This window comes from Theropithecus gelada, chromosome 14, assembly GCF_003255815.1.
Source record: "Theropithecus gelada isolate Dixy chromosome 14, Tgel_1.0, whole genome shotgun sequence".
Lineage (NCBI taxonomy): Eukaryota > Metazoa > Chordata > Mammalia > Primates > Cercopithecidae > Theropithecus > Theropithecus gelada.
Window position 1 is genome coordinate 13,448,052 of NC_037682.1, and position 70,812 is coordinate 13,518,863.

Below are 70,812 nucleotides of genomic sequence, written 5' to 3' on the forward strand. Positions count from 1 at the left end.
CAACCTGTTGGCCAGGATGGTCTCGATCTCCTGACCTCGTGATCCGCCCATCTTGGCCTCCCAAAGTGCTGGGATTACAGGCTTGAGCCACCGCGCCCAGCCCCAGCCATCATCTTGAGTGCAACTTTGTGAAGCCCTAACCAGAGGACCTGGCCGAGATGCACCTGGATCTGACCACAGACACTGTGAGGTAATATATATGTGTGTGGCTTTAAGTCATTAAGTGTGTGGTCATTTATTGTGCAGAAATAGATAGCTAATATAGTAACTTTTCAATTTATTTTTTTCCACTTAAAAAAAATGGAGGCAATAACATACAGTAAAGTGCATAGGTGTGTCCAATTTGGTTAATTTTTATCTATGTATACATTCATGCAGCCATAACTCAGATCAAGATATGGAGATCTGTACTGCCCCAGGAGATGACCTCACACTCCCCTCCCCTGCTGCTCCCAAGGGTCAACAACTGTGCTGACTTCTACTACCATTAGTTTATCTAAACGTTCTTGAAATTCCTATCAGGGGAATAATGCAGGATGTGCCCTTTTGTATCTGTCTTCTTTCACATCAACATTTATCCATGGGTTAGATGTATTGGTAGTTTGTTCTTTTTATTTATTTCTTTTTAACGAATATAGAACAGTTTATTTACCTCTATGGTTGATGGACATTTGAGCTGTTTCAAGTTTTTGCCTATGATGAATAAAGCTGTCATCAAAATCTCCTGTACATGTCTTATAATGAAAAATGTCTCATTTCTCTTGGGTCTATATCCAGGAATAAAATTGTTGGGTTATACTGAATGTGTACGTTTGGCTTTAGTAGATATTGCCAAACATTTTTTTCCAAAGTGGTTGTGTCAATTTTTACTCCCACCAGCAATGTATAAGAAGATTAGCTTCCCAAGCTACTCAACACTTCTATAGTCAGTCTTTTAAATTTTAGCCATTCTGGTGTATTGTGATATCTCATTGTATTTTTAATTTGTATTTCTCTAAGGACTAATGATGTTGAGCACATTTATTGGCCATTTCTTATTTTATTTAATTTATTTATTTTTGAGACGTTGTCTTGCTCTGTCACCCAGGCTGGAGTGCAGTGGCTCGATCTCAGCTCATTGCAAGCTCTGCCTCCCGGGTTCACGCCATTCTCCTGTCTCAGCCTCCCGAGTAGCTGGGACTACAGGCGCCCACCACCACGCCTGGCTAATTTTTTGTATTTTTAGTAGAGACGGCGTTTCACTGCGTTAGCCAGGATGGTCTCAATCTCCTGACTTTGTGATCCGCCCATCTTGGCCTCCCAAAGTGCTGGGATTACAGGTGTGAGCCACTGCGCCCGGCCATTTATTGGCCATTTCTATATCCTGTTTTGTGAAATGTCTGCTCAAGTTCTTTGCCCGTTTTAAATTGAGCTCTCCATCTTTTATGTACTTATTTAATTTTATTTATTTATTTTTTTTGAGACAGAGGCTCAATCTGTTGCCCAGGCTGGAGCACAGTTGCACAATCTCAACTCCCTACAGCCTCTGTCCCCCTAGGTTCAAGTGATTCTCTTGCCTCAGCCTCCCAAGTAGCTGGGATTACAGGTGCACGCCACCACACTCAGTTAATTTTTGTATTTTTAATAGAGACGAGGTTTCACCATGTTGGCTAGGCTGGTCTTGAACTCCTGACCTCAGGTGATCCAGCCACCTTGGCCTCCCAAAGTGCTGGGATTACAGGCATGAGCCACTGTGTCTGGCCTACTTATTATTTTTAGGAGTTATTTATATGTTCTGCACATGAGACCTATGTCAGATATGATGTATTTCAAAATTTTCTCCCAGTATATGTTTTGCATTTTCACACTTATAATGTGATTTTTGATAAACAGACTCTTAATTTTTAATAAACTCCAATTTCTTTTATGGTTTTTATATCTTTTATGATTAGTGTTTTTTGCATTTCTGGTTTAGTAAATCTTTGCTTATCCCCAAATCATATTTTCCTATGTTTTCTCTTAGAAGCTTGCTTTGTTATAAAATTTAGGTCTGTGACTCAGCCTGAATTAATTTTTATGTGAGGTAGGAATTAAGGTCCATTTTTTTCTATGCCAATTTCTAATTGCTTCAGCACTACTGATTAAAAAGAATGTCATTTATCCACTTAATTATGAGTGCCTTTGTCATAGATAAAAGGACTGTATGTGAGGGTCTGTTTCTGAGCTCTCTATTTTATTTCATTGGTCTTTTGTCTATTTTTGTGCTAAAACTATGCTGCCTAATTATTCTTAAGTGGTAAATCTTGAAATCAGATTGTTTAAATCCTTCAACTTTGTCTTTAAGGTTTCTTGTATTTTTTAAGATCCTCTGAATTTCCATATGAATTTTAGAATTAAATTGTCAGTTTCCCCAAAAGAAACTGCTAAAATTTTGAAGAATCATATTGAATTTATAGATAAATTTTGGAGATCAATGCCATTTTAACAAACTTGAGCGTCTCAGTTCATGAACATGGGATATAGTTTCATTGACTTAGATCTTTGCTAATTTCTGTTAGTAACGTTTTGTAGTTCTCCGCGTTCTTTTTCACAGAAATTATATCTCTACCTCCCATTTACTCCCAGTAGTGGTAGAAAACTTAATTTTGCCAATTCAGGATAACTCAGTCACTTCCAATGACTTCCAGTCCATAAGCCCTCAGTCCTCATCTGTCCTTGCTGGCCTCTGCTGAGGTGTATTTTGTCCTTGCTGGTCTCTCAGTGGTGGCCACTGTCCCCGCTCTTATCTGCTGCTCATATTTGTTATAAAGCTATAGTTTCACATAATCCACATTGCACATCTGGCCACTGGCCAGCTCAGGAAACACATGGAGCTTTCTCATGCTTGGACTCATATACTACGTGGGAATGCAGGACTGTTGTGTCACCAGGCACAGTCCCCGGCCATCTTTATGTGCGGCTCCATGCTGTCTGGACATGGGACATCTCTAGGGACCTTGTAGTCTTTAATTCCTCTTAATGGACCTGTGGTTTTTGGCCTACGCACTTCCTGAGGGATTTGGTCAGCAGAGGGGAGAGAGGGCAGCAACCCCAGCTTGGGGCTAACCTCTCTCTTTTTCTCCCTGTCTCTCCCACGACTCCTCCCCTCGGTTCTGAAATGTCTCTAGTCTCCTGTATATGGCAAGAAAACTGGTCCTAAATCTTCAAGTACATTTCCTCCAACTCTGTACTTAATGATCTTCAAATCGAAGCTCTAAATCCTTGATTCTCCTTTCTTGATTGTAAAAGCCAAAGCTTGTTGTACCCCTTATCCCCACTCTGCACTGGCATGATCCTGAGTGAATGCCCCCTTGAATGGCACCGCCCTTGCCCTACCCTCGCTCCAGTGTTGTGGTCATAGCACTGAGCCACCTCGTGGATCACCCTTCCTTTGGGAAGACTTCACAGAAGGGGCAACATTTAAATAGGGTCTTAAATGAGAAGTGGGAGTTTGTTGGGTGAAGAAGAAGTGAGTGTGTTGAGGAATGCAGCCCTGCCTTAGTTTTTGGGATGAAGAAACAGAAGGAAGGAGGAAAAGGGATTGGTGGGAAGCACTTAGGTTTGTACTAAGGGGAGACCAAGTGGTGAGAACACGGACTGTGACGTCACATGGAACTAGGTTTGGATCCCAGTTTTGCTCCTAACTAGCTCCGTGGCCTTGGGCATATAAATTAACATCTTTAAGCTTCAGTGTCCTTAGTTGTGGAGTAGGGATATGGATGCATGTTTGTCTGAACTAAGATGGGGACAGAGTAAGTGTAAGGATTATACTACACAGAGCGAGGCACCCAGAGGTGCCCTTTTGTGACAGTGGGACAGTTACCCAGTTCCTCTGATAAACGTGGATGACCCTTGGAAGCCCCTGAGGTTAAAAAGAAAAAGTCATTGCAACAAGACCAGCTCAAAATTTAAGCCACATGGTTTATTTCCTTCTGTGGTGTGGATGAGACAAGCCATCTCATCTACCAGGGCTGGTGAACACCAGGCTGACGTGTCTCCTTGTCCCTTGGAGACGAAGCCCAGGTCCCGTGGTAACTTTCTCTGGTAGCCTTGTCCTTGGGCTGTGGGGGTGGGGAAGGGAGTGTTGAGAGGCACAGGGAAGTCCCGAACTGCCACTGCTGTGCCCCTGTCGATGCTGACTGTCGTGGCGCCTCAGGAGTGGGCTGGTGCCAGCTCTCCCCTGCAACCTCCCCTACCTTGGGAGATGGTGGTGGGGGTGGGGCCAATGCTGACGTCATATTACAGACAAGGAAGATGAGGGTTTCCGGGAAGCAGGGGGACAATGCCTGGCCTAGACCCAAGACCTCAGGGAGCCTGGGGAGCTGGAAGGGCCTGGTGAACCTTATCTGGTTCAACATTCTAGTTTCCAAATGGGAAACCTGAGGTCCACGGATGTGGCAACAGATGACAAAGGACAGAGCTGATTTTGGGGCCGGGAGAGCTGCGGTCAGGCCACTGCCCTGCTGTGAGGCCTTGGTCTGGTATCTGCACCTCTGTGGAATGCCAGAGTCACACTCTTCCATTCTGGAGGTTTCTCGGCTCTCTGAATTTAATGACCTCCCCGAGGCCTGAGGGTCAAGGCAGGCCTTGAACCTGAGTCTCCAATGAGGCCAGGATTTCCCCAGTGAGCAGAGAAATGCTTAGATGCACAAGGCGGGTGTCCCTGGAAGGGTGATGGGGCTCGGGGAGCTGAAGGACGCACACCCCTGATGTCAGCTTGGTGTCTTTTAGAAAGAAACCACTGGGGAAAGTGTGGGAAAGACGTCCCTAGGCATGCTTCACTCAGACGCCGGAGTGTGTGTGGACGTGGTGACGGAGGGCAGCTGGGATGGGGCTGGCCCCTGATGAACAACGTGGGGGTGGGGAGAGGCTGGGCCCAGAGGGAAAAGGCTGGACTCCACCCACAGGTGCCACATCTGCTACTCAGACGACTCCTTGGGCATATATGCCACATTGTCATAGGCAGGGGGTGGAGAGGCTGCCGGGCTGGGGTTGTTGAAGTCCGCGCTGAAGGCGTTTGGCAGGAAGATCACAGGCTGCAAAGAAAACAGCACTGAGCGTCCCGGAGGACGCTGGAGCTTCAGGGTAGTGTCGCAATAGTGCCCCCTTGTGGGTAATCTGAGAACAGCGCCCTGGTACTGAATTCCGCAAATATTTCCAACATTTACTGGAGCCAACTATGATCCAGGCATTGGGAGTACAGCAGTGAACAAAACAGACAAAAGTCCCATTTCTCCAGGCGCTAACGTTCTGCTGTTCTTTTTTTTCTTTCTTTTGAGACAGAGTTTCGCTCTGGTTGCCCAGGCTGGAGTGCGATGGCGCGATAGTGGCTCACTGCAACCTCCGCCTCCTGGGTTAAAGCTATTCTCCTGCCTCGGCCTCCCGAGTAGTTGGGATTACAGGCACCCACCACCACGCCCAGGTAATTTTTTGTATTTTTAGTAGAGACGGGGTTTCACCATGTTGGCCAGGCTGGTCTTGAACCCCTGACCTCAGATGATCCACTCACCTCAGCCTCCCAAAGTGCTGGGATTACAGATGTGAGCCACCGCGCCCGGCTCTGCTGTTCTTTCTCTCCCTACTGCCCTGGCCTGGTTCAGGACTTCGCTCTCTCTTGCCTGCACCAAGGCACCAGCCTCCTTGCAGCTTCCTGGCCTCCAGCCCCTGCTTGTCCACCCTCTCCACCTCCCGGCACTGGACAAAGCCTCTTGATTGATTCCCCTGAACCAGCTCACTCCCCTGCTCAGACCTTCGATCCCCTCACCCTCAGTGCACCCCATTGTGCACCTGCAAAGAGCACCCCACCCTGTGGCCTGCATTCGCCTGCCCGAGGCAGCCTTTGCTCCAACTGGTTTCCCTGCCTTGAACACTCACTCCAGCCCCTTTCTGTCATCACTGTCCTCCGTTCTTTTTGGAAATCAAAGCTTAATTTCCATCTCTATCATGCTGCCCTCCCTGATGCCCCTGTCTCCCATGTGGCCTGGGAACCCCAAAAAGTCCCACTCCTCTGGGTGCAGCACGGCCCCCATGCCACCAGCCCAGGATTTCCATTCTGCAAGGCTCCCTGCAGGGCTGCACAGAGCAGTGGCCCTGTGGGTGCTGGTGCCACCCAGTTCCACTGGGAGAACAGTCTTGTCTTCACTGACCTGTGAAGACATCTTTAGTTTTGTTTTGGTTTTAGAGACAGCCTCACTCTCTCACCCAGGCTGAAGGGCAGTGGTGTGATCATAGCTCACTGCAGCCTCAACCTCCTGGGCTCAAGCGATCCTTCTGTCTCAGCCTCCCAACTAGCTAGGAGTACAGGTGCATACCACCACATCTGGCTAATTAAAAATACTTTTTTTTTTTTTTGTAGCAATAGGATCTTTTTATGTTGCCCAGGCTTGTCTCAAACTCCAGGGCTCAAGGGATCCTCACATCTCATTTTTCAAAGTGCTGGGGTTACGGGCATGCGTCACCATGCCCAGCCCAAATACTTCTTTGGGCCGCCTGACATGGATAGGACACCCCTGCTAGCGCTGTCTCTTCATATTGCTTCCCAGAGTGCAGAGGGAGGGGGCTGGAGGCAGAGTGCGCTCCCAGCCAACTGCGTTCCACGGAGGCTCAGGTTTAGTGGACATGGGGGTGGGGGTACTCACCGCGTTGACTTGGGCGCAGGTGGCTTGGCACCCGAAGTGAGTGGCAATGACTGTGATGAAGAACTCCAGGATGGTGAAGATAGCAAGCACGGCCAGATAACCCCTGTCCACATCCTGGGGACCAAAACCCACAGAAAGGTGAGTCCAGAGTTCTAGAGTAAGGGGGTCCCCCAAGTGAGAACCACTTGCCCAAGGTCACACAGTTAGTTGGGGGCAGAGCTGTGCCTAGAGCCAGTACCCCTGCTGCCAGTCCTGCACCCTCCCCTTCACCCTGCAGGCTGCCTCCTTGCTCCTTCTGATGCCCATCTTGGGGAAAGCTGAGAGGATCCATGGATTCGTGGGGTCTATAGGGACTGGCAGGCCCTGCCAATGTCCTGGCACTGCAAATTCTCACCCCCCTGCCCTCCTGGACATGGCTGCATCATTTTCCAAGTTTTCCTATCCCGGGGACCATCTGACAACGCACCCAGTTAGTAACACCAAAATCCATGAGCAGAATGGCTGTCCCAGCAAAGGCCGCCATAGCGCTGAGGATGTTGGCACCCAGGCTGCTCCTCACCTGCAGACAGCAGAGAGACAGGAGCAGAGGGAAGAGGCAAAGAGAAGGAGAAAAGGCAGGGGCCTTGGCTCAGCTGCCCAGCCCCCAGCACGCCGCCTCCCACAGCCAAGGAGGCACTGGCCGCACCTCCCTGCACGCAGCTGTGTTCTCATTGACGGCTCTCCTTTATCTATTCTCCTCCCCTGGGACCTCGGAAGGAGGTCTTGTCTCTCTTTCCTTCTCTCGTCTTCTTGGAAGCTGCTAGGGAGAAGGGCACCACCTCCTTTACAACCTCTCTGGGTGGAGTTTGCAGCCTTCGGCCTATCCTGTACTGTGGCTCCCTCTCCCCCAGGCCCAGCGCCTTGCAGGAGCAGCTGCAGCTGAGGCCTGTTCAGGGGCATGGGTTGGGTGAGGCCCTTTGCTGTGGACACTGAGGCCTGGTTGGGAGAGAGGCTGAGTTCATTTCCATGAGGTCCCAGGAAGTGGCTGGCGGAGTGAGGCACGCACTGCAGACACTGGTGGGGCACCAGGCAGGGGAGACAGGAGAGGCAGGAGCTGAAGGTCTGAAGTCTGGGTGGGCTGAGAGGCCTGGGACTCCAGGGTCTGAAGAGCGTGCAGGAAAAGTGACCCCCGGGGTGGTCCAGGCAGTCACCCAGGCATCCCCATGCAGCCAGAACCCGACGGTCTCGTGACCCAGAGCTGGAGCCTTCTGGTTAAACTGCTCCAGGATTAAAGGGGGAAACACTCGTGGGTGAACTGGGGACTCCAGGACCTCTTCAGGTTTAAAGACTCCTGATTCTTCTTATCAAATGGTAATCAGGAGATCATTGAGATCAGAACAGCCTCACATGGAATCCATTCATTGATTAAGCCAAAAGCTTTTATTGAGCACCTACTGCATGCCAGGCACTATGCAAAGTGCTGTGAGTCCAGGAGAGAGTAAGTCAGGTCTTGTCCTCCTGAAGCTCATGGCCTGGGGGACCCTGAGTTTGGTCCGGAGAGTCCTCCCTTCTAGTCCCGCCCCTCCACAACCCATTCTCTGCCCTGCACCTGGGATACCTCAAGTAAGGAAACAGGGCAAGGAATCACCTCCTGAAGCCTCCGTGGTCTCTCATTGTCCTTCAAATAAATCCTGACTTCGCATTTAGGCTCTGAGTCACCTCCCCAGCCTCTCCCTCTCGGCCCACCTGTTGCCTGTGATGGTCCGGCACTCCGGTCCCCCGTCCAGAGCCCATGGCATTTCCCAGCTGGTTGTCCTCCTCTGAACTGTTCCGTGACCCCTGCTCAGGGACCCCAGACTGTCCCAGCTGAGCTTAGAATTATCCTGCCTGCTTCCTTTCAGCACTTTCCATGCTTGGCAACCGCCTTCTTTGTGAGCGTGCTTTATGGGCGTCTTACCAGGCACCAAAAGGTAAGTGCCACGGCCTTCGCTGCGGTGTTCATGATCTTCACTGCTGTGTTCTCTGAGCCTGACATAAAGCTCACGCCCTCCTGTTCAATGCCTCCGTCAGCTCCCAGCGCCTGCAGGAGGCACCAAGCCTTCCACCATCCAGCGCCATCATGGGATTAAATCTCTCCGTCTAATTTCTTTCCACTTTCCTTCCCCTACCTTTGCTTTCATTGGACGGAGCCATGCGTGTTTTCAGCGGCGACCCTGCCCACGCCCCTCCGTGCATTCTCCAGCTTTCCCTGTGGCATTTCTAAGTCCTCTCTGCTCACCAAGGCCCAGCAGGACTCTTACAGGAGATCTTCTAGCATCTTTCCTTTCTCGGAATGACCACGAGCATGTGATCCGTGGACCTCCCTTTCCACTCCGGCTTGTGTATTGAGAGTATCCCTGTCTTCTTCTCCTGTACATGACTGGTCTGCGTCTGGTCTGCCTGGGTGGTGCTCCTCCCTTGGCCTTTAGCGGGTTCCCCGGAAGTGCTGGGGAATGAGCTGAAGGAGTGAGTGGATGGGAGGGGCAGGGTAGAGTGAGATTTAGCTGTGGCCTCATCCCCGCCCCTGGGTCCCCCCGTTCAGACTCACCAGGCAGCTGGCGTGGTTCTTCTCCGCTGCCACTGAGAGGGATCCGGAGATGATGAACTGTGTGGGGAGACGGGACCCAGTGAGGCCTCATCCAGGACCCCGGGCAGGGCACACCCTGCTTGGGATCTGTCGGGAGGTGCCAGGGAGAGAGAGCAGCCTCCTGATGCCACTTTCTCTGCCAGGCAGGCACCTTGGGGTCTCTCGGTAGGGGTGGCCCCTGTCCAGGGAACTGGGGCTGTGGCTTACAAGGTGAGTGTTTTCATTGACGCCATATCATCAGGGCCTTGTGGAGAAGGCATTGTTCCTTCAAACACTCACTCATCAAACATTTACTGAGTGAGGCTGAATGTGGTGGCTCACGCCTGTAATCCCAGCAGTTTGGGAGGCCGAGGCGGGAGGATCACTTGAAGTCAGCAGTTTGAGAACAGCCTGGCCAACATGATGAAACTCCAGTCTCTACTAAAAATACAAAAATGAGCTGGGTGTGGTGGTGCGCACCTGTAATCCCAGCTACTCAGGAGGCTGAGGAGCAAGAATCACTTGAACCTGAGAGGCAGAGGTTGCAGTGAGCCGAGATCGTGCCACTGCACTCCCGCCTGGGAGGCAGAGTGAGACTCTGTCTCAAAACAAAAAACAAAAAAACCAAACATTTTCTGAGTGGCAGTTATGTGCCAGGAACATAACAGAGTTGAATAAGGCAGACCAGATCTCTGCCCTTACGGAGCTTACATTCTAACTGGGGAAGACTGACACTTAGCAAACAGTGAAGAAAGTACAGACAGTGGTGTTAAGAGCTGTGATGAAGTCATAGCAGTCACTGGGGCTACTTGAGGTTGGATCAGGGTTGTCTCTGTGAACTGGGATGACAACAGCCGGGCACGAAGCTGCCTATAAGGATAGCCCAGGAACCTGCATCATGGCACCTATGTACTTGGCAGTCGCCTGACACACTGAGGTGGGGCTGGCCCTGCATCTGCTGAGCTGAGAGGGTGGAGCTCAGCACTGCCGCCTCACTCTGGGCCTGCAACTTAGCAGGTCTGCAATTTGCAGGTGGCACTCGGCTGCCATGCTGGGGAGACCACAGGGTCAGCGGGGCGTGGAGGAGGCCCTGCGGGGACATGGAGACAGAGGATCAGAAGGGAGTCACTACAGGTATCCAGTAGGTGTAGACCCGCATGCTGGCCATGGCGGTGGGAAGAAGGGGACATACTCAGGCTATGCTCTGGGGGGCGGGCCAGCGGGACCTGCCGCCGGGGTGGGTGTGCAGCAGGGAAAGAAAAGACTCCAGGATGGCTCTTAGGATTTGCTTTGGCAGTTGGATGGCTGGAGGTGCCATTTGCTGAGATGAGGAGATGATAGGAGTAATAGTAATAAAGTTTTTGCTTTTGTTCCTTCCCCCATTTTTGAAGCTTTACTGGGCATATTTGTGATAAAGTTCGGTGGAATGGGGCTCAGAGGGGAAAGTGACCCGTTTGTTTCTTCCTGTTGTGATGTCTCCCCATGGACTCTCGCGATTGCAAAATTTTCCTCCACCTTCAGGTCACTATGGACCTTTCAAAGGGCCAGAGCTTGTCCCCAAGCATGGCCAGGTGACCATCCTGATCTGGTTGTGATGTGTCAGCCACTTTGTCCTCCCTGAACCCCATTCTGGTGGATTCTGTGCTCTTGCTGGAGGCAGCCTGGGCAGGGGAAGAAAGTCGCTGTGCCTTGGTTCTGGAACCAACACTCACGCAATGGAGACCCCCTTTATGCAAATCTCTGGCTTTCTCTCCAAAAAGGGGATCACTCAACAGTCTCCATTTGGTACAGAAGTTTAGGGTTAGTAATCCACTCACCATGCACATTATCTCTTGATGTCCTCTGCAAATCTATGGGGTAGGCAGGGCCAGATCTATGAGCCCAAGTTTTAGATGAGGAAGTTGAATCTTGAGATTCAGCGACATGCCCGAGGGACTCCACCTTAACGTGCGGTGGAGCTGAGACTCAGACCCCCACTGGCCTGACCCTGAGGCCTGTCCTTCCTTGGGGTGGCTGGAGGCTCTGGTGATGTGTTGATGGGGGTGCAAACACCAGGGTTCACTGCAAACACTCAAGTGCCCTTTAATGTTGGCAGTGACAAGGACTCACCTGCCTGCTGTCCGGCAGGGGTGAGTGGCCAGTTTGGCCAGACGGAGGTCAAAGGAATGGCTCAGGGGTTTCAGTGCTGGTTGGACTCCCAGGGGATGGCGGGGCTCATGGAGGGCTGGGACCCAGCTCAGGGAGCTAGAGGGTTTCTGCAGGAGGGGTTTGGATGTGGGGTGAGGCTTAGGATCTGGGTAGAACGGGTGGTTTGGACCCAGCCCTGATGACCTCCATCCTTTTTTTCTTTTCTTTTTGAGATGGAGTCTTGCTCTGTTGCCCAGGCTGGAGTGCAGTGGCAAGATCTCAGTTCACTGCAACCTCCCCCTCCCGGGTTAAAGTGATTCTCCTGCCTCAGCCTCCCAAGTAGCTGGGATTGCAGGCGTGCACCACCATGCCCGGCTAATTTTTGTATTTTTAGTAGAGACGGGGTTTCACCATGTTAGTCAGGCTGATCTCCAACTCCTGACCTCAAGTGACCTGGCGGGCCTCCCAAAGTGCTGGGATTACAGGCATGAGCCACCGGGCCCCGGCCTTTCCAGTCCTTTTTGGCAGCTTCTCTGGCTGTTTGCTGGCAGCTTTTCATCCGCAGGAGTGGGGTCAGGCTCAGGTTTATGGTGAGGGTTTGGGGGAAGGAGTTAGATTTAGACTAGTTCTTCTAGGAAGTGCTTCCAGGCCCCCACCTAGGAGAGGCTGTACCCAGGAGGATGGTGGGGGTGGGCCCATGGGGGAGACGTGAGCCTGGGCAGCATCCCCCCTACCCTCCCTCTCCATGGCCCCAGCACTCACGCAGGCTCCTCCCCAGAAGGGGACACCGCCCTCGATGAAGAACATGCCCACGTGCCCGCGGCGAACCATAAGCAGCACGCTGCCAAAGCCCAGGTAGATGAGGCCCACGAGGATCTGCACCGTCTGCGGGAAGCCCCAGGCTCAGTGCTGCGGGCCCTGTTCCACACCGCCCCCTGCCGGCCCCGCCCTCCTCTAGCTTGTTGGCGACTGGGAAAGAAACTCAGATCCTGTTCTTTAGAGGCCACATTATTACAGCAACCAATAAAGACACTTTTAAGGAGAAAGCTAGTTCCCCGCAGCCTACCGGACCCACAAAGCCCAGCTCTCAACTGGCCTGCCTCCTGCTTTCTGCTCTGATCCGTGGATCTCAAGCATCGCCGTGTCGCTATACCTGGCTTTCTTAGGACCCCATTCGATGAGCCAACATTCCCTGCACCGCATGCCTCACCTTGCCCATCCTCATTCCCGAGCACCCCCTCAGCCTGCAGCGAGCACCTTCTCCTAACAGCATCTTTCTATTTCGGTGTCCATCACTGATCGCCCCAGCCCTGCCTCTCAGCCTGCTGAAATCTCTACTGGGATTTTTTTTTTTTTCCCCCTCTAAGAGTTGGTTTACCAGCATCCTACTAGTCTATGCTCAGAGGTGGGATGGCCTTCCCAAGTGTGAGCTTCTAGTAAGGTCTGCCACATAGCAGAAAGATTGCAATGCTTTGGGTGACTATTGAATTCTGGAACTGAGTGGAAAGAGATGTTGAAGACCATTGGAATCCAGCCCTGGAAGCCCAGGAGCCCCTCCCGGCTCCAGGACTTCCACGGGGACTCCAGTGACCAGTACTCACCACTACCCAAACCAGCATAGTCCTTTTATGGGCAGTTCTGACTGGGAAGAACTAGAATTGTCATCTCAGCATCACGTGGAATACATATTTCTTTCTAACATGAGTGCCAAGAATTTGGATATCCATGGGCACGAGCCCCTGATTCTTCCGTTTCTTTTTCTCTTCAGCGACCTGTCTTTCATCTTTTCAGTGTCCTCACAGGGCACAGCATGGCATGGTGTCCAAGGCGCCAGCGTGGCTCCCCTTCCTAGTAGACCTTTCCCCTGCTGGTAGCCCACCACAGTCACTGCCATTACGCCTTGGAAACACCTGCTGCTGCTTATTGAATACCTGTCTATGCTAAGCCCTGTGCTGGGGGTTTTACAGATGTAGTCTCACTTAATCCTAACGAGAAGAGGTAGGTTATTACTATTATTATTGTTATTTTTGAGGAGTTTCGCTCTTGTTGCCGAGGCTGGAGTGCAGTGGTGTGATCTCGGCTCACCGTAACCTCTGCCTCCCAGGTTCAAGTGATTCTCCAGCCTCCTGAGTAGTGGGGATGACAGGTGCCTGCCACTGCTCCTGGCTAATTTTTGTATTTTTAGTAGAAACAGGGTTTCGCCATGTTGGCCAGGCTGGTCTCGAACTCCTGACCTCAGGTGATTCACCCACTTCGGCCTCCCAAAGTGCTGGGATTACAGGCGTGAGCCACCGTGCCCGGCCAGAGGTAGGTTATTATTATCCTAATTTTGGAAATGAGGAAACTGAGGCTCAGAGATGTTCAGTAACTTGCCCGAAGCGTCCCAGCTACGAGGTGGCAGGCCAGCTAAGTCTGCAGTAGTATTCTCAGTGGGTGGCATTCCATAACTCTTATTTCTATTTTCCACTTTTTTGTGCTTTTCAGCAGTTTGTTTGTCTCATCAATTTTTTTTTTTTTGGAGGGGGAGAGCACTGGTCCCCAGGGTCTGCTTTGAGGTTTCGAAATTCCAGCAATTGTTGACCCCCTCTTTGTCCACTGTCTCCATGGGCCACAAGTCAGGGGCTGTGTGGTCCTTGGTGTCTGTGCCCCCAGTCCAGTACCACCCCTCCACCGCACCAATGGATGTGGTGCAGCTATTAGGGTAGAATTCCAGCATGTTTGAGCCAGAGGTCCTGGATGCCGCAAAGCAGAGGGGTTGAAAGTAGAACTTTAGGGTCAGCCATCCTTAGTTTGCAGGATGCCATTTATCAGCTATGTGGCCTTGGGCAAATGACTTAGTCTTAAGAAACCTCAGTTTCCTAGTCTGTCCAATAGGACCAATGATCCCCTTCTTACAAGGTGGTGCTGAGAATCTAGCGAGACGATGCATGCAAAGTCCCCGGCACAGTACGTGCACCTCTGAGAGATGCTTCATAAGCAAGAGCTGTTATCATCTTCACCTTCATCATCATCACCATTGCTTAATCTATGCTTTCATCTTCCACCTGGAGAAACTGAGGCCAAGGAACAGACTGAAGAATCTACATATGTGTGTGTATAATTAAAATAGCAGGAGGCCATTAGCCTGTCTCCATAATTTGAGTTCCTACATAACGAACTGCAACCCAACCAGATGCACTGAAACCTAACTTAGGAGTATATTTTTGTAACAAATAGCTGGGTTTCAGCTAATGACAAACAGCTTCAGCCAACTGATCAGACCGTGCCCAAATAAGGCAAACGCCTCATGACATCACGCCCAAATAAGGCAGACACCTAGCTGTAGCCGATGGGGAGATTTCTCCACTTCACTTCTGTGTTTGGCCTATAAGAGCTTATTGCTCACACAGCTGGATGGAATTCTCTGAACCTCTTCTGGTTTTGAGTGCTGCCAGATTGCTGAATTTTTCTTAGTTCACATAAACTCTGTTAAATTTAATTTGTTTAAAGCTTTTCTTTTTCTTTTTTTTTTTTTTTTTTGAGACGGAGTCTCAGTCTGTCGCCCAGGCTGGAGTGTTGTAGCACGATCTCAGCTCACTGCAACCTCCGCCTCTCGGGTTCAAGCAATTCTCCTGCCTCAGCCTCCTGTGCCTACAGTGCCTGTAGCTGGGATTACAGGCACGCGGCTCCACGCCTGGCTCACTTTTGTATTTCTAGTAGAGACGGGGTTTCACCGTGTTGGCCAGGATGGTCTTGATCTCCTGACTTTGTGATCTGCCCACCTCAGCCTCCCAAAATGCTGGGATTACAGGCGTGAGCCACCGCGCCTGGCCTAAAGTTTTTCTTTTTAACAGTACATGTATACATATACACGTGCAAATGTGTGTATGTATCTTTCTATCTCTATCCGATATTCTATGCCTTCAGTATTTTATCGAGACCAATAGCTCAAGGCCATCTGAGATTGAAATCCTTCATGCACTGTCAGCTTTGTCAGGGCTGACTTTCATCTACCACGTTCGCTCCATCTCATCTCCCCCTTTCCTTTGCTCCTTACGTTCCAGTTATGTCAAGCTTTTGCCTCTTCCTTTAACAACCACACTCATTCCCAAGGCCTTTGCACCTGCTGTTCTCTCTACCTGGTGAACCCTCCCTCTCCAACCCCTCCACCAGCTATTCCCTTGGCTGGCTTCAATCTAACAGCCAGTTTTGGCTTAAATGTCATCTCCCTGGAGAGAAGTTTCCGTCTACCCTCGCTAGTATTCCCCTTAGTCCTAGTCATCCTTTTCAACCGTACTTTTCTCTTTGGAGGTTTCTGAGTCATTTCTTTACTGGTTTACTCTCTGCGGGCTTTATGTGGGAACGGTGCTTGTCTACCTGGCGCATGGCTGAATCTTGGAGTCACTAAGTATTTGCTAACTGCCTTTTCCCCTCTCCAAAACATGCATGAATGTTCCGGTGCTGGGCTACTCACTACCTGCCTCAGGTTGTGCAGAGAGGCTGTTCTTACCCCCAACACTTTGGGCTCTCCTGTCAGGAATGTCTCCTCTGGCTGTAAGTCAGGTGGCTGTGTGGCCCTTGGTGTCTGTGCCCCCGGCGGTGGCTCCTCAAACTGCATAATCCCTGGAGGTTGGCACATGGACGTGGGCAGAATGGCTGGAGGTGGGCGGAGGCCACTGGCATTGCTTGGCGGGATGATGACAAACACCCCATTGCTGGTGGGAGCTGTAGACATCGTGCTCAGAGAGCCTGGAAAACAGAGGCTGGGGAGATAACAATGGTAATGATGATTGTTCCACATGTGCATAAAGCTTTTCAGTTGATAAGCAGCATGCCCACCTGCCCTTGCTTACTGCAGCCCTGTGAGGATGGCCCCAAACGTTCCTATCAAAGCTGGGGAAGCTGAGACTCAGAGAAGCGAAGGATGTCTGAGGTCAACGGCCTCTAGGTGGGGTAAGACTGAGACTTGAATTCCAGTCTCTCTGGTTTCACAGGCCCTGCTCTTAATCTCCGAGCTATGTTATGTGGAAAGCTCCTCTTGGAGGAGTGTATATTTAAAAGCCCTTCTTTTCCCAGAAAGGGCAAGTGACTTACCTAAGGACACACAGCTAGTGCTAGGTAGAGCTTAGCTAGAGCACTGGTTTCTTCACCCCTAGACCAGGACTCACCGCCACTTCCTGCCTCTCAGCTCATGACTATTGAGCTAGTATCAACAATTCCCCTGGGTGTGGGAACTTCCCACCTGCTGTGGGAAGGTTTCTATTTGGCCACCCAAGCAATTACCATTGATGTAGCCAAGATATGTGTAGATATGGAACTTTATGCAGAGCTTATAGCTTGCAGTGAACGCCAAGAATGAGTTCTTAGACAGTTCCAGCTGAGCGGGGCTTGGTGGGGACGCAGCTCGTCTGAGAGAGTCCACCCCATCATCTGTCCGCCAAGTATTTACTGAAAGAGCTTGTCAAACTACAAACATCCACTCGATGGCTTTTTGAGGGTCATGAGACACCTGTGGACTTGTAAAAGCACTCAAACTGCCTTCTTAGGAGGCTGTTTTCAGCGTTCCTTATTACACACCTCAATCCTTGTCCTGTTTTTAGGGTCAAGGAGTTACATTCTCATGCACAAATAACATACACACAGTACCTCAATATTTTTCCGTGCCCCGACCTCAAATGCCATGTATATAAGCTTGGATATGTTGCTGTGCACCCTCAACATCTCCCCTGTCTTTAATTTTTAGAGTGTGTTGGTTATTTAACGAGAGGTAAGCTTTTACTGCTTTTTCTTGGTTACAGATGCGCTGAGTGGCAGCACAGAGCCATTTGTACATACCTAGCAAACAAATATAAGAAAGAATAAGTATAGCGGCCATTACCCAAATGCGTATGTTTAACCCAGATAACTAAGTGTTTGGGTTTAACTATTGAAAGCCTTTTTGTAATTGTTGAAGGGTATTTGTTTATAATTGCTGCGGCCATTTTTTAAGTTGCTTTTTAAATTTACACTTAAGAGTGGAGATTTGAGAAGACGAATGGTTGTGATAAGCCTCTTGTGGGTGCTTTCACTCTCTCCCAAGCATATTGGGAGCTATTATACGGCAGGAGTGTGACATAGATAGAATTATATTGCCAGTTACAATATAAATTTTGATGGGTAATGAATGCCTGCTGCTGATCTCCCAGCCATTCAACAGTGGCTCTAAGAGCCTCCGGGCGAGACAGAGTAGTTTTATGAATATTTACCTGTTTCTGAAATGTGGTTCACCACTGAAGCTGTGTGAATAGATTTTGTTAGAAAAACAGCTGCAGTAGCAGCAGTTGCTAATATAATAATAGCTGAGACTAAAGAAAGCAATTAAAGTGGCCAGAAGTGTTTTTTTTCTGAGTATGAGACAGTGCTTTTCTAAATAGCTACAGGGTCAAATCTCCTTCCCAGCTCCAGGTTAAATTTATGGGCAGCCAAAATTCTGCATGCCATTTTAAGATCATGACATAGGTTCTATTTAACGATGTAACATTTCGATGAGACAGGCATGCAGCATACCAACTACTGGAAGAGACTTTGGTACTATAGAAGGATGGATTCTGCTCTATGTTAGGAATACCTCGCCCAAACAAAAGTGTATAAGGGTGCGTAGTACAAGTCACAACTGTGTCAGTAACATTATTATGGAAAGAGAGGGGATAGTTGCCACTGCTAGTAATATACTCACCATGTGAGAGAACCCGTTCAAAAAAAGGAAGTCCTAATCTCCAAATGTGGGTATGAGCAGGGCTTAAAGCTTGTTTCTTTTAGTTGTACTATTGGTCCCGAAAGCCCATCCTCTGACCAGGTGATAGACTTATTGGAGGGACTCCCAGATCCAATAGTCTGATTTGCAGACATAAGATAACCATGGGGACTCCAATCAAGTAAGGTGCCATTATCAAACAGAGGCCCTTGACACAGTGCAGGCTGTCTGGACAGAGGCCACTGAATGGCCTCAAACTTATATCACCAGTCCCTACTCAGATGGCATATAGGAAGATCAGGCACTTGTGTAGCTTCATTAGAGACCTCAGTAAAATCAGTGGTAATAGCAGAAATAAAGGTCAAGTTTGCAAGCTTAGCATCCCTTTTAGGCTGATAGTAAAGATACTCCTGAAGAATAAGAGTAACACACTTATCATGTGCTATTGTGGAAAAACAAAGAGGGGGATTACTAGACAATAAAATCAAGGAGTCATTAAGTTTAATCCATCCCAAATTTTCCATTAAAGGGTAAGACAGGGGCATCCATTGACCTCTTGTCCAAGAAGTATCATTAGATGACAAAGGCGGGTCAGCATCCCACCATGAAATAACATTAAAAATAGGGAGACTTAGAACATGACTCCAGTAAACATGCTCTTGGGCTGATCCCACTTGGCAAAGGACAAGAATTACCAGCCACCCCAACATCTACGTCTGTCTTACTTTCTCAGAAGTTTTCCCAGTTACTGCCAGATACATAAGAAACTGATTCCCTGTAGTTACAGAGGCTTCTATGGCTGCAAGCCTGATAGTTGCCTGTTGATCCATATTCTTTAGCTGTCCCCAGGTAATGTCAGGTGCCTTCTGAGTCATCGCCATCATTGTCGGTCGATTCTCCAACGACAGGTCCTGTTCTTGAGAAGAGGGCCCCGTAGTCCCCCTTTGTTGTTTATTAAGATATACTTTAAGAGTTTTTTTTTTTTTTTTTTTTTTTGAGACGGAGTCTGGCTCTGTCGCCCGGGCTGGAGTGCAGTGGCCAGATCTCAGCTCACTGCAAGCTCCGCCTCCCGGGTTTACGCCATTCTCCTGCCTCAGCCTCCCGAGTAGCTGGGACTACAGGCGCCCGCCGCCTCGCCCGGCTAGTTTTTTGTATTTTTTTAGTAGAGACGGGGTTTCACCGTGTTCGCCAGGATGGTCTCGATCTCCTGACCTCGTGATCCGCCCGTCTCGGCCTCCCAAAGTGCTGGGATTACAGGCTTGAGCCACCGCGCCCGGCCATACTTTAAGAGTTTGATGACCGGTTGAGTTATAGAGAATCCCAGTCTTGTGCTGTATGTTGATGTTATTGCCAAAGTTGTAATGCATAGCCAAAGTGAGCACTAAGATAGCAGGGGCCATGATCAGTTTTAGAGTTTGTGGAAGGCCTAGAGTCATAATAGATTCAAACAAATGAGCAATTGCATCTTTAGTTTTTTCCTCCGGCCTAGGGGATAGCACGTGTTAGGCCTATATAAGTGTCCACAGTAACGTGGAGTGGTTTAAAACGTCCAAAGGGTGTATACTGAGTAACATCAGTTTGCCAGGTAGCATTAGGCACCAGACCTCGTGGGTTGCCACCAAGCCCTAAGGAAAAAGGGGACAGAGAATGCCGTTGGCAATCAGGATAAGTTTTAATAATCATGTGAGCTTGAGCAAGTGTTAAGTGAAACTGTTGTTTAAGACTGCATGCATTCTGACGAAAAAAACCAGCATGATCAGCTTGAACTCGCAAAAAAGCAGGAGAGTTTGCAAACCACATCTGTGTTTGTACCAGAGCATTAGCTCGAGCATTAGCTGATAAGGGACCAGGTAGGCCAGGATGAGAGTGAATATATGTGATGTAAAGAAGGTGATGATTGAAGGGGGCCTGCCCCTCCACTCCTGTGGGTATTTCTTGTCAGGTGGAGACAAGAGACTGAGAAAAGAAATAAGACACAAAGTATAGAGAAAGAACAGTGGGCCCAGGGGACCGGCACACTCAGCATGCAAGGACCTGCACCGGCACCAGTCTCTGAGTTCCCTCAGTATTTATTGATTACTATTTTCACTGTCTCGGCACGGGGAGTGTGGCGGGAGAACAGGGTGAACAGGGTGATGGTGGGGAGAAGGTCAACAGGAAAACATGTGAGTAAAGGAATCTGCGTCTTAAATAAGTTCAAGGGAAGGTACCGTGCCCGGATGTGCACGTAGGCTAGATTTACGTTTCTCCTTACCCAAACATCTCAGTTAGTAAAGAGTAACAGAGCAGTATTGCTGCCAGCATGTCTCATCTCCAGCCACAGGGCGGTTTTCTCCTATCTCAGAATAGAACGAATAGTCGGCTTTACACCGAGACATTCCACTCACAGGGACATGTGGGAAACAGAGGCCTTCCTCTTAATCTCAACCGCAAAGAGGCCTTCCTCTTTTACTAATCCTCCTCAGCATAGACCCTTTAGGGGTGTCGAGCTAGGGGATGGTAAGGTCTTTCCATTCCCATGAGGCCATATCTCAGGCTGTCTCAGTGGGGGGAAGCCTTGGGCAATACCCAGGCTTTCTTGGGCAGAGGTCCCTGAGGCTTTCCACAGCGCATCGTGTCCCTGGTTAACAGAGAATGGAGAATGGCGATGCCTTTTACCCAGCATACTGTCTGCAAACACATTGTTAACAAGGCACATCCTGCACAGCCCTGAATCCCTTAAACCTTGATCCAATACAGCACACGTTTCTGTGAGCACAGGGTTGGGGCTAAAGTTACAGGTTAATGGCATCTCAAAGCATAACAGTTTTTCTTTGTACAGCTCAAAATGGAGTTTCTTTTGTCTTCCTTTTCTACGTAGACAGAGTAACAGTCTGATCTATCTTTCTTTTTCCCACAATGATGGGCACAGAGGAGCTCTTACGCTGCAAGAAATGAAGGTAGTAGGGGTTCATTAGTAATGCCCTTCATGTGCAAGATCTAAATGAGTAATACTACACACCGCATAAGTGGAATCACTAACTATATTTATGTCTTGGGAAGGAAAAGTTTGTAAGGCCAATATCAGGGCACCTAACTCTGCCTGTTGCGTAGTTTTAAAATGTTCCTGGATTTTGTGCTGCCATTTCTGTGTGGCATCTTGCCACACTATAGCTGCTCTTCCAGTTTTTCCTAAACCATCTGTTAAGACAGTAGTGGCATGAAGCAAGGGCTCAGAAACAACAATAGATACAAATTTAACAGGCACAGTTTGTAAGAAGTTCAGGAGCTTAGAGGCTGGTAAATGAAAGCTGATATTACCAATAAAGCCAGCTACGGCGACTTGCCAGTCAAGATCACAAGCTAGAAGAGTATGAAATTGTTTTTTGTTTAGAGGTAGGAAAACAGTAGCAGGGTTATTTTTGCCATATGCCTGGTTAGGCTACAATTATAATACGTGGCTCCGGTCATCACTGCAGCAAAAGTTTGAGTCAGATGAGTTGTAGTGCCTATATTTTGGTAGGCTTTAATAAACACACTGATTTCAGTGGCAGTGGCTTAGACTGGAGTTATTGCTGTCTGACAATCCTTATGTGCATTTTCAAAAGCCAATTGTAACATAAGAAGTTTGGTGGCTTTATGATGGGGTGCCTGTTTTTCAATGGCTGCTTGCAATCGGTTGATAAATTTAATGTATGTTTCTGTGGCACCCCGTTTAACTGTTAAAAAGGAACGCTGGGATTGTCTTATGGTTTTTTTTTTTTTTTTTTTATGTTTGTATTGCTAGCTGTGAACATTGAGGAAATAGATGGCCATCTGCTTAAGCCTGAGCCTGGGCTGAAGCAAAAGGCCCTGTCCCCAATAGTACCTCAAGTTGTATTGGGATATTATTATCCAGATTTTGCAAGGACTGCTGCATGGCTAAATCACTGTCCTCGCTCCCCCACGCGGTATATTCTGCAGCTGAAACCAAAACTTTTACCCAAGTTTTCCAATCATGTGGAGTCATCTTATAGCCATTTCCCAGAGCCTCAATCATCCCCTGCGTAAAGGATGAATGTACACTGTTTTCACGGATACTTTCCTTTAACTCTTTTTTTTTTATTTTATGAGACGGAGTCTCGCTCTGTCGCCCAGGCCGGAGCGCAGTGGCCGGATCTCAGCTCACTGCAAGCTCCGCCTCCCGGGTTCACGCCATTCTCCTGCCTCAGCCTCCCGAGTAGCTGGGACTACAGGCGCCCGCCACTGCGCCCGGCTAGTTTTTTGTAGTTTTTAGTAGAGACGGGGTTTCACCGTGTTAGCCAGGATGGTCTCGATGTCCTGACCTCGTGATCCGCCCGTCTCGGCCTCCCAAAGTGCTGGGATTACAGGCCTGAGCCACCGCGCCCGGCCACCTTTAACTCTTTAAAGACAGTAAAAGGCAAACTGTCATGCCGTCTCCTTTTGTTTTGAACAATAACAGGGAACGCGCCAAAAAGCGCCTGAGTCTGCCGTCCTAAGTCCCTCTTGGAGGCACCCCTCTACTGAGGAAGTTTGAGGAGGAGTCGGCGTTGAGGACACGGCCACCCGACCATATAGGTATTCACTGACTGGAGGTCTTATCCAAGAACCATCTCTTGGGCGGCCTCCAGTCTTCTCAAGGGGGATGGGAGGCACCATTGCCTGAACGGGGCCAATGAATGCAGGTCCCTTTAAGGGTGGAGGAAAGGAGGGCAATGGCTTTTCTATAGGTGGAGGAAAAGGCTCCCGTCCGTGCTCATCACTAGAAAAAAATATCCTCCTTGTGCCCTACGGAAGGGAATGAAGTAGAGAGAGGATCCCCCCTGCCCTCGGCCGCCTCCCGCTGTTCTGATTCCTGTTCTTCCTTCTCCTTTAAGCCTCCTGAATTCCCTTCAGGCAGAGAAGATGGGCAGTCTGACCCACCGCAATCTGGCAGATAAAGAGGATACAACATCCAGTGTACCAGGTGGTCCAGGTGGTCAAAAGAGTAACCTTAGTAAAATGACCTTGCTCCTATCCTCTTTTCAGGCAGTGACCTACCTGCTCCCATAACTCTCTAAGGTTCCTTGATCAGGAAACCAAGGGCATTCCTGCCGAATTAAAATCACAGGCGTGTGTAGAGCTCCAGGCTCTACAGTGCACTGGTTAGCCTTAAGTAGCTGTTGCACTGTTTTTAAAAAAATACTTTCTGTTCTTTGGTCATTTCTTGACCCATGATAACCCAACCCCTGATATTTCACGCGTGGGTCCCATCCTCCTGATGGGAGTCGGGACTGTCCCTCACCGGGATTCCCCGAAAATGGATGAGTTTTCCTCCTTCACGCGTAACTTCAAGGCGATGACGTCGGGGTCAGCACTTTCAGAGCTTATAGCTTGCAGTGAACGCCAAGAATGGGTTCTTAGACAATTTCAGCTGAACAGGGCTGGGGGCAGGGTGGGGGCAGCTCTTCTGAGAGAGTCCGCCCCAGGATCCCTCCGCCAAGTGTTTATTGAAAGGGCTTGTTAAAACACAAACATCCACTAGACGGCTTTTTGAGGTGGAGTCATGAGACACCTGTGGCCTTGTAAGAGCACTCAAACTGCATTCTTAGGAGGCCGTTTTCAGCGTTCCTTATTACACACTTCACTCCTTGTCCTGTTTTTAAGGCCAAGGAGTTACATTCTCATGCACAAATAACATGCACACAGTCGCCTCGTATTTTTTCATGTCTCGACCTCAAATGCCATGTACATAAGCTTGACTGTGTTGCCATGCACCCCAACACTTTAGGTGTGGCTGGCCTGGGCAAACACTTTGGGAAAAAACACCCATTACCCAGGTGTCAGGAGACGAGCTTACCAGGAAACAACAGAGTGGTGAATCTGCCAGATTTTACAATGAAATCAAAAACAGTCATCCTTCTTGTTGGCATGGGTGGGTGAGGAGTTTAGCAATTCAGTGTAAGGGTCTGAGATAGAAGCTAGGGTTTGAATTCTGGCTCCTCTGGTTACTGTGAGGCACGCGAGCAAGAGGGTCACCCCTCTGCCTCAGTTTCCTTACCTGTGAAATGGGGATAATACCACTGGCACCAATCTCACAGGGTTTGGTGTGAACTAGACTGAAAGAACACACACCAACTTGATAAAATCCATCCCTTACAACGTGACTTGTTCTAACACGATGCGGCTGAGATGTTTTGTTAAATATAACATATCTAAGCCAGTGACTTACAATGGACCGTGGATGTGCATTGCTTCCCAGTGCTCTGAGAGCTACTGTGCACGTTCGGGAGAGCGCCAGCTTGCAGATTGTGCAGCAGATTCTCTGTGGTTCTGCAAGCGCTCTTGGCTGATAAGGGCTCAGCCTCACTGTTCTGTGTTCAAAATATGTGTGTCTTTCGGGAAGCCTCTGTGCCATTTATTTTGTGATAGGTCTGACCTATATTGGTTGACAAAGTGGGCAAGGGACAGCGTTGGTCCCAACGCAGAGAAACAGAGGGAAAAGGACACATAGGCTCTTGAGCAAGGTTTTCAGTGACTGGAGGCACCTCCAAGGAGGTGGTTGAGAAAACACAGGATAAAAATCTGCTGGCATTAAGGGGTGGGGGAAGCCATTTGACGTTTTTCAGGGATTACTAGCATGGCTCCCTTCAGCCTAGGAGGTGTGACCAACACGTGAAGGTCAGAGTAGATCTCCAGAGGGATTATGCTGTGACTTCCCAAATAGCACCGTCTCCACTGGGTCTCGCATTTCCAGGATCTGACAGTAACCTGATTATTAGTAGACACGAAAACTACTTAGAACAAAGTTGGCAAACTTTTTCTGTCAAGAATCAGATAGTAAATATTTAGGGCTTTGGGGAGCCATATAACTTTGGTTGCAACCACGTGACTCTTCCACTGTAGTGCAAAGCAGACATAGGCAATACATACCCAAATGGGTGTGACTGTGTTCCAATAAAACTTTATTTATGCCTGGGTACAGTGGCTCATGCCTGTAATCCCAGCACTTTGGCAGGCTGAGGTGGGCAGATTGCTTGAGCTCAGGAGTTTGAGACCAGCTTGGGCAACATGGTGAAACCTCATCCCTACAAAAAAAACAAAAAACAAAAAACAAAAAAATAGCCAGGTGTGGTGGCGCATGCATGTCCCAGCTACTTGTGAGGCTGAGGTGGGAGGATCTCTTGAGCCCCAGAGATCAAGGTTGCAGTGAGCTGAGACTGCGCCCCTGAACTCCAGCTTGAGTGACAGAGCGAGACTTTGTCTCAAACAAAACAAAACAAAAACTTATTTAAGAAACAGATGGTGAGCCAGATCTGAACTGCGGGCTGTAGTTTGCCAACCCCATTCTTAGAACACTGCCTGGCACATAGTAAACTCTCAGTAAATTTTAGCTATTGCTTCAACTGTATGTCTCAGCCTCCAGAACTGTGAGGCATAAATTTCCGTTCTTTATAAATTACCCAGTCTCAGGTGTTCTGTTATAGCAGCACAAAATGGACGTATTTGAAAAGACTATATAGCTTCTAAGGACATTGCTAAAGATTGCCTAGCCTAGTTGTTTATTTTGATTATTTGCTGTGAATTTGGGCAAAATGTGAAATGGCACTGAGGTACTCTACATTTCCATAAAATAAAGATACTGAAGGCTGTTCACTATGCCTCAGTTTATTGCGAGGGTTGAAAATGGATAAGTAAGTCCTTGGAAATTGACGAGGTGCTGTGGATGTGTCGGGGTTCACTTTTGGGCGAGGGTTTCAAGATGATGTTGCTGATGATCCTTTCTCATCACTCACCTCTCTGGAACGTTCTTTTTTTTTTTTTTTTTTTTGAGACGGAGTCTCGCTCTGTCACCCAGGCTGGAGTACAATGGCGCAATCTTGGTTCACTGTAACTACCACCTCCCAGGTTCAAGCAATTCTCCTGCCTTAGTTTTCCAAGTAGCTGGGACTATAGGCGTCACCAACACACCTAGCTAATTTTTGTATTTTTAGTAGAGACAGGATTTGGCCATGTTGGCCAGGCTGGTCTTGAACTCCTGACCTCAGGTGATCTACCCACCTTGGCCTCCCAAAGTGCTGGGATTACAGGTATAAGCCACCACGCCCGGCCCTCTCTGTAACTTTCTAAACCAATTCACAGTGACAGAGCCCCACACTGTTTCTGTACTGGTGCCAGGTTAATAAGAGCTTATCATAAACATTTTTTGAGGACTTACTCCTTTCTAGGCACTTCAAATAAGTTATTTCTTATACTCGCAATGGTCCTTTGATAATTCCTGTAAGTTTGTTTTACAGACGTGATCCCCTCAGTTCAGGGCAGTGAAAGGACTTCCTCAAGGTGACATGGCCATGAAATGGCTGGGCTGGGATTCAAGTCCAAGTTTGGCCATCCCCAAAGTCTGTACCTGTGCTGCCTATTGCCACCTCCAGTGCCAGACACAACTGTTATCTCCCCATTGTTCCAGCCATTCTAGGTGACTTCAAGTTTGGCATGGCCATGTGACTTGGTTAAACCAATGGGAGTGGAAGTAAACGCATAGCTTCTGGGTGGAGCATTTAGGTGTCAGCGTGTGACTCTGCAGGGCTCTTTTTCCCTTTGTCACAGTGACTATCAGTGTTCCAGGCAGAGGCTGCCTTATCCGTCTGGGTCCCTGCGTGAGCAGAGCCCCCAGGAGACATAGAACAGAAGGAAGAAATAAACCTTTGTTGTGTTAAGCCACTGAGCTGTTTGTTATAGCAGCATAGCTTTGTTTCTCCTGATTGTTACATTTTCCCGGAATGAACACATACAGGAGTGAAACACAAAGTTCATGCCCTCAAAGGACTTAGAGTTTAGTAGGCGGAGCAAGAGAAGTTTGCAATTCAGTCCGACAAACAATTGTTGAGTGTTTACTATGAGCACCAAGTTCCGGGGCTGGGAATGCAAGGATGAATTAAGGCTAGATGTCCTGCTCTCAGAGACTAGCAAGGGAGAGGAGGCTCGGTGCGGGGAGGGAGAAGCGCTCCTGATTGTGGAACTCAGGGATATCATCAGGGAGAACGTGGACCCGAAACAAGGGTCCTCAGCCTGCTCCCCTGCTGTCCCCATCTCCCTTGCCCCACACTCCTTCTGTTTCCTTTTTCTCTCTTCTTCAATCTCTTCCCCCTCCCCCACCTTCTGTGGTTTGAATGCATCCTCTCCAAAATTCATGCTGAAACTTAATCTCCATCATGATGGCATTAGGAGGTGGGGCCTTCTGGAAAATGGTTAAGTCATGAGGGCTCTGCCTTATGAATAGATTCATGCTTTATAAAAGGGAGAGAGGGAACTAGCTTAGGTATTTTTGCCCTTATACCTTCCACCATGTGAAGACACAGCATTTGTCTCCCACGGAAGATGCCGCAACAAGGCACCACCTAGGAAGTAAGTGAGCAATGGGGCTCTCACCAGACACAAAACCTGCTGGCACCTTGATCTTGGACGTCTCAGCCTCCGGAGCTGTGAGGCATACATTTCTGATCTTTATAAATTACCCAGTCTCGGGTATTCTGTGATAGCAGCACAAAATGGACATATCTGAGGAGACGCTACAGTTTCTGAGGACATTGCTAAAGATCACCTTGGCTGGGAGTCCATGAACACTGGACAAGAGAGACAGATGGCAGAACGATGACGAATTTGGGGTGAGGGGGGCCCACCCCACCCACAGGTCTTTCCCTTCCTCAGATGTAATAATGAACATTTACAACCCGCATCTCACTCTAAGGGAGAGGCAGGCATGGATTATTAAGTGTGATTTAGAGATAAGAAAACAGAAGTCAGAGAGGATGAGTATTTTCCTTCCAGTTGCACAGCACCTCAGTGGCAGAACTAGAATGGACCCAGACTCCCATCTCTCAGCAGGAAGAGTGCTGACGTTATGGAATTCCTATACTTTTGGGTTTGAGTCCTGGCTTTGTCAGATGAGGGAACAAATGTTTGAACTTCACTCCTGGAGTAATCGTTCTGAAAAGCTTGTTGTTCACAGATCAGCAAATGATAAACAAATTGGGACCAAACGAGTCTGCCAGTTTTCCACTTCCCCAAGTAAGTTCATGCAAAAAGTCATCCATGTTTTCACCATCATCTAGAAAAGATATTTAACACCAAAGAAGTAGAAAGGACATAATTTTAAGATACAGGCTGCGTGCGGTGGCTCATGCCTGTAATCCCAGGACTTCGGGAGGCCGAGGTGGGTGGATCATGAGGTCAGGAGATTGAGACCATCCTGGCCAACATGGTAAAACCCCATATCCACTAAAAATACAAAAATTAGCTGGGCGTGGTGGCCCACGCCTGTAATCCCAGCTACTCAGGAGGCTGAGACAGGAGAATCGCTTGAACCCAGGAGGCAGAGGTGAGCCAAGATCGTGCCACTGCACTCCAGCCTGGGCGATAGAGCGAGACTCCATCTCAAAAAAAAAAAAAAAGAAAACAAAGAAAAAGATACAAACACAAAACCTTAACATCTAAATGAAACAATTTTAACTTGGTGAGCCCCTCACCACTCTGCCCGTATAGCTGTCATTTTACTAGGGACAGGTGAACACTGCGTCTGAGACCCACAGTGGTGTGTGGGCAGGTTTGTGGACCTTCTGGGGTGGGGAAGGACCAGCCCCATGTGGTTCAGCTGGGCTCTTCCTGGGCTTTCAGATCAGACGGGGCCTACACAGCCACAGAAGGGAGCACATGTGTAATTAACAACATCTCTCCTGGGCAAGTGGTGAGAAATTTGAGAAAATGGAGACCTTGTGATCCTTAGGAGAAAACACCTACAAAAATCGGCTCCCTGTCAACAGGCAGGTTAAGTGAAATCATGAGCATGAAAGCGTCACATAGTTCCTGAGATTGCAAATTCCTCTCTCTTCCTAGCCCTCTGCAGCCACCACCAGCACCTCTGCACCCTGGGGCCAGGGACTAACCCATCTGCCACATTCCAGAGGCTACCTGGCCCATGCCCCGGCTCTGTGCTACCCAGGAGGACTCTCTTTTTCTTACTAACCTATTAGTCAGCATGCCCCCAAATACAAATGCATGTGTGTCAGGGACGGACAGGTGGAGGAGGGAAAGCCACCGTCCCCTGCCTCTAGGAATCTGCAAGGTACCCACCAGAGGACCAGCTGCCTGTAGCAGAGACACAGAAAGTACGCAGACATCACCAAAACGCATGTCATCACCCAATGAAGGAGCAGTGGTAGTAACAGCCCCTCCTAGGCACAGTCCTCTCACAGTTTATAAAGAGCCGTCACCTGTATGAGACCACAGAACCATCCAGTAGCCCTATAAGGTAAGTGTTATTCAGCCCATTTTGCAGACCAGTAAACCAAGGGCTAGAAATAGCAGTGTGGGAGGATGGGACAGGCTGTGGGCCTTGAAGGCTGATGTATTTGTCAGAGATATTAAAGGGAGGTTTCAGCTGAGACCAGGTAATGAAGTGAGCTGTGCTGTAGACGGACCAGTGGGACGTGCGGAAAGCAGGTGGCTAAGAACCTGCTAGATGCCTTCTGCACCTCCCCCATGGGGCTGGGAGTGGGGATTGAGAGGGGCTTTTAGGAAAGAACTTACAGAATCACTTGAGCACTGTATATTGGGGAGGGGAATGCGTCCTTCTTCATCTTAAGACAAGGCAGAGAGTCTGGCTTTAAGGAGACTCCTGGGAGAGATTTCAATGTACAGCCTGCATAGTGGACCTGCCAGATTCCTGAGTTGAGGGAGGAATTTTTTTGGGGGTACACAGGAGAGGGATCCCATGTGTGAGGGGCATCTCCATAGAACCCATGAAAACTCCTGCAGAGAAGTCAGCGTTTCCTCTGCCAGCCTCGGGGAGGTGACGCTAGCTTCCAACAGTATCAGGCAAGTACGCATTCCTACCCCGTTCCCCCCTTTCCCCATTATTCATCCTTGGAGAGGGCAGAAACCACAGTTAGCTCCCGGGGAGGAGGAGGGAAATCCGGTGGGAAAAGGGAGAGGAAGCCCACCAGACACCCTTTCTCACCTGCCATGTGCCCGAGCTGAGAAGCGAGGGGCCCCAAATCAGGTCGTGACATAACACAAGATTGAACACTTTAATTACTAGATCACAGCTGTTTGTCTTGTCTGAGTGCAGTCAGAAAAGCCACTGGACTGCCCCAATTTCAGCCTTCTATGGTTGCTGTGAGTTTTAAAAGAGTTAACACCCAAACTTGCGCCTAGCGCAGTGCCTGGTACACAGGAGGCATGCCATGCCTTTTAGCTGCTATTATTGTTAACAACCTTATGAGGTTGGTACTATTAGTATTCCCATTTGGTGGATGAGGAAATTGAGCTCAGGATATTCAGCGACAGGCTGCCCCAGAGTCCTAGGCTGAGCCGCCCTGAGCAGCCAGGACTTGTCTTGTAAGCATCTCTGTTTATCACCTTTATTCACGAGGAGCCAGAAGCAGCTTTGCTCTTGGACTGCAGCTGCTGCCTGGAATGGGGCATTACCAGCTGGAAGGGAAGGTGTCTTGTACAAAATTCACAGGAGCACATCTGGGTGCGGAGGACCTGCACATCTGCACGTCTGAGAAGAGGCAGTTTTGCTTAGTGGTTAAGCTATAGGCCTTGGGATCGTCTTGGTAAGAATCCACCCTACTATTCAATGAGCTTAACCAGCTGCATGACTTTGGGCAAATTGCCTAGCCTCTCTGGGCCTCAGTTTCCCCCTCTGCCAGATGGGTGGCTGTGAGGGTGGTGGGTGCTCCAGGCTCCTGAAGATGCTCCATCTACTTTGCCCATTGGTTGCTGTGGCCCCACCACTTTGTGGATCAGGCAGGAATTCACCCCTTCTGTCTAAGTCTGACCCCATGGCATCTATCTGGATGCCAGAGCCAGGAGGCTGGGCCCGAGTTCCTCCCATCTCAGCCCTTCCAGGACAGCCTAGACCTGCCCCACAGGCCTAGAAAGGATGCCAACAGATGCAAACACATGATGGTGGACGCACGCCTCCCCTCCCTTCCCATTCCCCAAGCTTGGCCCCTTGGCCGGGTTCTCCTCTACGCCACTATGCTCTCCATCCTCACTAAGGGCCAGGTGCAGGGACAGCCTTCCATTTCCTCATCTATAAATGAGAGGTGAAACAATTTGCCCCTCGGCGCCTTTCCAGCTAAGAAGCTCTGCCGGGTCCCTCTCTTTTTCTTGCAAGGTGCCTGCATCTGAGCAGGCATCACCTTTCTGCCCAGGCCGTGCACTCCATTTCCCTGGGAGAATGGTTAGGGCCCGAGGGTCTCTAGGGGATGCCTGAGTCATCTCAGCCGCTGGCTTTGAGGAGAGAAGACAGAGGCCCCTCCTCTACCCCACTCACCTGTGCAATGGGGCCCATGGGCTCTGGGCTGGTGGTTCCCTGTCGGTGGGAGGCCAGGAGTTCAGAGGGCCCCGGAAGCCCTCCAGCCCCTTAGTGCCAGGTGGGGGATAAGACGCACGGGGAGGGCCGCACCCTCCTCTGATGAGCAGCTCTACTTCTTTCCTTTCCCGGGGATCCCAGGTGCCCCTGCACCAGTTCCCCTGCTACGCCTCAGGGCTGGGCAGCCTGGACTGCCCCTCTAGAAGGGTGGAGGGTACTCACCGTGCTGCCACCGCTGCTGTGCCGCCGCTTGCTCCCGGCTGCTTCTGCTCTCCTGCAGTCAACTCTCCTGAGTTCACACATATTCATGTGAAATCCTTTTATGCGCGTGGGGCTTGGAAATCCACTCTGCTTGCGAGCTGCCACCTCTGGGAAGTTCTCAGGTCCCTCCTGGCTCAGAGGCCTCTGTCCTGTGGCCCAACTGAGGGAGCGGAGGAAGCCGCTTGTGGAATCATCGGCCGCCAGGCCACAAGGGTCCAGGGAGAGCATCTGGATCCCTTCCTACAATCTACAGAAGGGGAAGCGGAGGCCAAGAGAGGCAAGTTGCCTGCTGGGGTCCCCCAGTTAGCGTCAGAGCTGGGACGGGGATCCACACTGGCCTTCATCCTCCTGCCGCTGAGAGGTGGAAACTGAGTAATCAGAGGCCACCTGGCTTTCTTCAGTTGGACTTGTCCAGTGTTAGATTGGAGGCCAGGGAGCCCACAATTTCCCAAGGGCAGGAGCATAGCGGTGTGTGTGAGGGTGTGAGCATGTGCACACATGTGTGTGTGAACACATGTGAGTGTGTGCATGTGAGTGTGGATGTGTGTGAATGTGTGTGGATGTGAGTGTGTGAGTGTGTGGATGTGTGTGGCAGTGTGTGAATGTGTGAGGGTGGGCGTGAATGGATGTGCACATACACGTGTGTGTAAATGCATGTGAGGATGTGAGTGTGAATGTGTGTGCACATGTAGGTGTGAGTGTGTGTGCACATGTGTGTGTGCACATGAGCATGTGGGTGTGTGTGCATGCATGTGAGAGTAAGGTGTGTGCACACATGTGAGTGTGATTGTGCACACACGTGTGTGAGAACACGTATGGGTGAGTGTGCACACACGTGTATGTCTGTATGCACCCATGTGCCTGTGGTACACATGAGTGTGTGCATACGTGTGTGTGAATGTGTGCACGTGTGTTTGTGCACACGTTAGTGTGAGTGTACACATGGAGTGATATTGGAGTGGCACATGCAGGTGGAGCAATTTGTTCATCAGTTTCTGGGTTCAAGTTCTCACCAAAATTGCCCCTCATGCCTCAATACAGTCAGGGAGATGACACGGGACCTGAGGGCTCAGGACGGCACAGGGAATGGTCTGGATGCCCATGACTGGACCAGTTCTCAGCTGAACCAGCACCACACCTCTTGCAGCTGATGTGGAGTCTTTTTTGCTAAATCTTGAAACTGAGCTGCCTTGTGGCTTCCTTTGCCAATAGAACGAGGCAGAAGTGGCCATGTGTCAGGTCTGAGCTGCTTCTGTTCTCCCTTGGAGCTCTGCAACCACCATGGACCACTCCTGGACCAGCCTGTTAGAGGACGAGATGCATGGAGTGCAGCCAGGCTGGCCCAGTTGTCCCCACTGAGGCCCCACATATGCAGTCAAGGTCAGCAGGGCCACCTAGCTGACCCTCAGCTGAACACAAGCACATGGATGAGTCCTGCCAAGCCCAGATCAGATCAGGAAGGCTGCCCAGTCAACCAATAGACTCGTGAGCAAAAATAAATGCTTCTTGTGGGATGCCACTGAGGTTTTACAGAACTTTTGTGGCAATAGCTAAGTGCAACAGTCCATTTCTTTATGGTGGCTTGATCATTGCTCACATCAGCAACCCTTGTAGGCCCAGACGAAGCAAGGCATGCTGAAATTTAAGAACAGGAGCAGCAGGATAAAATGGAAATGTCCAGACTCTAAGCCCAGCACTAAGCCCTACCCTCTTCTTGTCCATTGCTGTGCTATCCCCGCTGATAACCTATTTATCTTCCTTGGTGATTGGCTGCCATAGGCTGAGTGATTCTTTCCTTGCTTTTGCTTTTTGGAATGCTCGATTCTTTCTTGTTATTTACAAGTTTTTAGAACAATAGGTGCACCCTAGTAATCTCCAAAGATGATCACAGATTTTTTCTTTCTAACTGATGAGCCATGTGTTTCAATCCGTTGCAGATGTTGTTGCTATATTATTGTGATTGCTATTCTTTTTCGTCTTCTTTTTTTTTGAGACAGAGTTTTACTCTTGTCACCCATGCTGGAGTGCAATGGCGCTATCTCAGTTCACTGCAACCGCCACCTCCTGGGTTCAAGCAATTTTTCTGCCTTAGCCTCCGAGTAGCTGGGATTACAGGCGTACGCCACCACACCCAGCTAATTTTTGTATTATTAGTAGAGACGAGGTTTCACCACGTTGGCCAGGCTGGTTTCAAACTCCTGACCTCGGGTGATCCACCCCCCCCTTGGCCTCCCAAGGTGCTGGGATTACAAGCGTGAACCACTGAGCCCGGCCACTGGTATTATTCTTGATGTTCTAATTCATTCCTTTTTAAGCTATAATTTTGTCATTATGAGAATATTATATACATGGAGTCATGCAGTATGCAATACTTTGAGATTGGGGTTTTCAGTCATGTCCTTGAAATCCAAATTGTTGTGTGTATTGAAGGAAACCAGATTATGTCACCCCCAAATATGCCTCTTTGACATAAAAAGTATTTCAAGCTGAAGGCAATTAAGAAGAAGCAAATGCAGGAGAAGTTCCCTCTATCCTCTTCCTTTTCTGCCTAAAGGCAGGATATAAATTCTCCTTTGCTGGAGAAGACTCTAGACTCTTATTAGCCCAGAAATGGCTCCAGAGGAAACCGTAAGCAAACCTTACTCCCTTAGTTTCTTTCCATATATTTAACTTCCCACCGTTTCCTGCCTTTGGAAGCCCAAAACTGCTTTCCTTTGTCCTGTCGTTTCTCTACAAATCCATTGTTCTTTGGAGAAGATGCTATGTAAGCAGATTCTAAGTCACCGCTCCGAGTTACTTTTCCTTGAGGTTTTTCGCAGGTGATGTGTGCTGCGTGGGCTAATTAAACTTGTTTCTCTTGTTAACCTGTCTTGTTGTTAAACAGTCGCAGCTGAAAACCCATTTTAGCTTGATTTAGAACTGGTTTAGAACTGGTTTTTCAACAGTGAGCACACATCAGGAAGCACGGAACAAAAATGCACCCTTCCCTTTGCCAGGTTAAAAGATATCGAGAGCCAAAGGAAAATTATTATGAATGAAAAAAAAAAGACATCAATAACAACAAAAAGAAAATGAAGACAGGTAGAGGTAAAGTTTTGCTTCCCCCACAGCATCAATAGCTTGTTCCTTTTTACTGCTGAGAAGTATCCTATTGTATGGATGTAGCACAGTTTGCTTTTCCATTATTTATTCAGCGAAGAACATTTAGGTTGTTTCCAGTTTGTGTTTATTACAAACAAAGCTGCCATTCACATTTCATGTGGAAGTAAGTTTTATTTTCTCTAGGATAAACACCCAGGAGCAAGATTGCCGAGTCACATGGTAAGTGTATACTTTGCTTTATAATAATCAGCCAAGTTGTTTTCCAGAGTAGCAGTGCCAGTTACATCTGAAACCTCCAGTTGCTCTGTTTTCACCAGCACTTGGTATTATCAGCATTTTTGATTTCAGCCATTCTAATAGGTGTGTAATGGTATTTCATTGTACTTAACGGCTAATGACATTGAACATCTTTTCATATGCCTATTTGCAACCCTATATTCTCTTTGTTAGAACCTCTGTTCAAGCCTTTTGTCCATTTTGTGATTAGGTTTTTTTTAAATACTGTTGAGTTTAGAGAGTTCTTTATATATTGTGGAAACATATCCTTTGTCAGATACATGATTTGCAAATATTTTCTCCCAGCCTGTGACTTTTTATCTTAGCAAGCTCTTTCACAGAGCAACTGTTTTTAATTCTAAGTCCAATTTATTGATTTTTTTTCCTTTTGTGAGTTGTATTTTTGGTGTCTAGTTGAAACTGTAGGTCACAAAGATTTTCCTCCACCCCCATACCTGGGAATACTGAACACACTCCACTTGCTCCCCCTCCTCTGTGGGGGAGAACTGTGTCAGAGTTAGAGCTGGGGACTGGGCAAAAGCTGGACCTACAAGAATTCCATGGCTGAGGCACTGATTTAGAACTGGTTTTTCAACAGTGAGCATACATCAGGAACTATAGAACCAAAATGCACCCTGCACTTTGCCAAGGATAAAAGATACTGAGGGCCAAAGGAAAATTATTTATGAATGAAAAAAAAAGACATCAATCACAAGCAAAAATGAAGCTTAGGAGTGAAGAGGAGAGGAAATGCTTGTTCATTTCAATCTGGTAACAAGGCTAGGGTCATGGTCATGGAAGTTTCAGGGAGAAGGAAAGATACTGCTGCAGTGTTTCCCCTTGTCATTGAGACAGGCATCCCATGTCATCTATCTCTGTGCAAATCAGCTATTTCTTGGTATGAGGGTTCAGGGGGTACATTGTTGGTGTGGATAGCATTGACAGAACTGGTGGTAGTTTTGGCAGGGCCAGTGGTAGTGTTAACAGGGCCAGTTGTCACATTGACAGGGCCGATGGTAGCATTGACAGGACCAGCATTAACATTGACAGGGCTGGTGGTGGTGTTGACAGCGCTGGTGGTGGTATTGGCTTGGTTGAAACTGAATACGGCTGGAATCACTGTCACATTCTGAAAGACAAAGGACATGTGGTCATCATCTTCCTCTGTAGTAAACAACAAAAATGGCCACAGATTTTTCTCCCTCCTGTTTCCATATCCTTAAGTAGACCCTCTCTCCCTAATGCTGGGCTTGGTCATGTGACTTTCTTTGGCCAAGGGGACAACAATAAATGTGACCTGTAAAGTGTCTGCCCATTGGAGCTTGCTTTCTCTTGTTGCTCTTTGGAACACTGAACATAAAGAGTGGCCTGCCTTCTGGATAATGCAAGACAAGTGGCCCAGTTGTCCCTATTGATTGCCAGCTTGCAGACAGCCAGACACCCATGTAGGACTGCCCAATATCATCCAGCCACCAGGCAACTCACCAACTGACTGCAGACTCATGGCAAGCCCAGCAGAGGTCAGAAGAACTGCCCAGCAAACCCAGGGAATCAGGAGCTAAATAAGTGGTTGTTGAGTAAGCTATTAAGTTTTGGGGTTGTTTGATATGGGGCAAAAGCTAATTGACATAGAAATTGGTAGCTAGAAGTAAGATAACAATAATTCAACACATGCATGGGGTTTGGGACTAGGTAGCAGGTGGGGCTGGAGAAGCTGTGAGTAAGCCTCTAGCAAAGGGGAAAAGTGGTGATCTCACTGCTGGAGGAGTCTGGAAAAGGGGAGAGGAAAGTGCCACAGCAGACTGGAGAAATGTTTTCCCATGTTATGTAGTGGTGGAGTGCTGTTGTACTTTAGAAGACAAAAATATGTATCTAATAACTTTTGGATTTGGCTAAGGAGATCATCAGGCAGAATATTGAAAATGTCATTTGGGTGCTTCTGGCTGCATATGATAAAATACTGTGAGAAAGTGAGAAGATAAAGAAGGAATTATGTAGTTTGCAAGTGGTATTTAGAGGCAAAGTAGAGAGCCCAGGACTTGATGAGTTAGAAAACAAGATTATCTCTAATTTCCAAGGTCCTCAATGGATAAATAACATTCAAAGTAAAACTAGACCTAAGAACAAAGATCAAACAAGGATGTGTCTACACAGCCCTTTGTTAAGACCTTTGAAAGGCTTAATCAGTGCTTATTACACCCTTTCAGCTACACAGAAATGCTTCTAAGAATCTTAAGGTATTGGTCTCACAGAAGCCTAATCCCAAAACAGACATTGGTAGATTTAGAGTGAGAAGTGTGTCTAGAACACAGTCTCAGGTGTGGCTCTTGTCAGATGGTGAAAGCCATAATCTGATATATAAAACACCGTTGGAGTTTTTAAGGGAATTGTATTAGTAACAGGATTACCAACTTGGACCAAATCTGACTGAAATTGCTCAAACTGCAAAAAGACCTTTGGGGATCACTCTTAATACGGGAAGCAGATTGAGAAAGCAAGTTGGAAAATATAGGCCTTTTCTTATGAAAAAAGAAAACATGTTTCTGAGGGTGGAGTCAAGAGTCCAGAGGGTGGAGTCAAGGTCTTGGAGAACAATGGATTAGAAAACTCTTCTCAGGAAGCAATAGAGAACAATGGAATGGGCAGAATCTTCCAGAGAGTCAAACTGACTCCTAATCAAGAAACATTCTCTGCCCCCAGGGCAAGACAATATGTGTCCCTTAGGATTTCAGAATAATTATGGAGCAGTGACAATCTTGTGCTTCTGTTCTTTCCCTTATTGAGTGGGGAAATAACATAATTCTATGTATCCTATTTTTCTGTCACTTAAGTATGTTGCATATATGGGGACAGAACTTGCTTTTAGTTCATAGGTTTCTGAGTCAAGAAGAGTAATACACCCAAATCCTCCATCACGTCTAGATCTGATTTGGATCCTAGACTTCAAGCCTGATGCCATGATTAGATGGGACATTTGGGCATCCAAAGTATGGGCTGAGCATACTTTGCATCTTGGACAGCTGTGAGTAATTTGTGGCCAGAGGAAAGAGTATTGTAGACTGCAATACTGGTTATGAATCCTTATATTTATCAACCTTTGCTGGGTGACTTTGTAGCTCCTCTTATCAAGAGGTAAAGCTGTTGCTCCACTTGTGGAATCTGGGTTCAGCCGTGTGACTGACTGTGGCCAGTGGGACATTAGCAAATGTGATGCAAGCAGTGACTTAAAGTGCTTGCCTGTAGGGGCTTGCTGTGTCTTGCTACTCTTGGAATCCAGCTCCCCACAAAGAAGCTCAGGTGATCACACTGGAGGATGAGATAACATGTGGAGCAGAGGTGAACTATTTCACGAAGGTCCCTGGAAACCAACCATCCCCAAGCTAAGATACAAGGGTGAGTTCATCTGAGGCCAACAGAAGAGCTACCTGCTGATCATAGCCCAAGCTGATGATGCACAGAATAAATAGAGCTAAATAACCAGAAGTCACTAAGTTCTGGGGTAGGTTGCTATGCAGCAAAACTTATCCTCTCTCAGGCCTCATTTCTCCAGATCTCTGGTTACCTCTTGCTACAGCCCATGCCCAACCCCAGAGCATGCTCTGATTGCTGGAACAGAGTCCAATGCTTACCTCAAATTGTTTGCAGCAGGTAGCCTGGCACCCAAAATGTGAGACCACACAAGTGAGGATGAACTCCAGGAGGGCAAAGGGGAGAAGACCACCAGAAATTGCCTTTGAATACGTCTAAAGGCAAGGAGTAATGGAAGACTTTTAGTCCTTCGGGTTGATGGTCTAGGTGACAGTCTACATCTGGAATGCCACACACCTCACCTGGAAGGCCTGAGACCCTCTCTACATGTGGCCCTTTGGAGCAGATGCTTGGGTCACCCATTTTATATGCCCTTGCCTTACCCTCTTAGTCACTGGCCTGACTTCCAACTGCCAGCATCTACATTCCTTTGCCTCAGGGCTCCCTCTGGCCTCTGGAGCCTACTTTGCTGTTTGCACAGGCTCAAAGTTCCAGGAAATGAGTGTCTCTTGAGAACAGCCCTCTCTCCATGACTGTCAGGGTTTGGTGTATAAATACCCCAGCTCCTTTACCCCTTAGGTTGGTGTTTGCTTCCTCTCCCAGGTAAACTACTTGTATCAATGTCTGCTTCTGGGAGGAACCCAAACTGAGACATTTCAACAAGTGCACTGGCTAGGAAAGGCACTTGTGTGTGAGGGTCTGGACTCCTTGTCTGGGAAGGGGATAGACACCAGCTAGGTCAGGGTCATTAGCTCTGCCTGGCTCCTGGCTTTCTCAGCCATCTTCCAGTATCCCTGCCTCATACTGCCCTTGACAGGTTGGGATGGGTCCTCAGAGCTTCAAGGAATTCTGCCAAGACAGAAGCTAAGGCAGGATTTAAGGGGCCCTACAGAGCTCAGTGTGCTCTGGGCCTGGTCCCTGCCCATAGTAGGGTGAGAGGGGATCACGGAGTCCCTCTCATCCCTACACACTCTTTCTCTGGAGCAGAGGGTGGGGAGCCCAGGGCTTGGAATGCCTGTTGGAATCCAGTGCCTTTGTGCTACACTGAACTAGTATGCTCCTTGATGACAGAGGTCCTGATTGCCAAATGACCATCTTTAGGGTTTATAACTGTTGTGCTCTTGGTTCCACATGACCACAATCCACTCCCTTGTTGGGACATCCTGTTGCATCGTGTTGGACTCAAGAGGCCAGCACCTTGCTGCCACATCCCCTAGATTCCAAGTTACACCCTGTGCATCAGGCTTCTTCCTGGGGCCTTCAGGGAGCGCTCCCCTTAGGGACTGCCCTCACTCCTGTAGACACGTCTGGTTTAAAACCCTGTGTCCTGCCAGCCTTCCGTTGCCCACTTGGTTAGTCCCAAGAGAGCATCAGATTGCAGCCAACTGTGGAGCTAGCTACTCTCGATCTTGTTCTTCAGGCCTCCTTAAGTACTGTGTCAGTGTTACTGATGTCCTTCCCATATTTCCATGCCTGCTTCCTGACTTTCATTTGCATGGCTTTACCTGAGGGCTTTCTTTGGCCACAAAACTCCTCTGCCCATGAGCATGGCAGACTGGAAGCACTAGGGAATTGATGCCCCTCAGGGGCAGTTTTTGATCAATGATTGAGGGGAGTTGGTGGATAAATACCCCAGCTCCCTCACTCCAGGACAGGGTGTAGCTAAGGAGCGTATCATTCCCTGGCTACCAGGGCCCCGGCAGGCTCATCTCCAGGAGTCCTTGCTGGATAATACGTTTGTTTATAGTGTGACTTTCTCCCCTTGTTTGTCTTACTTCTTCCCTCCTCTAGAGAGGTTTCCTAGAATAACCTCTGAAATACATGACTTGCACCTGAATCCTTGTCTTTGCATCTGCACCTTGAGGTCCCCCCACCAAAAGACCAGAACTAGCATCAGCACCTCCTGCTTGTGTGAAAGGCTATCCCTTGAGAGACCCCTAGGGGCAGGTGATCTTGTGAGTCTGGGTGTGGCAGCCGCGTAGGCCACTTACCTGGTCACCTGCTACCTCCAAGCAGAGAATAGGATAGGTATGAGGAGGGGTCAACTGGCTACACCTCCCTGAGTCTCAGCGTCCTCACTGTGAAATGGGGTTTATCACAGCCACCTCAGAGGGCACAGGGTTTTGGTGATAGTTAAATAGCTCATGGATGTAGTGGTTGTCATACTAGGATGGAATTCTGGGGCAATTCCATTCTGCTCTGGAAGCAACCTCAGAAGCCCTCTTGGTCCTTTGGCAGCACGGGGCCCTGGCAATCAAATGCTCACCGTCACATAGTAAAGGATCAGATCTGTAATGATAATGAAGATCCCGGCAAAGGCGAATAATGAACTGATGATGTTCAAGCTGATGCTGCTGTTCACCTGCAGGAGAGGAGGGAGAGGAGACAGGGAGCTGAGTGTGAAGAGTCTGAAACCCGGCTTGTGGGGACTCTTGGGAAGTCGGAGAAGAGAGAAGGCAGGGCAGAAAAGAAATGGCCAGGCAGGGTGGAGAAGCATTCTTTTTTTTTTTTTAACTTTTATTTTAAGTTCATGGGTACAAGTCCAGGTTTGTTTCATGGGTAAACTTGTGTCATGTTGGTTTGTCGTAGAGATTATTTCATCACTCAAGTATTAAGCCTAGTACTCGTTAGTTGTTTTTACCTGATCCTCTCTTTCCTCCAAATCTCCACCCAAAATCATTCCTTAATCAATGTGCAGTGTCCCTCTATGGCAGGGATTGGATTTGTTTGGGAAAATTTCTTGCTGAGCAGCAGAGGGTAGGCAATGAGATTCAGAAAGAGATAAGGCATGGGCAGAGATCCCAAGCTTGAATTGAGGGAAGGGAGTCGGGGAGACTTGCTCCCGGTGGTGGAAGGCTGGGGCCAGCATGCTGGCAGGATTGGCTGGGGAAAGTTTTCGGAACTGGAAAGTCTCATATTCAACTCTGAGGGGTCTGCTGCTCAGTGCTGAGGAGCTGAAATCCTCTAATGCTTCATTATCCATTCCCTACTCAAGCTGCTTCCCTTTAAGAGGGTTATGGGGATGAAGACAGAGAAAGATGAAAGAGAAAGGGACAGTGTTCTACATTTGGGCTGAGGCCAGGACAGCTGTAAGATGTATAAAGTAGAAATGGAAGTTGAGATTTCAATAGAAAGTCAGACGTCAGAGCAAGAGAGGGCTAGGAGATCCCCAGGAGTCAGCAGACACCTTGGGGAGAGCGTTTGACTTCCCAGGGGATATGGAACTTCCCAGTTCTGTTGGGATACGAAGGGGTGGTGTGAGCTTGGCTGATGCTGGGGTGTCTGGAGGACTCTACTCTTCCTAAAGGGGGTGAAGCAAAGCAGACCGTGGGGCCACAGGAGTTTGCCTTGTAGACTGGAGATTGGTAATTGGGAAACCCTCCGTTAGACACCCAGCCCCTAGCTGACCCACTGCTTTCCCATCAAAAGGCAGAAGAAAGATGACAAGCCATGTAGAGAAAGTAGAGAGGGGAAGGAGGACCTGAGAAGGAAGGAGATGAGAGAAGAGCCACTGTGGAGCTCTAAATTTATCCCTAAGCTTCTTAGAGACCACAACAAAAATCATCAAAACATGACCAGATACTCTGCTGGATGCTGAGACAGAGAATAAATGCTCCAAAGGTACAAGGGAATTCTGGGCCCTGTGCTCTTGGCTGGGACTTTAAATTGTTCAAGGCAGGCATTGCTCTCACTTTTCTAGGTCCACACAAAGAGGATGGTGGAAAATATCTTAAAGAGATGGCCGAAATGCACACCCATTTCTGTTTGGCTCAGGCCTGGCTTAATTCGGAGCACCCATAAGGCACTGCATGTAAATACTCACGAGTTTCCCGAAGAGCTAAGTTTTTCAATAGTAAAATGCAATAGTTAAAAAGGAACAGTTTCAGAATCAGAGAACTCCGGGGTCAAATCCCAGCTCGGCCATGTACTCACTGTGTGATCTTAGACAAGCCACCTGACCTCTCTGCTGCTCAGTTTTCTCCTCTGAAAAATGGGGATAATACAGCTTCATAGAGTGGTGGGGATTGACTGGAATAAGGTTTGGAAACGCACTGTACCCAGGGCCAGGGCCAGGGCCAGGCCACACCACTACTGTGAGTCCCCTTTTTCCATGGTAGAGAGTCAAATTCCAACAGTCAGGAATCATCAAAGACAGCACTGTGACTCACCACACAAGGACTGGGATCCTTTGCAGCCCATACTGAGAGGGATCCAGATATAATATACTATGCAGACAAAAAAGAAAAAAAAGAATGACCAATTGTGCAACATGTTAAAAAAGACAGCTGTCCACCCAGAGACACATTTCTCAATCTTTTGTTCTATGCACCTTGTTTCACAAAATGTGTAAATCTGTTTATTTCCTCCCAACGTTTTTACTATCCCAATGGTTAGGCACCGAATATACTAAATACCATGATACTCAAACTCCTGTGGGTCTAGGCTAACATCTTCCTTCCCCCTAAAAACCTGAATTTTGTCCCAGGATGCTGTAAGTCTCATTATTATTACTTTTTGACTGATTCTCCTTGAGTCCGCTGTCTGGACATGTCATCGCCCAAATGCATTTATTACTCATTTGGCCTCACGCTGCCCTATGCTCAACTGTGAGCTTGGAAAACCAGGGGCTGAGTAGTGTGGTGGGTGGGGCCTTGGGGCTGGGAGATAGGAGACCTGGGCTGTGGCCTCATCTGCTGTGGTTCTGGACCCAGCTGGAGGGTCCTCTTTAGCCCTTGATGCTGCTAGGCAGGTGATGGAAACATGAACATCAGAAGCAGTAAGAGCTCTGTTCAGTTGTGAGAGCCCTGATCTGAGGGGCCTGGGCTCAGGACGTTGCTCCAGCACTTTCTGGCTATGAGGATGTGGTGGTGTCATCCTCATAGCCAGAAAGTGCAAGAGGAAGATCTTGAGCTTCAGTCTCCTCGTCTGGCAAATGGGCATAGATCATGATTCCGGCCCTCTCCATCCACAAGTGGGCCATGCAGTTCAAGTGAGAGAACAAGGGTGGGATTATTGATGGGGGAGAATAGGGGCACTCAGGGGTTTTGCTAGCTCTCTTGAAGCTGCCCCTCAAAGGAACTCACTTCCTCCCAAACAAAATGCCTAGTGGGGGAAAAGAGACAGCTGCACGCAGATACAGAATTATTCCATGTATATGCGTTTGTAAACACGCAAAGCCAAGTCACTCGTTGCTTAGGCATATAGGTAAATATGATCAGACCATAAAGAAAAGCAAGGGAGGCCGGGCGCAGTGGCTCACGCCTGTAATCCCAGCACTTTGGAAGACCAAGGTGGGCGGATCTTGAGACCAGGACTTCGAGACCAGCCTAGCTAACATGGTGAAACCCCATCTCTACTAAAAATACAAAAATTAGCTGGGCGTGGTGGTGCATGCCTGTAATCCCAGTTAGGAGGCTGAGGCAGGACAATCGCTTGAACCTAGGAGGCAGAGGTTGTAGTGAGCCAAGATTGTGCCACTGCATCTCAGCCTGGGCGACAGAGTGACTCCGTCTCAAAAAAAAAAAAAAAAAAAAAAAAAAAAAAAAAAAAGAAAAGCAAGGGAATTAAAACATTAAATTGAAAATAGTGGTTACCTCTGGGGGCATAGAGAGGATACTCACAGGGATTTAAAAATTTAAAAACTGTGAGTGATGCTTTGTTTTTTAAGTTAGGTGGTGGACACACAGGTGTTCATTTTTTAAAACTTTAATTTATTATTTTTAATTGTGGTAAAATACACACAAATTAAAACTTACCATTCAAACCCCTTCAAGTGTTCAGTTTACTAACACCAAGAAAATTCACATTGTTAGGGTGGGTGGGATGGCTCATGCCTGTAATCCCAGCACTTTAGGAAGCCAAGGTGGGCAGATCACCTGAGGTCAGAAGTTGAAGACCAGGCTGGGCAACATGGCGAAACCCCGTCTCTACTAAAAATATAAAAAATTTGGCCGGCCTGGTGGTGCACGGCTGCAATCCCAGCTACTAGGGAGGCTGAGACAGGAGAATTGCTTGAACCCGGGAGGTGGAGGTTGCAGTGAGCTGAGATGGCACCACTGCACTCCAGCCTGGGCAATAGAGTGAGACTCTGTCTCAAAAAAAAAAAAAAAAGAAGAGAAAATTCATATTGTTGTGCAACCAGCCACCCCAAGAACTCCTTTTATCATCCCAAATTGAAACTCTGTCCCTATAAAACACTAACTCCCCATTACCCCCTTACCCGGCCCCTGGCAACCACCATGCTGCTTTCTATCTTTATGAATTTGACTACCCTAGGGACCTCATCTAAGTGGAAGCGTACATGTGGGTGTTCAGTTTATTAATATTTAAGCTCTGCAAGATGAAATACACTCAATGGCCTGCTGGTAAATGATTAACATCTGCCTTATAAGGTGGCAGCAGTACAGGAAAGGGCCCTGATTTGGAGCACGTGTTGATTTCCATGTCGTATATACACCCAACATGGCTAACTTCCTGCTACCAAATGGTTTGACAATCATTTTACATAATTCCTGGAAGTTTTACAATTGGCTCCCATAACTGATATGGTGGGTAGATGCTGTCTATAGCACACAACTTTACATACTCTGAGTTACATACGAGATATTTCTTTTTTTTTCTTTGAGACAGGCTCTCACTCTGTCACCCAGGCTGGAGTGCAGTGGTGCGATCATGGCTCACTGCAGCCTCCACCTCCTGGGCTCAGGTAGTCCTCCCACCTCAGCATCCCAAGTAGCTGGGACTAGAAGCGCACGCTACCACACCCAGCTAATTTTTTGTATTTTTGTAGAGATGGGGAGTCTTGCCATGTTGCCTAGGCTGGTCTCAAACTCCTGACCCCAAGTAATTCACCTATCTCGGCCTCCCAGAGTGCTGGGATTACCTACGTGAGCCACCCTGCCTGGCCATATCAGATAAATATTTCATAAAAGAGAATCTAGAGAGGGTGGAAGTGGTGAAGCACATAATAATGAGTCTTTGTGGCCAATAGTTCCCTAGAGGCTGGGTGGGGGGTATGGGAGATGGGGAGGGTGGTAGTGGGAGGGAGTGTTGCTGGGGCAGGGAGATGGAGGGGTGGTTGGATCTTCAACCCTTTGCCGTATCTGCAGGTTGGAGGCTGGCTCTAGTCTATGGAGTCATATTACTGGGAATGGGATTCCATGCTCCTTCTTCCTCCACTTCCTTCTTGTCTCAGTCTGGTGACCCAGGAAGGAGACCATATGGCCTTGTACTCACGGATAATCCTCCCCAGACCGGGTAGCCTGACACCCAGGTCACAGAAAAATAGTGATACAGCACAGGGTTAATTGCAGAGAACATGTGCGTCAGACCGATGAGGATCTGGATGGCCTGCAGGGAGAACAAGTCACTGTGAGAGAGCAGAACTGGGGCCTGTGGGCTGCGGAGCTGTGCTTTGCATCCTGGCTCTGCCCCAGAATCACCCCAGGTGCGGCTGGTGTTGGGACTCATTCCAGACCAACTGGATACAAATCTCTCAGGGTGGGGTCCATGCCTGGGTGTGTTTTACAAACTTCACAGGTGATGCAAATTTGCACTCAGGCTGAGAACCACAGGCATAAAGGAAAGGTAAGACGCCGATAACAGAGCAGGAAATGTCTTTCCTTTAGACTGAGCCCACAAGTGTGCAGAGACACGGGCCGAGCCCGGGTCGTGGCTGAAAACCAGTTGGGCTCCTGTCCTGGCTGCAGCACTGGCCGGCTGTGCGGTCTCCAGCAAATATCCTCTCTGCCTCAGGGTTTCCTTATTTGCAGGGAAACCGAAAATGTCAAATCCTAGAAAATGTAGCATTCCTATGCGTGATGTTAGCATCGTTCTCCAACAGTTGTTGGCCAAAATTCATGTGATGAATCTGATTTTTCCAAAATAGATGATTCTGATGATTCAGACCATTCGGTGTCAGTTCTGTTTAGAAATAACCCAAAGAAAGGTCTTTATATTTTATTTTCACTCTGAAAATCAGCCAGATTTGCTTCAGCCTCAAGAGCATGTTTATGAGAGGCTACATATTTGTAAGATGGGGGTAATAGTATCCAGCTTGCAGGGCTGTGGTAGAGATTAAAAGTGTCTATGAAACTTGCAGCCCAGTTCCTAGCATGCAATAGGCATTTCTTTCTTTCTTTCTTTTTCTTTTTCTTTTTTTTTTTGAGTCAGAGTCTCACCCTGTCACCCAGGCTGAAGTGCAATGGCGTGATCTCGGCTCACTGCAACCTCTGCCTGCTGGGTTCATGTGAATCTCCTGCCTCAGCCTCCCAAGTAACTGGGACTACATGTGCCTGCCACCTCGCCCAGCTAATTTTTAAAATATTTTTAGTAGAGATGGAGTTTCACCGTGTTAGCCAGGATGGTCTCGATCTCCTGACCTGGTGATCCGCCCGCCTCGGCCTCCTAAAGTGCTGGGATTACAGGCATGAGCCACCGCGCCCGCCCTGAATGCAGTAGGTGTTTCAATGCCCTCTGCTGACACCATTCATCTTCCCAGTACCGATATTCTCTTTGTGGCCTTCTCTATGACGTCCCCACAGTTCCCCTTGGCAATGTACACACCAGGAGATCCTCTGTCTCCTGCAAGTCCTGTGTTTTTCCCCCTTCCTCCTTGCTTTTCCTCCACTGTTGCCACTGTCTGAAATCTGCTTGCTTTACTCTCCTCCTATTGAAATCCTACCCTTACCTTAAGGGAATCAGAGAGATTCTTTTTCTGACCCCTGATCCAGGATGAATCCCCTCTCATTTGGGGCTCCTACAGGGTTTACCACTGGCTTCTCTGGGCCTCAGTTTCCTCAGGGATCAAATAACCAGTGTAGGGCAGCTACTCTCTGCCCTCCTGGTCCATGAGTCTATGAATTGGTGACAGACCTGGGTTTCATACGAACATCCCTTCCTAAGACGACATGCTTGACTCTGTCTATAGGCCCACTTTATCAGTATGTTAATGAACCCCTTTCCCGTTTAGAAAAAAAAAAATAGTGCCGCCTGCTGCCAGCACTCATTTAATTTTACACACACACTCTTGAGGCTGAAGCAAATCTGGCTGATTTTCAGTGTGAAAATAAATGATAAAAATGGTTCTTCGAGTGATTTCTAAACAGAACTAACATCAGAATTGTCTACTTCGGAAACATTGGATTCATCAAATGAATCTTCGGCCAAAAACTGTTCGAGAACAATGTTAACACCATGCGTAGAAATGCTACGTTTTCTAGGACTTGACATTTTTAGCAATTGAGAATTACTGTATTTTGTAAATGGGAATACTACTACTAAAACCAGAATGCTATAAATAGAATGACCTCTCTTGTTTCCAAGGTCGATATGCTAGAGCAATGCGGAAGTTATAATAAAAGGGAGATACTGCATGGCAAAGTTATCTCAGGGTAAATACTGCAGCCGCAAGTGCTGCTGGCGAATATTCTTGGGACAAATGGGAAAAGGGCTAAGAGGCAGGCATGGTTTCCTTCCCAAATCAAAATTATAATTGATTTAATATAGCTCACATTTTTGGCTTTTTGGCTTTTCATTTTGTTTGGCCAGGTTCCCCAGACATTTGCTCTGACTTAATTCTGTTTTGACAAATTTTCAAATCCTTCCAAAATATCTTAGAATAATTGGGAGCCAAAGTTAACAAGCCTTTACCCAGTATTAGTTAATAATAATGATAGTCATTGTAATACAAGATGATAATTACTACGCAATATCATAGACCAGCTTTACCTTTTGGAGGATTTCCACACACATTTATAATCTCACTCGATGCTCGTGACCAGGATTTCTATTCCTGATCGCTGTTTTATAGAATTTAGTTCCGGATTTGATTTTGATTTGTTTGGGAGGCAAACAATGCCTTGTTCCTGGTACAATCTACTTGTCTACTCCTGAAGGATCCTGGGTTAAATGAGGAGGAATGGGTCCCCTTCCTGAACCTGTCTTTGTCTTCCTGCCTCCAGGAGGCAGTTTGTAACTTCTCAAAGAAGCCAGACAATTTGCACTTTGGGCACCCCCAATACCTTATGCATATCTCACGGCAATTGCCAGAAGGAATTGTAATTACGACAGCCGCCATGAACAAAGACCCTCCTTGGTCTTCATGGATCATGTCTTGGTTATCTCGGAGTCTCCAGCTCCTTGCAGGGTGCCTGCCGTGTTGAATGGATGAGTGCATAGAGTATGGGCATCTGTGACGTGCCAGTCTCCATACTAGGAGTTGGTCGGGCATCTAGTGGGATCTGGCTTCTGCCTCAAAAACAGAATTGAACTGAGTTTTGCAAAGTGCTAAATGAAACTGGAGGAGGCAGGAAAGAGGCAGGGGCCCCCTTGATTGAAGAGGAAATCACAAAACCTCGGAGCTGGAAGGAATTTAAGAAAGCTGAATCTTCTTATTCTAAAGATGAGGAAATGAGGACCCAGAGCGAGGAAGAGGTGTCTGCAAGGCCACTCAGCAAATCTAGCTGGCCTGAGACCTGGATTGCCTGACTCCCCGCTCGGTGGTGTTTTCAGTGGAACTGTTGCTGACCCATGCCCCTGATAGATAACTGGGCAAGAGGGGAAAGTTCACTGATTATTCAGCCTCCCCCAAAGACCATGGGTCTCCTTGGGGAGTGGGAGGAAGACAAGGGAGAAGGGCCGACTGTGCTGGGTCCAGCCTCCAGAAACCACCCCACACCCACTCCATCTCCGCTTTACCCTCTGAACACATTCCCTTCCTCATCCCGGAGCACTAGACATGGGCTTATGAAGTGACCCAAATCGGAGAGAAGGAGAAATCACACTCACCCCTAATGTTCTGACCTCCTCATTTAAGAATTTCTTGGGATTAAATGCAGTAAATGATGCAAATGATGTGTTCCACTGGGATGGGTCTGAGATGTGTGTCAGCCCAGGGTTAGCATTTGGAGGATTCTGAGGGTCTCCAGGCCGTGTCTGGAGATTTGTTGTTCCCTGTGTGTATTGGATCACTCCAGGCACAGTCTGCAAACTGGCTGTTCCCACCGGATACGGTTGGTGATACCCAATGGGTTGACTCTGTGCACCTGCCACTGGGTTCTGGCTCACCACGAGTAGATTCTGTAAGTTTGCTCTTCCTGTATCACACTGGATTACTTTTGGTGAGATTGGGTAAGTGGTCCCCCCTGAAGGCTGCAGATGACTTCCAGAGGCCATGGGGTAGCTGGGCTGGATGACGTGAACACTGCCTGGGGCAATAATGCCGGGTACGCTGTTGGCTCCAATCGCCTGTTCGGTCATGGTGCACAACTGCTGCAAAATACATGAGAAGATGCATTTCCCTCTTCTGACAAAATGAATAATGCATCTTATCTCATTCTTATCTTTAGTTTCATCTTCATTAAAATAAGAATCACCTACCGTGGTACCAGACAAAATAAACTTCTTGTCTTTCTTGGCAAGAACATGCTGTTTTCCTTTTATGGGTTTGGATTTGCAAGACTAAGTTTCCCAAGGCTACTTAGCTCCTTGTAGACCTTTTGTTCACAGTCTGGGTGGTGGCTTTGCTTAGTCCCCTGCAGTTGGCATTTTAACCTACATGCCTTGAGTTCATTGAGTGGGCACAGGCTACCTCCCCATCTTGCCCCCTGCTCTGGCAACAGCTGATTGATCTGGGGGTGAACAACTCACCCCAAATGCTCTGGTAACTTCTTTCTCCTGGGAATTTGGAATTGGACCCAAGGACTACTGTGGGATAGGAGGCTATGCAGAGCTGGACGGGTCACATTTATGTTGTGTGCAGGGGAAGCAGAGAACACCAGTTAGCAGAGTGAAGAGAATAAAGCTGAGAAGCATTGGGGGAGGGAGAGATAAAAGAAGAGGAGAGAAGGAGAGAGAGAGGGAAAGGAGAAGGGGGAAGGAGAGAAAGAGAGAGTGAGAGGGAAGGAGAAGGGAAGACAGATACACAGACACAGACAGACAGATACAGAGAGAGGGAAGGAGGGTGGAAGACAGATACACAGACATAGACAGACACACGCACACACAGAAAGGGAAGGAGGGAGGAAGACAGACACACAGACATAGACACACACACATACAGAGAGAGAGACAGAGAGAGGGAAGGAGGGAGGAAGACAGATACACAGAGACAGACACAGACACACACAGACGCACACACATACATACACACACACACAGATACTACCTTGGTCCTTGATGTCCTTTTGACTCTTGGTTCTAGGTTCTCATTTGCCCCAGCTGTACTTCTGTCCTTGAAGTCTATAACTAGTTAACTCATTTATGGGTTTAATTTAATTAAGGTATTTCGTGTATGATTTCTCAACATTAATTGGTTCCAGGGTGAAAAAACAGACTGCCTTTCCGAGGCTTCTTGGGTGCTGTTGACATCCTAGGAGGAACCAGGGACCAAGTGGCCTGGGAATGATCATCCCTTTCAATCTCTTCATGGGTCTTGTGCATGTTGGTGTTGGGATTGGGACCACGTAGAAACTTTCCTGTATTTTCCTTGTGTTTAAACCATTATGGTCCAGGGTCCTAGAGATTATGATAGTGATCAAGCCCTTAACAGCCTGCAGCTTCTACTCAATCTTGAGCATTAGAAAAAGCTGAGAAGGGAATCACTTGGAGGGAGACCTGGGATATTGTTCCAATTTGATAAAGACTGATACGCTGGACTTAGAGCGTTGCTTAATTCTTTTTATGCTGCTGAGCAAGTGTGCAATGGGAGGAGGTAGGCACGTAGCCCTCAGAACATTATAGATATTATTAGATGGAAAGATATCCCATTCAGATGAGAGATAAGGTTACTAGTGTACTTTACTTATTAACTGTTGTGGCTGGTGGGCTTATCCCTTTACTTAAGTTATACACTCCTTACTGGCAAGACACCAAATCCTATGGCGCAAAATAAGGTGTGCAGGACCCCAGAAGTGTGTTCTCAGGAGGCTTTCTGTCCTCTCTAGATCACAAGCATAAATTGATCCCCCTGTCCCAACTGCATCCTGTATGAGAGAAACACTCCAAATTGTCAGTGGTCATCTTGAGTTTGGTGCTAGCTGATGAACTGGCATTATTTAAGATTAATCATCTGTAAAATAAACTCCAAAGCAAGACAGTATCAGGGTTAAGACCTCAGAGAGCCCTAAGTCCACTTCTCAGTTCCTTCATTTATTAGTTGTACGACCTTGAGCAAGTTGCATATGTTCTCAGTTTCTTATCTATAAAAGGTGCATAATAATGGCACCTTCTCCAAAGGGTGTTTTGAAGATTGAGAAAACTGCCAGCATGGAACCTGGCACAGAGGGAACAGTTAACATTTGCTCTCTGTTGAAAGGTAGAGACCACCCATGAGAAGGGCCATTGTTTAGCAAAGTCTTGGAACCAACCCAAAGGCCCCTGAACAATAGACTGGATAAAGAAAACGTGGCACATGTACACCATAGAACACCATTGCAGCCGTAAAAAAGAATGAGTTCATGTCCTTTGCAGGGAGGTGGTTGTAGCTGGAAACCATCGTTCTCAGCAAAGTAACACAGGAACAGAAAACCAAACATAAGCGGGAGTAAAACAATGAGAACACATGGACACAGGGAGGGGAACATTACACACTGGGGCCTGTCAGAGGGTGGGGGGCAAGGGGAGGGAGAGCATTAGGACAAATACCTAATGCATGTGGGGCTTAAAACCTAGATGATGGGTTGATAGATGCAGCCAACCACCATGGCACATGTACACCTATGTAACAAACCTGCACATTCCGCACATGTATCCCAGAACTTAGAGTAAAAGTAAAATAAAATGAAATATAATAAAAGTGTTACCTCAATCTTAAAAAGGAGAAGGGCTACTGTTTTGAATATTTTTCCTAATTGACCCCAAACTATTTTGATTTAGTATTAATAGCAGTGGATCTCAAAGCATGGTCTCTGGACTAGCAGTGTCAGTATCACTGGGAACTTGTTGGAAAGTCAAATTCTTGGTCCCCTCCCCAGAACTTCTAGAAAGTCCAGGGGCAAGGATCAGCCATCTGTGTTTCAACACACCCTCCAGGTGATTCTCACGCTGCTGAAGTTTGAGAACCACTTCCACGCAGAAATGCCGTACACTTCTCCTTTGTGGTTTCACTTCTCTTTCCTTGGATCCCAGCAGTTCAAAATATTGGTTATATAAAGCTTCAGGAAATTCCTAGCTTTTTCCTTATTTTAAAATCTAGTTGATCTCTGAGGCCCCTTTCCATGCTACTCTTCCATAGGAAAAATAACTGTCACTGGTCTGTCACCTGACGGCTAAGGCACTCAACCCTTGTCTTCTCACTCCTTTTGATCTGACCTGCCTCTTTGCAAAGTAGGGAGACCAGGGCTCTGAAAGTGGAATAACTTCCCTACAATTATGCAACCCACAGGAATAGATCTGAGACTCAAATTTACCTTTTTCTGACTGCTATTTACATTTCACTATGTTTTCATTTCCCAGAAGAAATGTTCTACCAGTGACAAAGGGACGGTGGAATGTTCAGCTGCATGAATGGAGGCCGTGCAGGCAGTGTGAGCCACGTCTGCCTTAGACCTTGGCATTCCTTGCTTTCTTGAAGAATAACAGGTTTCCCAGGAGGGTGGTTTAGAATAATAACTACAGCATCCTTGGATGTGGATGCTTCACAACCCTATAGATATAAGGCGGTCCCCCCGGCAATATATTATTGTTATTACTATTTTTTGGACAAACTATCTGAGGCTCAGAGAGGTTAAGTACCTTGACCATAATCACACAGCTAGGAAATGCTGAAGTTAAGATTTGAAATACAAGAATCTGCCTGCCTTCAATTTTCATAATGAATACTGCGCTAAATGTTATACTCTGCTTCATGATATTAAAAAATGAATCATTTCACTCTTCCTTTTTTCCAGAGCAGGACTCCTTCTTCGATGTATGAAAAACAATACAATTGTAGACCCGACAATTGGCACAAACAGCTGGGCCTTGTGAGGGATGCTCCTGGGACCCCTGAGATTCTACCTCCTGTCAGGAAAATGTCAGGAACAAAGAGAGTGGTTCCGCCTGTAATCCCAGCACTTTGGGAGACTGAAGCGGGCAGATCATGAGGTCAGGAGATCGAGACCATCCTGGCTAACACACTGAAACCCCGTCTCTACTAAAAAATACAAAAAATTAGCCGGGCGTGTTGGCGGGCACCTGTAGTCCCAACTACTAGGGAGGCTGAGGCAGGAGAATGGCGTGAACCCAGGAGGTGGAGCTTGCAGTGAGCTAAGATCGCGCCACTGCACTGCAGCCTCAGAGACAGAACAAAACAAAACAAAACACAACAAAAAGAGTGGTTCCGTCAGAAGCCGTTCTACCACTTCTAGACTGAGGTCCTAAGTAGACCCAATCACAGTATGCCTACAATGCCTACAGCTGGGCTCAGGGAGCAGGACAGCCAGAAGAGGCCTCACAGTCTCCAGCCTTCTATCTTAAGATTGCTGTGTCCATGCAGAGACAGGAGCTCTCTGTTGTGACCCTTCAGTTACTTCCCAGACTCCCAGCACCTCCAAGGATGGGTGGCTGCACGCCTATCTTGCTGGAAGGCACTACTCTATGTCTGAACCCCTGATTCTTTGTGATTACCAAGAGACATTTCCCAGGGACTGCCTAGGTCCACGTCTCTGCTGGTGCTATCCAGGCTCTGTCAGTCTTGCAGAAGAATTCACAGAAGTCTTACCTTGTGGTCCTGGGAAGTCTTTGGATGCTCTTTCTTCAGGCTCTGTGGGCTTCTGCAGCCTGATCTAGAAATTCCGGTGCTAGCTGATGGATTGGCACTATTTAATGTTAATCATCTAGAAAATAAACTCAAATTAGGTTTCTCTTTCAAGTTCCAAAGTCCTCTTTGCAGTTTCATTTGGAGTCAATACGTGTATTCTCTGGCATCCATGTTGAGTTTATTTGCCCCTCAGAGTATTTATTGCCTTGGCTAAAGTAGGATTCCATGGGATCTTCTTCCAAACTTTCTCTTTGAGAAAGTGAGAAATCCAGAAGTGGGTCATTAAGATATCATAAGCCAATAGATTTATGAGCCATTAGTGAGCATTTATTGAGTGTCTGGTGTGTGCGCTGGGTGGTATGCTAGGATAAGAGGTGCTCTAGAATTTGCAAGGATTTGACGAGACAGAATATAACCCCTGTTGGGATAATTCTAGTACAAGCATGGATAGAACAAACAAATATTCAGTCAGAACATCAGTGATAACGTAGCTGGGAGATGTGTCAAAGGGCTGGGCTGGTCCTGGGAGGTTTGCCGAGTGGCTGGACATGGAACTGGACATGTAACTCAAATTGGACATCGAAAGAAGGATTGGATCAAAGCTGCACTGAAGGCACAGTGTATTCCAGAAGAGTGTGAACCAGAGGCGTGGGAGCATGTTCAGATTCATCCCATCCTCCAACACTCATCCTGAAGCCTCTTCCTCCACAAAGCCTTCCCTGAACTTTCCAGTCAAATGAAGTATCTTTGAAACCCAAATGCCCCAAATGTGAGCTGCCTGGGATGTGTGTGTGTGTGTGTGTCTCCAATTTTTCCCAGCCTTATAGAATCACCCTTTCCTTTAGTTTACATGAACTGGCTAAAGCCGCCATTCTATATATAGTGGCTCCATTCCCAATAAGTTGGAGGAGTTTTTCATGTAGATTACGCTTTACGTAGTCAATTTCCTTGCTCAGTTGCCTATACACTCCTGATCTCCCTCACATCTCCCCTTTTACAGCTGCTTGTCCACCCCACATGAACTCAGTCCTGGAACACAGCTCCAGCTGTGGGTTGAAATGGGAACCTCCAAAATGATATACTGAAATCTTAACCCCTTATCTAGTATCTCAGAATGTGAGTTTATTCCGAGATAGTTTCATGGCAAAAGTAATGAGGTTAAAAGGGGCCCTGATTTATTATGACTGGTGTTTTTGTAAAAGGGGAATATCGCACAGACTTGCACACAGGGAGAAGGCTGCATGAACATGAAGGCAGACTCTGGGGTGATGCATCTACAGGCCAAGGAGTGCCCAAGATGCCCATGGACCACCAGAAGCCTGGAGAGGGGCCAGGAATGGAGTCCTCCACAGCCCCAGAAGGAGCCCACCCTGCTGACACCTTGATCTCAGACTTCCAGTCTCCAGAGCTGGGAGATGATACGTTACATTAACAGAGCACCCAGTTTGTGGTCCTTTGTTACGGCAGCGCTAGAAAACTCCCTCTTCCTTGATTTTCCTACAGCTTTACTCAAACACGAAGTGGTTCTGTGTAGCAGAATTTTACTAAAGTTTAGGGATCGGGAAAGGTGCCAATGCCCCAAAGCAGAGCAATGAACTAAAAATCAAGTGCTGGATGTCTCTGATCTTAGTCCCTTGCTCGTTCCTGTCACAGAGAACTTTAGCTGGGCCCTTTCTTATCCAGGACCCTGGACTTCCTCCATGCTTCTAGGCTCCATCCTCTTCCTCTTCTCACTTTCCTTTTCTTCCCATCCTAGGGCTTCGTCCTCCGGCCCCTGCAGAGCTGCCCTCAGAATCTCCAGACGCTCCCTGCCATATTGTGCAGAACAATTCTCTGTTTTTCCCTCCCCAACTTGGCCATTCCTTGGGATGGGAGGAGGGCTTCATTTCCCATACCCCAAAAGAGTCAAAAACAGTTATTCCCTAAGGAAACCTGCTGCCACTTGAAAAAAAATAAGTACTTTGTCCCTTGACAGCATCCTACTCCAAACTCCCATGGCTTTTTTTTTTTTTTTTTTTTTTTTGAGACAGAGCCTCATTCAGCCTCATTCAGCCTCATGTCACCCAGGCTGGAGTGCAGTGGCACAGTCTCGGTTCACTGCAACCTCCGCCTCCTAGGTTCAAACAATTCTCCTGCCTGAGCCTCCCAGGTAGCTGGGATTACAGGTTAGTTGGGATTACAGGTGCCTGCCACACCAGACTCATTTTTGTGCTTTTGGTAGACACCAGGTTTCACCATGTCGGCCAGGCTGACCTCAGATTATCCACCCAAAGTGCTGGAATTACAGGCTCCTATAGCATTTTGTCCGAACCTCTCCTGCATCCTTGCCCCACTGTTATCCGTGTATGTGTGTATCCTTTCTTATGAGCCTCTGAGCTCCTAAGGGGTGGGATCTGGTTCTTACCTGCAGAGGCAGGTGCTTGGCGTTTGATGAATGAGTGAATGGATGACTGAATTTGGTGAGTTCAAGGCAGGAGCCATTGACAGAGAGGTTGGATGACTGGGATTTAGACGCTGTGGGAAGAGGGTCTGAAGTGCAGCTGAATACGGTCTTGAATGCCATGGTTAGGAATTTAACTTTATTCTGTGGTTGCTAGGAACTCTTGCAGGGCTTTGAGGAGGAGAATAACAGCATAAACTCTGGTCTCAGGACCCACACTCTTTGGTCTCAGGAGTCCTTTGCATTTTTAAAAGTTATTAAGGACTCTCAAAGAACACTTGTTTATGTGGGTTAAATTTGTTGCTATTTATACTATATTAGAAATTAAAATGGAGATACTTAAAATTATTAATCTATTTTAAAATAAAAATATTTGTTACATATTACCATAAATAAATACTTTTAAATAAAAAATAATTCTATTTTCCAAAATACAAAAAATGAGTGAGAAGAATGGTATTGTTTCACAGGTTCGTAGGAGAGGAGCAATACCTTTTCTTCACCCATCACTACATTTGTGGCCAAGGCCCTTAAGACAAAAGACAGATTAACAAGAGAAAAGCACACACATTTATTTATGTAAGTTTTGCTTGACGTGAGGGCCTTCATAAGGAAATAAAGACCTGAAGAAAGAGATAAACTTGTGTACTTTTTATGCTAGGTTTGTTGAGGACGTGAATAATTGTGAAGTATGATTAAACAAAAAACCATGACTTAATGGTAATAAACTGGGGTGAAATTAGCAAGGCCTATTTGTTTAATGTAACTTTGTAACCACATGTATTCAGAGATAAGGATGTTCCTTTCCTCTGGGTGTAGGGAGGGCACTTTTCTTTTCTATCTTGTTTTTGTTTTTGTTTTTGAGCTCCCAATCTGTGATCTAGGCTGTAGTCTGGTGGTGCAATCATAGCTCACTGCAGCCTCAAACTCCTGGCCTCAGGTGATCCTCCTGCCTCAGCCTCCCAGAGTGTTGGGATTACAGGCATGAGCCACCGCCCCAGGCCTGGAGGGTGCTTTTCGAGTTAGGGTCTTATGAGTTGCTTCAGGGAAGAAGTGGTGGGGAAAGGTGAGCATGACCTTCCCATTTCTGCTGTTTTCACCAATGCCAGAACTCCACATTTTGTGGCTGTGTGACCTGAACCTTATCAGGTTTGCACACCTCTTTCCTGTTTGGATTACTGGAAGAGAGCTAGAGTTTTTCATCTGCTTATATATTGTTTGTTTTGGTATGTTGTTTTGGTTGAAGTATATGAAGAAAATCAGATAGGTAGTTGGAAAGTGAGTATTTTAATAGCCTTTTCAGATAATTACGGGCAGTCTTCTTTCTTAGCCCTCAACATTATTGCCACTTTGGGCTAGACAATTCTTTGATGAAGGGGCTGTCCTGTGCACTGTAGGATGTTCAGCATTATCCTTGGCTTCTACCCACTAGATACCAGTAGCTCCCTTTCCCTCAACTCCAGTTGTGGTAACAAAAAATACATCCAGACATTGCCAAATTCACCTCTTCCCGCTTCTTGAGAACCCCTGATACACCAAAATCAAGTGTTAGTTCCCGAAAGATTACTTGCAGTGTGGAATCTGAAGCTGTATCAATAAGCTTTTTGTACTCTGTGCTATAGATTAAACGTTTTTGTCATCCTAAAATTCGTATGTTAATACCTAGTCCTCAATGTAATGATATTTGGAGGTGGGTTTTTTTGGGAGGTGATTAGATTGTGAGGGGTTCATGAATAAGATTAGTAGCTTTATATAATAAAAGAGAGACTCCAGAGAGCTCCCTTGGCCCCTCTGCCATGTGAGGACATAGTGAGAGCACTGCTATCTATGAACCAGGAAGCAGCCCCTCACCAGACACCAAATCTGCTGGTACTTTGGTCTTGGACTTCCCAGCCTCCAGAACTGTGAGAGATACATTTTGCAGTGGCAAAAGAGCATGGGATTTGGAGTGAGGAGACACGGATTAAAATCCAGCTCGATCATTTACTAGCAGTGCAGACTTGGGCAAATTACTTAACCTCTCTGAGCCCCAGATTTTTCATATTTCTGTTTCCTAAAGTATAGATAATGCTACTCTGTATTGTTGCAATACAAAATGAGATCATGCAGCTGAAAGGTGTTAAAGCAAACTAAATATGGCCTGAGAAGGACTCTGTACTTCTATATTTGAGTCCTTGTGGATGAATTGTAACCTAGCTTAATAGTCAGACAAAATTGAAAACCTAACTTAGTAGTATGCGTCAGTAACAATAGCTGAGCATTGGCCAATCCCAGCGGCCATACTTCAACCATTCATAGACCACTGAGTATTCAAGCTGCCTTCAAATAAGGCAAAAGCGGAGCTATAACCAATCTCACTGTTTCTGTGTCTCACTTCCAATTCCAGTACATCATGTTTCCTTTTTGTCTATAAATTTGTTCTGACCACGAGGCCCTCATGGAGTCTCTGTGAATCTGCTGTGATTCTGGGGGCTACCTGATTCGTGAATTTTTCATTGCTCAGTTAAACTCCTTTAAATTTAATTCGGCTGAAGTTTTTCTTTTAATCAAAGGGCATTGAACAGAATGAGTTGTTAGACATTAAAGACTCAATAAATGTTAATTACTTCCATTTTCATAAGACTGTGTTCATTTGACAGGCATTTATTGAGCACTACCAGCCCCGTGGCCAGCACACAGGCAGCGTTCAGTAGTGGAGGTGGGGAGTGTTCAATTGCCTGATGCTTCCGGCAGTCTGTGGACTGGCCTGCTGGGTTGTCCTTTATGGCATTTTATTGCCCTCTTACCTGGGTGAAGTCTAATGTTGCTGCTTCTGCCTTTATTGCCCTCTGTACCTATGCAGTTTCTATTGATTCCTGGTTGTTGATTCAACTTTATGAGACATAAAAAGTGTACCTGATACTAGCCTTGCTGGGGTGAGAAGGGGAAGAAGGTTGACCAAAGGGAACATGGGGGACGTAACCTACCAGAGACTGGCAGCAAGTGGATGGGCTGAGACAGAGTCTTATCTAATACTCTGATTCCTCAAGTCTAAAGGTCTAAAGGTCTTTTTTTTCTTTTTTTTAATCTCCCACATGAAAACTTGACATAGTTCATTCCGCTTTGACATAGTTCATTCTTAAGAAGAGCCTCTCGGTACAATCGTCTACAGATGGCATGGGATGCCTCTGTAAACACCGTCAGAACATACGCTGTCATGTTAGAAGGTACTCAAAAGGAGAAAAACAGTCATTTGAGAAGAAGCTGTAGAGCAGTGGTTCTCAAACCTGAGAGTGTGCAGCAGAAACACCCAGCAGGCTTGTTCAGAAACAGATTGCTGGATCCTGTCCCCAGATTTGCTAATTCAGAAAGTCTGGGATGGGGCCAAAGAGTTTGCAAGTCTAACAGGCTCCCAGGTGATGTTAATATTATAAATCCAGGGGAAATTATAGAGGATACTCAAGCACTAAATGGAGGTTAGAGTATGTTATCTTTAAGTTTCTGGCCACCTCTGAAATTCTGTGTTACTACAAGTTGTGAACCCAAAATATCTGAGACAGGCCTCAACCAATTTAGAAAGTTTATTTTGCCAAGGTTAAGGGCACACCTATGACACAGCCTCTGAGGGTAAGGTCTTGAGGACATATGCCCAAGGTGGTCAGGGCACAGCTTGGTTTTATTCATTTTAGGGGTACAGGAGACATCAATCAATACATGCGAGCCATACATTGGTTTGGTCCTGAAAGGCAGGACGACTCGAGGCAGGGGCTTCCAGGTCGTAGGTAGATAAGAGACAAATGGTTGTATTCTTTTTTTTTTTTTTCTTTCAAGATGGAGTCTTGTTCTGTCGCTCAGGCTGGAGTGCAGTGGCGTGATCTCTGCTTACTGCAATCTCCGCCTCCCGGGTTCAAGCAATTCTCCTGCCTCTCAGCCTCCTGAGTAGCTGGGACTACAGGCACACACCGCCATGCCCAGCTAATTTTTGTATTTTCAGTAGAGACAGGATTTTACCATGTTGGCCAGACTGTTCTTGAACTCCTGACCTTGTGATCTACTTGCCTCGGCCTCCCAAAGTGCTGGGATTACAGGCGTGAGCCACCGCGCCAGGCCAAATGGTTGCATCCTTCTGAGTCTCTGATTAGCCTTTTTTTTTTTTTTTTTGAGACGGAGTCTCGCTCTGTAGCCCAGGCTGGAGTGCAGTGGCCGGATCTCAGCTCACTGCAAGCTCCGCCTCCCGGGTTCATGCCATTCTCCGGCCTCAGCCTCCCGAGTAGCTGGGACTACAGGCGCCCGCCATCTCGCCCGGCTATTTTTTGTATTTCTTAGTAGAGACGGGGTTTCACTGTGTTCGCCAGGATGGTCTCGATCTCCTGACCTCGTGATCCGCCCATCTCGGCCTCCCAAAGTGCTGGGATTACAGGCTTGAGCCACCGCGCCCGGCCTCTGATTAGCCTTTAACTGAATACACAATTTAGAGTAGAGGAAATAGTCATTTATGCCTTAGTCTGGCTTAGTGAAACAATAGGGTGGAGGAAGCCATCAGACGTGCTTTTTTCTCAGGTAAACAGAGGTATGACTTTGAGTTCTGTTTGTCCTTTGTCCAAGAGGAACTTCCTTGTGGGCAAATTGTGAGGGAGGTATGTAGCTTTTTTTTTTTTTTTTTTTGAGACGGAGTCTCATTCTGTCACCCAGGCTGGAGCTCAGTGGCGTGATCTCGGCTCACCGCAAGCTCCACCTCCTGGGTTCACGCCATTCTCCTGCCTCAGCCTCCCGAGTAACTGGGACTACAGGTGCCCGCCACCACGCCCGGCTAATTTTTTGTATTTTTTTTAGTAGAAACGGGGTTTCACTGTGTTAGCCAGGATGGTCTCGATCTCCTGACCTCTTGATCCGCCCACCTCAGCCTCCCAAAGTGCTGGGATTATAGGCGTGAGCCATCGCAGCTGGCCAGCTTTTTAATCTTTGTAGCTATCTTATTTAGGAATAAAACAGATGGCAGGTTTGCCTGACTCAGTTCGCAGCTTGACTCTTCCCTTGGCTTAGTGATTTTGGAGTCCCAAGATATATTTTCCTTTCACAAAGTTCTTGAGGGACATACTACTAAAATCTTGGTTTTTATATTTCAGTCTTCTCCATCTCAGTAAAGGACCGTGACCCAGTTACCTGAGCCAGAAAACTCATCCTCAATTTGCCCCTCTTTCTCAGCTTCCTCTATACCATCCAATCCATCCATGAGCGCTAGGGTGGTCAGTTCCAAACCATGTTCCCAAAGCTGCCTCTTTGTGTCCACTGTCTCTTCCGAGTCCAGATGTTCAGCACCTATGTCCTGAGTACCACCTCCCTGAACCATGATCGTGTGGGTACAGAGTCCATCTTAACTGCTTTCACCAGGGTAGCCTCTGAGTGTCAAGGGCAGCAGGGGATGTGGGTCATGGTATTTCATCCCCACTGTGAGCGAGTGACATGGGACATCACGATTCTGGTACACCAAGGACAGCGACTTGATCGTCATCATGATCATCAGTCTCCAGGGTTGGAAAACGTTTTTTTGTAAAGGGCCAGATAGAAAGTGTTTTTAGGCTTTGTATGCTGTGTGGTCTCTGTCATGTGATTATATAGTGCAAGAGCATGGAACAGTTTTCTTATTTTATTTTATTATTAATAATTTTTTGAGACAGGGTCTCACTCTGTTACCGAGAGTGCAGAGGCACAATCACAGCTTCCTGCAGCCTTGACCTCCCTGGCTCAGGTGATCCTCCCACTTCAGCCTACCGAGTAGCTAGGACTACACGCACCCATCACCACACCTGGCTAATTTTCGTATTTTTTGTAGAGACGAGGTTTCACCGTGTTGCCCAGGCTGGTTTTGAACTCCTGGGCTCAAACAATCCACCCTCCTTGGCCTCCCGAAGTGTTAGGATTACAGGCGTGAACCACCATGCCCGGCCCATGGAATGGTTTTCACTGTACTTCTGGTGTGGCTAGCTAGCCTTTATCCTCCAGACTGCAATTTAAATGCCTTTTTTTAGAGAGGCCTTCCTGTCTAAAACTAGGTCCCACTTTTCCCCTCCCCAATAACGTCTACACAAGCATCCTGCTCATTTCCCTCATCTCACTTTTCTTCACTTAAGTGACAAGCAGCTTGCCTGTCACACACTGGCATGCAATCTCTAGGAGGGCACAACAACTGCATCTGTTTTATTCACTGCTGTATGCCCCACACCAGACACACAGTAGGCACCTCATATTGCCAAATGACTGAGGGCATGGATATGTAAGGGTTTCTCTTCTGGAAGTAAGAGACTACTTTTTATTCTAGCAAATATTCAGTGAGTAGCTGCTATGTGCCATACCCTATCCCGGGCCTGGCAGAGAGCTAGGAGCTGTTGAAGACATCGTGTCAGCACCTCGGAAGACTGAAATTACCGTCAGCAGCCAGGGCAGCAACATGAATGCTATACACTGTGGCCAGAGAGTCCTGGGAAGGGAAAGTCAGGGTTGTGTAGGTCACAGCGTGGTATTGGGACTGGGGGCTCTGGGAATCTTGTGTCTTTCTTTGACATGACATACCCATGACATTGAAATGCACCTTTCCAAGAGTAAACATACCTTCCCAATGTGATGTGCCAATGTTCTTAGGGAGGTTGGAAAGAGCTATAAACGCTGCAAGTGTGAATTAGCTACTGTGAAACATAAAGGCACAGTTCTGTTTTTTTTTTAGCCATAATACAAAAACCAGAATTTTTTTCAGTCAAGACTAAAAAACAGTCCTCCAGGTTGCACTCGGCGTCAACAGTGGTGGATCATGTTGTGACCCCAACCTCACTCCACCACAGGTCTGCTTTACCCTGGATGCTTCTGACTATGGGAACCTATATTACAATAATAGTATATATGTGTTCTCTGCCCCTGACTCCTGGCACAGAGCTCCTAAAACTCTTGCAATTTCCTGAGCAATAGGGGTGCTAGGACAATCTTTTGTTCTAATATTTGCTCTTTGACTCTGGTTCCTGACACAGAGCTCCTAATCCCTAGGAATTTCCTGGGTGATAGGAGCACCTTTGTTCTTATGGGGTGACTCTTGTTGTGCTCCTGGATGCCGGTTGGTCACTAGAAGAACCAAGTCATGGATAGAAGCTTGGAACATTCAGCCCTACTCCCATTCTCTGGGAAGGGAAGAGGGGTTGGAAATTGAGTTAATAATCCAACATGTCTATGTGATAAAGCCTCCATTAAAAACTCTGAACTACAGAGTTTGGAGAACTCCTGGGTTGTTGAACACATGGAGGTGGTATGCCTGGAGAGATCATGGAAGCTCCACGTCCCTTCCCATATGCCTTGCCCTATGTATGTTTCCATCTGGCTGTTTACCTGTATCCTTTATAATATCCTTTATAATGAATAAGTGAACGTTAGTAAAGGCTTTCCTGAGTTCTGTGAGCTGCTGTAGCACAGTCAAACCCAGGAGGGAGTGGGTTTTTTTTTTTTTAAATAATTTATAGCCAGTTGGTCAGAAGTTCCAGTGATCCAGACTCATGATTGGCATTTGAAGTAGGGGCAGTTCTGTGGGACTGAGCCCTTGAGCTGTGAGATCTGACGCTAACTCTGGGAAGATAATGTCAGAAGTGAATTGAATTATAGGACAGCCAGTTGATGTCCACCAGAGAAATGGCCAGCGTGGGAAAAATCCCCATACATTTTGTTGAGTGTGAGACATGCTGAATGTGAGATTAGGAAAAACACACATCGAAACTTGCACATGTTGAGTTTAAGATAGGACCATCAACTTGTTTTTTTTTTTCCCCCTATCTTATAAAGACTCTTAGCTTCCCTGTGGAAGTGGCACTTGAACTTGCACAAATAGCATGACTTCCTTCATAAATAATCCAAAACTGGAGGATGATGAGGCTTAGGTTTCATTGATAGAATCACTCTGCAGCATTTCCACGCACTTACTAGCATATCTGAGCCTCACAAGAGCTCCAAGAGATAGGGTTGAGTACATTGACTGAGAAGCAGGTCAAGGGCCGTGCCATATTGGAGGCACAAAAGTAAAAATAGTTGTTCATGCAGGAGAATGAAGAGGACACCTGGAGAAGCCAGAGCAAAACCAGAAGACAGTGTTCTAAGAAGTGGTTTGCTGGGTCAAATGCTGCAGATGTCAGTAAGGTAGGAAACAGAATTACTGGGCTTGGGAACATGAAGGGCATTTGTGACTTTCATGAGAATGGTATCTTCGGTGAATGGGAAATTGGGGGAGAAAGCCAGTTGAGAGTGGTGTTGATAGCCACAGGAGGTAGACAAATTCCAAGGCAGAGAGGGGTGGGTCCTCAGTGAAACCCGACCTTCAAGCCAAAGAACCTGAAGCCTGAAAACTGGGCTGCCAGTTCCAGGTAAAGTCCATGACCTGGAGTGAGAACTTCCTTGATGCCTTTTAGCCAATCAAGTGGTGCTTTTTCCAGGCCTGCCCTGGACCAATGAGCATGCACTCATCCATTCTGAGCCCATAAAAACCCTGAACTCAGCCACATGGGACTACCCACCTCTGGGTAGGGGCTACCTGCTTTTGGCCCCTTCTCCACTAAGAGCTGTTTTATTGCTCAGTAAAACTCTTCTCTGCCTTGCTCACTCTCTGGTTGTCCATGTAACTTCATTCTTCCTGGACACAGGACAAAAACCCAGGACCCACGGAATGGCGGCTGCAAAAGGAGCTGTAACATTGTAGCCCTCCTGCCCTGCCCTTTACTGGCACTGGGCAGCTGCTCCACATGGCAGGGCAGGGCAGGGCCAGGCCAGCCCAGGAGCTGTGGGCTGGAGCAGGGCAGCAGTATCAAACAAGCTGTAAAATAACCAAGCTGAAACACGTTTCTGGCCAGACTGCCGAGTTTTGGGTGGTGACATGCTCTCATTCGCCAGATTATGAGAGAAGAGCTGTGACCTTTCTGGGAGCCCAGATCTTGGTACTCCCTGAGCCAGAGCTGTGACATGCTGTAACACCCACTTGGGGCTCTGCAGTTGCTGCCATCTCTAAGTGTTCAGGCACCATGCGTTCCCCTCATCCAGATGCCAGTGCTCAAGGTGGAAGCCACTTAAGGCATGCCTGGTCCAGCTATAGCCTTGCACAGAGCTTGTGCCTGTGCTGGCCCCTGGAGCTGCCTGCCCCACCGCAGCAGCCAGCACAGGTGTACCATGGCCAGACCCCACTCTCGCTCACTTGCTCACACACCCCTTGCTGCTCCATGCCTAACTTGCCCATGGTGGGTGTGAGATCCAGGCGAGTAGCATGAGCTGAGCACAGCCTGCTGGGCCAAGTGGGAGGAGCCAGCCCAGCAGTCAGGAGCAAAACTCTAGCAGAGGTGCTGCTGGCTGTGGAGGTCTCTGACTGGTGAAGTGGCACCCAGAGGATCCTGTGTCATTTCAAGCTAAGGAAGTGAAGACAGTGTTTTAATCTTAATCACCCTTTTTTTTTTTTTTTTTTTTTTTTTTAACCACATGCTCCTCCTTCTGCAAGGAGTCCTGAACAGGCCATCTGAAGTTCTGGTTCTGGACCTGGCTATATCTCTAACTGGGTTGATGACCTTGGGCAAATTTCCATCTCTACCTATCTTAGTCCGTTTTACATTGCTATAACAGAATACCAGAGACTGGGTAATTCATAAAGAAAAGAAATTTATTTCTCACAGTTCTGGAGGCTGGGAAGTCCAAGAGCATGGTGCCAGTATCTGCTGAGGGCCTTGATGCATCATAACATGGCCAAAGGGCAAATGAGCACATGAGGTGGAGAGAGGACGGGGCCAAAATTTATCCTTCTATCAGGAGCCCACAACTGTGATAACTAACCCACTCCCAAAATAATGGCATTACTCCATTCATGAGGGCAGAGGCCTTATGATCTAATCATCTTTTAAAGACTCCACCTTTAAATAGCATTACAATGGCAATTAAATTGAAACATGAGTTTTGGAGGGCAGATTTAAACCATTGCACTACCACAGTACTATGGTTAAATAGCTGGGTGGGCCACAGATCTCTGAGATCTCTTCTGGGTTTTATGTTCCATTGTTATGGAGTGAATAGGGAGGGTATGGAGCCCTGTGGGTGGAGGGCTTATGGGGTGGCACAGAGAATGTATAGCATTTTATGCAATGAGCTGTCACCCTGGGTTGGCAATTGGTCCCCCTGGGACAAGGGCCTAGAACACAGGACTAATATAGTAGGTGATAAGACAGGAAAGAATCTGTTCCAACAAGCCCCATGGTGACTTCAGGAGGGCAGGTCAGGTGCCCCCATCTGGAGAGGCACCAGATGTGTTAGAAAGTGCTTTCTCTGGGATGACCTACACTGTAGGAAGTGAGCTATGTTAGCAATATCTGAGTTAACTCCTAGGTCAGAAATGTCAGGAAGGAGGCTCTGAGAACAGAATGGAGGGTCAGGGTTGAGGGGTAGAGTTCTGTAGAATGAGAAGCAGATGTGGAGTTAGATGGGGCAGCAAGAGGCAGCAATAAGAAAGGAGGTGGTGTGAGGGGCAGGCTTGCTCTGTTTACCCAGCCCTCAGAGAACGGTGCAAACAGGTGGATCCCTTTTGGGGAGCTCAATGTCCTAATCTCCTGGCTTACAAAACAGGTATGTAAAGGACTGATCTAGAACCAGGATATTACATGCCTCATATTCCACTTGAAAAATCAATTTTTTGGGAGGTCTGTAATTCCTAAGGCCCATTTAGTTCTAGCAAATGAAAACCCTCCTGTTCCTGGCTAGCTGATGGGCATCAGAAGGATCCCTGATCAGAGAAGATGAGAAGATGCACGTGTACAGGCGACAGATCTCTAACTGCATGCCATTTAGAAGAAGCTTCTTAGATAACCCCAAGAACAAAGTTATTTACAAGAGCAAAATCACATTTTGTATTTAGTAATCAAAACAAACAAACACAAACAAATTCTTGCAGTGCTTCTGTAGCTAAGGAAAGCTTGACAACACCTGGACTTCAGAGATGATTGCTACAACCTCTCAGAATGCAACTTCTTGGATGCCCATCGGTTATCATACATAACAATATTTAAATTTTGTCTGGTTCAGGAAGTAATGTCTAAGTGGGTCATTAAAGGATAGTGAGGGATTTTCAGTGTAATGAGGGACCATGCTGTTTGGGAGACCTTTGGAGAGAGTGAGTCATCTGCTGAAAGGATTAGTCCTTTTAGATGCTGTTACCACTGTAAATGCAGAAGTAGTAACAATAATGACACAGCCATTTCTCTTTGGAATTAGTCCTTTTACGGATAATGATATACTGGCCTTATGTCTCTGGAAGATTCCTTCTACATTCTTGCACATTTGTGAATTTGGTTGCATCATTGGTAACAGAATCTAAAAGGACAGATCATTCTCTCCAAAGGCCTCCCAAACCATGTGGTCCCTTATTACACTGAAAATCCTCACTGTCCTTTAGTGCCGCATTCAGATGTTGCTCCCCCAACCAGACCTGTCCTCTGCTCTCCTCATTCCTTCCTTTCTGCATCGCAGCCAGAATAAATCATACTTCACTCTGTACTCCTTCTGCCTCTCCCCCATGTTGCCCTTTGTGAGTGAAAATTGCTCCCCGGGTGTCCTGGTGTCCTCTCTCCTGAGGTCAGAAGTGCCTTGAGGTCCAAGACTGTGTCATGTCAATGTCCAGCCCCCTCCTGCCATGAAGCGAGCCTTGAACACATTGAATGCTCAGTATCTATTTATTAAATGAATGCACAGTTGAAAGAGTGAAGATTAAATGTCTAGATATTTGTTCCTCTAACCCGCAAACTCACATGCAGCAGAGCACACGAGTGTGTGTGTGCCAAGGCCCCAGGCTGGATGCCCGCATACGTGCAGGTGCATGCGCCCTAGGGAGGCCCTCTTCGTTAACATCCATTTAAAATCTCTGTCTTCTTCTTGATAGAGAAACAGCATGATTTACTAGACTGATTGAAGAATGAAGGTGAGAGTACGAACAGTGGGAGAGACATTTCCTCAGCTGTCAGAACAGGAATGACCTGGGTTATGGAAGCCCAGAAACGGAGGAGGACTTCTTTTGGTCCCAGTGAAAGATGCTTCCAGAATCTGTAGCTTTACTTGTTTGCTTGGAACTCACTGGAATAACTTGGTGGTGAGGTCGCTGGTTCTGGGATGACCACTGGGTTTGCTGCATAGACGTTTGGATACATGACACTCACCTGGAAAACACAGGCACACGGGGGCATGCTAAGAAGGATGGGCATGTGCCAAAGGCCTCGGGCACCGAGGAACTACTCCTGCTCCTGAGCAGGCAGTGGAAAGCACAAAGCGCTCCCTTGTCTCCACCTTTTTGGGGGCATCGTTCCACCCACTGAGGAGCCCTGGGACTCACATTGCTTGATTGACAGCAGACCAACTGGCAGCCAAAGTGGGAAGATGTGCATGCAATGCCAAACTCCAGGAGGCAGAAGACCAGCAGCACACCAGAAATCGCCAATCCAGGGTTCTGGAGGCAGAGCAGATGGGGAGGACAGGAGCACTGGACTGGGAGTCCGAACTGACCTCTCACTGGGGCCCTGCCATGGACTCTCTATGGCTTTGTGGAAGTCCCCTATCCTCTCTCAGCCTGGGGGGAAATTTCCCACCGGGTTTTTGTAAGGATCAAGTGTGGGAGTAAAAGAATTGTTATTGCAACATTTACTTGGTAGTATTCCTCTGAGAAAAGGGATGACCATGTTTAGGGAAGCCCCTTGAGAGGTTGCTTCGGGTGTGGAGACCTGAGGGCATGCTCTGGAGTCAGACAGGGGAGCAGTGATACTGCTCTGGGGAGGCCGTGGATAGGAATTGGAGGGTATGGACAAGCCACAGAGAGAACAGGGAGATGGTTAGAGGAAAAAGGAGCTGAACACCATAGTGGGAAGGGGGAAGCCACAGGAAAATGAATTTTTCCTGTGAAAAATGAAGACTTCTCAAAGCAAGGATGTCTAATTTTCAGTAATCGGTGGTTTGCTGGGCTCTGATGTAAACCTCCACCATCCCTCAGAACCTTTGGGAAAAAGTCAGCATCTGAAAAGACTTTCTTGACTGTGACAGTGGTGTTTTGTGGAGGGGAGGAATTGGGGCTGTTTCTCTGGCTTGGGAAGAAGAGTCAGTGAAAGGATCCCCAAACTGAAGTAATTTAACCATAGCAGGAGGTAACCAGGAGAAAAAAAACCTCACTTGCTGTTACCCAAGAATACCCAGGAGAATGGGGCCTTCCAGAGTGTCTAGGAAGAGAATTTCAATCTAAAAGGTCCAGGAATGACTCCCATTGCCATTTGGGTTTCAATTATGTGTTATGAGAACATTTCATAGTGAAGGTGGATGGCATGCAGTAGGTACCAAAGAAATGCCTCTCAATTATGATTTTTAAATTTTTTTTGAGACAGAGTGTCACTCTACCACTCAGGTTGGAGAGCAGTGGCATGAGCTCAGCATTGTGAGCTCTGCCTCCTGGGTTCAAGTGATTCTCGTGCCTCAGCCTCCCGAGTAGCTGGGATTACAGGCAGACGCTACCATGCCTGGCTAATTTTTGTATATTTTGTATAGATGGGGTTTCGCCATGTTGCCCAGGCTGGTCTTGAACTCCTGAGCTCAAGTGATCCACTTGCCTCGGTCTCCCAAAGTGCTGGGATTACAGGTGTGAGCCACCACGCCCAGCCTCAATTATCTCAATTATGATTTTTAAAAACAGTATTGGTGACAGCCAGATGCTTGGAGAATTCTCTCTTTTGGAGAGGCCTCTCCTTAGCCCCTTTTCTTCTCCTTCCTCTCCATTTAGCAAGTGGTTTGGTAGAAGCTGCTAAGAAATGCATCCTGGGAGGCACAAGCTAGTAGGAAAACAGATGCAGATGATAATTATAATTCACATCAGATGGGGTAAGAGCTACAGACCAGCAAAAAGATATCTCAGGGCACTGAGGAGTGAGAGGTTCATTCTCAAGAAGGGATTTAGAGAGGGTAAGGGTAGAGGCATTTGTCCCAAGAAAAGGGGAGGGCAGGATAATGATGTCCAAGTCAACGGATCACAGAGACTTAGAGTA

General features: G+C 47.5%; 3 protein-coding genes across 3 annotated transcripts in view; all 3 read right to left on the bottom strand.

Annotated features, from left to right (window-relative positions):
* Window positions 1–4,941: 4,941 nt before the first annotated feature.
* MS4A15 (membrane spanning 4-domains A15) lies at window positions 4,942–23,387 on the bottom strand. Its single transcript, XM_025357649.1, is given in 8 exon segments — window positions 4,942–4,962; window positions 4,965–5,054; window positions 6,657–6,770; window positions 7,123–7,215; window positions 9,223–9,279; window positions 12,130–12,252; window positions 15,857–16,109; window positions 23,343–23,387. Coding segments are annotated over 7 exon segments (723 nt in total). The 5' UTR covers window positions 16,082–16,109; window positions 23,343–23,387.
* A 12,338-nt stretch (window positions 23,388–35,725) lies between these two features.
* On the bottom strand, window positions 35,726–49,844 carry MS4A18 (membrane spanning 4-domains A18). Its single transcript, XM_025358329.1, has 6 exons — window positions 49,374–49,844; window positions 45,822–45,935; window positions 42,755–42,811; window positions 40,852–40,947; window positions 38,687–38,800; window positions 35,726–36,186 (listed from the first exon to the last, which is right to left on the bottom strand). The coding sequence occupies exons 1-6, from the start codon at window positions 49,842–49,844 to the stop codon at window positions 35,923–35,925; spliced, it is 1,116 nt and encodes a 371-aa protein (XP_025214114.1). The 3' UTR covers window positions 35,726–35,922.
* Window positions 49,845–68,450: 18,606 nt separating this feature from the next.
* MS4A8 (membrane spanning 4-domains A8) overlaps window positions 68,451–70,812 on the bottom strand; it is a 14,857-nt gene continuing 12,495 nt past the window's right edge. Inside the window, exons 6-7 of the mRNA XM_025357052.1 lie at window positions 69,123–69,236; window positions 68,451–68,949 (exon numbers count right to left, since the gene is read on the bottom strand). Of these exons, the coding sequence (XP_025212837.1) occupies window positions 68,845–68,949; window positions 69,123–69,236 (219 nt within the window). The 3' untranslated portion in view covers window positions 68,451–68,844. The remainder of the gene's footprint in view (window positions 68,950–69,122; window positions 69,237–70,812) is intronic.

Bases quoted from the DNA above. Each gene is read 5' to 3' on its own strand.
- MS4A18 (XM_025358329.1), bottom strand. From the start codon at position 49,844: ATGACCGAACAGGCGATTGGAGCCAACAGCGTACCCGGCATTATTGCC. The intron at 38,801-40,851 runs GTGAGCATTTGA...CCTTGCCTTTAG, and splicing joins TGATCCTTTACTATGTGACG to ACGTATTCAAAGGCAATTTC. The intron at 36,187-38,686 runs GTAAGCATTGGA...TTTGTCTTTCAG, and splicing joins CCTGCTGCAAACAATTTGAG to AATGTGACAGTGATTCCAGC.